The following is a 72,089-nucleotide window of genomic DNA, read 5'->3' on the forward strand; positions in this document are numbered from 1 at the left end:
AACACAAAGAATACTCAATTAAATTCAATTTCACACCAAGGTAAAATAGGTATTTCTAACCTAGCATGCTTCACATAGTCCGAATACGGCAGTTTAAGCAAGTAAAGCAATGAAATCAATTAGATATGATTCCCTTGGCTAATAGCAGGCTTAAATTGCAAGTAGAATAAATAGGAAGGGGAAAACATAGTTAAAGTTACTAAATGACACGGGATTTTCAACAATTAGCACAAGTACGCACTCGTCACCTAACGTAAAAGGAATTTCAAATATCAACAATACCAAATCTTAAGGGGAGTTTCCCCCCACAAGGTTAGGCACGCCACTTACCTCGAACCGGTTCAAAATCAACCCGAGACCAAGTTCTTGCCACGAGTACTCGACTCCAAATGGCTCAAATCTATTCAATTCCATTGCATAATGTAAATATAACTTCAAGTAATTGACTCCACAAATAAATTCTAAGCTAATACGCAAAATTAGGTAAAATGACCAAAATGCCCTCCGGACTCACGTCTCGGAATCGGATAAAATTTACTTTTTCAGAATTCTCATACTCTCACGAGTCTAACCATAGCAAAATTATCCAAATCCAATGTCAAATCCCAAATCAAAACTCGAAATTTAGGTCTAAGAACTTTTCCCCACTTTTCCACCATAAATTCGAAATTAAAGGATGGATTTAAGTGTAGATTCATAAAAATTAGTCTAAACCGAGTAGAAATTACTTACCCAAATTGCCCAGGTGAAAATCTCTTCAAAATTGTAATTTCCCGAGCTCCCAAGTCCAAAATATGAATTATGACTTAAACCCTCGATTTTGGATTTTTAAAATCTGCCCAGCTATTTCCTTCTTTGCAAATGCGGAAGGAGCCTTGCGTTCGTGAAGCACAACTCCGCTTGGTTCAGCTTTCCTCTTTCGCGAATGCGATGCCCAAGTCGCGAATGCGATGACCTACCTCCCTCCTCCTACGCGAATGTAGGACTACTATCGCGAACGCGTAGGTATAAGATCCCACAGCCTCGCAAACGCGGGAATACCTTCGTGAACGCGAAGCATTAACCCTTCACTAGACCCAGATACTCTTCATGAATGTGAGACCCCACTCGCAAATGCGAAGAAGGAAACCAGAACTGACTGCTACATTTTTTCTGCAATTTTCTAAGTTCCAAAAATGATCCGTTGAGCATCCGAAACACACTCGAGGCCCCCGGGACCTCAGCCCAACATGCCAACCAATCCTAAAACATCATTCAAACTTGTTCCAATCTTCGGAACGCTAAACAAACAACAAAACACCAATTTAACATTGGATTCAAGCCTAAGAACTCAAAAAACTCTCAAATTACGCTTTCGAGCAAAAAGTCTGTCAAACCTCATCCGAATGACCTGAAATTTTGCAAGCACATCACATTAAACACTACGGAGCTACTCCAACTTTTAGAATTCCATTCCGACCCCAATATAAAAATCTCACTATCGAACGAGAAATTTCAAAAATTCAACTTTCGACATTTCAAGCCTAAATAAGCTACGAACCTCCAAAATACAATCCAAACACGCCCCTAAGCCCGAAATCACGCAACGGAGCTAACGAAACCGACAAAATTCGATTCCGAGGCTGTCTTCACACTGCTCCAACTATGGTCCAAATTCTAAAGCTTAAGCTCTCATTTAGGGGCTAAGTGTCCCAAAACTCTCCGAAGCTCCAAAAAAATCCTCCCGACAACTCACAATAGCAGAAACAAACATGGGGAATGCAGTTAATAAGGGATCGAGGCATTAATTCTTAAAACGAACGGCCGGGTCGTTACATCCTCCTACACATAAACATTCGTTCGTCCTCAAACGAGCATAGAGACATACGTGAAGTAGTGAAAAGATGAGGGTAACAGCTATGCATATCCTGCTCGGTCTCCCAAGTCGCCTCCTTGACCGGCTGACCCTGCCACTGAACCTTTACTGATGCAATATTCTTTGACCTCAGCTTTCGAACCTGCCTGTCCAATATCACCACTGGCTCCTCAACATAAGATAGATCCTTGTCCAACTGGGCTGAACTGAAATCCAACACGTGCGACGGATCACCGTGATACCTCCGAAGCATCGAAACATGAAATACCGGATGAACTCCTGCCAAGCTGGGAGGTAAGGCAAGATCATAAGCAGCCTCCCCAACGTGCCACAATATCTCAAAAGTACCAATAAAACTCGGACTCAACTTCCCTTTCTTCCCGAATCTCATAACGCCCTTCATAGGCGAAACCCAAAATAGAATCCGGTCACCAACCATATAGGAAACATCACGAACCTTCCGGTCCGCGTAACTCTTCTATCTGGACTGGGATGTACAGAGTCTATCCTGAATCACTTTAACTTTCTCTAAAGCATCCTATACCAAGTATGTGCCCAATAATATATCCTCACCCTGCTCAAACTAACCCAATGGGGATCTATACCACCTACCATATAAAGCCTCATACGGTGCCATATGATCGCTGGACTGATAACTGTTGTTGTAGGCGAACTTTACCAATGACAAAAACTGATCCCAAGACCCTCCAAACTCAATCACACACGCACGAAGCATATCCTCAAGAATCTAAATAGTGCGCTCAGACTGTCCGTTCGTCTGATGGTGAAATACTGTACTCAACTCTACCCGAGTACCCAACTCATGCTGTACGGCCTTCTAGAACCATGATATGAACTGAGTACCTCTATCTGAAATGATGGAAACTGGAATACCATGCAGACGAACAATCTCCTGGATATAGATCTCTACCAACCGCTCCGAAGAATAGGTAGTACACACAGTAATGAAGTGCACGAACTTGGTCAGCCGATCCACAATCACCCAAATGGCATCGAACTTCCTCAAAGTACGTGGGAGGCCAACTACGAAGTCCATGGTGATCCGCTCCCACTTCCACTCTGGGATCTCTATCTGCTGAAGCAACCCATCCGATCTTTGGTGCTCATACTTCACCTGCTGACAATTGAGGCACCGAGCTACAAACCCAACTATATCTTTCTTCATCCGCCTCCACCAATAGTGCTACCTCAAATCCTAGTACATCTTCGCGGCACCCGGGTGAATGGAATACCGCGAACTATGGGCCTCCTCTAGAATCAACTCCCGAAGTCCATCAATATTGGGTACACAAATCTGACCCTGCATCATTAATACCCAATCATCACTAATAGTCACATCTTTGGTATCACCGTGCTGAACCTTATCCTTGAGGACAAGCAAATGAGGGTCATCAAATTGACGCTCCCTGATACGATCAAATAAGGAAAACAGGAAAACCACGTAATCTAGAACCAGACTAGGCTCTGAAAGATTCAATCTCACAAACTAGTTGGCTAAGGCCTGAACATCCATCGCCATGGGCCTCTCCGCTACTGGTAAATAGGCCAAACTTCCCAAACTCTCTACCCGGCGACTCAAAGCATCGGCCACCATATTGGCCTTGCCGGGTGATACAAAATAGTGATATCATAGTCCTTCAGTAGCTCTAACCACATCCTTTGGCGCAAATTAAGATCCTTCTACTTGATTAGATGTTGCAAAACACGGTGATCAGTATAAATCTAACAAGGCACACCGTACAAATAATGACGCTAGATATTTAAGGCGTGAACAATAGCAGCTAACTCGAGATCATGGTCAGGATAATTCTTCTTATGTAACTTCAACTATTTGGATGTGTAGGCAAGCACCCTACCGTCCTGCATCAAAACCGCTCTAAGGCCAATAGTAGAGGTATCACAATAGACAGTATAAGGCCCTGAACCTGTAGGAAATATCAAAACTAGGGCTGTAGTCAAAGCTGTCTTGAGCTTCTAAAAGTTTGCCTCACACTCTTCCGTCCACCGGAATAGAGCACCCTTCTAGGTCAGCCTGGTCATAGGGGCTGCAATCGATGAAAACCCCTCAACAAAATGACGGCAATAACCCACCAAGCCAAGAAAACTGCAGATCTCTGTAGCTGAGGATGGTCTGGGCCAACTCTACACTACTTCCACTTTCTTAGGATCCACCTAGATACCCTCACTAGATACCACGTGACCCAAGAATGCCACGGAATCCAACTAAAACTCACATTTCGAGAATTTAGCATATAACTTCTTCTTCTCAAGGTCTGAAGCACCGTCCTCAGGTGCTGCTCATGATCTTCCCGACTTCGGGAATACAACAAAATATCATCAATAAAGACAATGACAAATGAGTTAAGACATGGCCGGAACACATTGTGCATCAAATGCATAAAGGCTGCTTGGGCATTGGTCAACCCAAATGACATAACAAGGAACTCGTAATGACCATACCGAATCCTGAAAGCAGTCTTCGGGATATCTGGCTCTCGAATCTTCAACTGATGGTAACCTGAGCGTAAGTCAATCTTAGAAAACACTCGTGCACCTTGAAGCTGGTCAAACAGATCATCAATACAAGGCAAATGATACCGGTTCTTCACTGTAACTTTGTTCAACTGGCGATAAACAATACACATACGCATAGAACCATCCTTTTTCTTCACAAACAAGACAGGAGCACCCAAGGTGATACACTGGGCCAAATGAAACCCTTATCAAGCAATTCCTGTAACTGAGCCTTCAACTCCTTCAACTCAAGAGGGGCCATACGATACAGATGAATAGAAATTGTCTAAGTGCCTGACAATAGATCAATGCCAAAATCAATATCTCTATCGGGTGGCATGCCCGGAAGGTCATCTAGAAACACATCAAAAAAATCCCGTACTACTGGCACTGAATCAACTAAAGGGGTATCAATACTGGCATCTCTCATATAAGCTAGATACACATCACACCCCTTCTCAACCATTCGCTGAGCCTTAAGGGAAGAAATAACTCTACTGGGAGTGTGATCTAAAGTATCCCTCCACTTAACACACGGTATCCTGGCATAGCCGGCGTCATGGTTTTGGCATGACAATCAAGAATAACATGATGGAGCGACAACTAGTCCATGCCTAAGATAATATCAAAATCTACCATGCTGAGCAACAATAAATCGGCTCTGGTCTCAAAACCACTAAAAGCAACCAAACACAACCAATAAATGCAGTCCACAACAAGAGAGTCTCCCACAAGAGTAGAAACATAAACATGAGAACTCAAAGAATCCCGAGGTACACCCAGATACAGATCAAAATAAGAAGACACATAAGAATAAGTGGATCCTGGATCGAATAGAACCGATGCATCTCTGTAACAAACCAGTACAATGCCTGTGATGACAGAATTGGAGGAAACAACATCGGTACGGAAAGGAAGGGTATAGTATCGAGCCTGGCCTCCCGCTCTAGGGTGACCTCTACCTCCCCGACCTCCACCTCTAGCTGGACGAGAAAGTGGGGTAGCACTTAGAGTTGTGACCATAGCCTGAGAACTCTGCGGGGTATGCTGTGACTAAGAAGTCTGTGGAGGTGCTCTCCTCCCAAGTCTAGGGAAATCCGTCACCACATGGCATGTGTTACTACACTCAAAACAAGCTTGGGGAGGATGTGGCGGCTGTGACTAGCTCGGGCCAGGTCTGCTGGACTGACCTCTGAAAGAACCCCACGCAAGAGGTGCACTAGATACTGGAGGTGCATAATAAGGCTCCTAAGGCCTAGGAGGAGCTGGAATACCACTGGCTACTGGAAGAGCTGAATGAATAGGGCGACTCATATAACCCTTACCATGATGACCTGCAGCTGGGGCGCGAGCACTAGAATAATGGCCCGACTCTCGAGACCTCTTGGCCTCCCTCTCCTCTCTATCACTAGAATGCATACCCTCAATCCTCCTAACAATGCTCACCATCCGTTGATAAGAAATATCCATCTCCAACTCACAAGCCATGCTAGACCTGATGCTGGGAATAAGCCCCTCAATAAACCGGCGAACCCTCTCGCGAATAGTAGAAACCAAAGTTGGGGCATGCCTAGCCAAGCTAGTGTAACAGACAGCATACTCCGAGACAGTCATAGCACCCTGGCGCAAATACTCAAACTCTGCGCTTCATACGTCCCTGAGGCTCTGAGGAACATACTCTCTCAGGAATAAATCTGAAAACTGAGTCCAAGTCAGGGAAGCAGCCTCATCCGGATTGTCTAACTCATAGGTGCACCGCCACTCATAGGCAGTTTCTCGAAGCAGGAAGGTAGTGCAGGAAACCCCACTCGACCCTGATATACCCATGGTACGAATAATATGGTAGCACTTATCTAGAAATCCTATAGCATCATCTAATACTAGACCACTGAATAAGAAGGCTTGTACTTCTTGAACCTCTCAAGCCTCAGGCCCTACCCTTGGGCTGACTTGGAACTGCAGGCTGTATAGGAATAATCTTTGGGACTTGATTAACATGCACTTGCTGCTTAGGAGTGCGAGCGGCGGGAGTCTGTGCTCCTCTCCTAGCCTGAGATGTAGTTGCAGTAAGGGGAAGCAACCCTGCCTAAGCCAGAGTGGTGTACATGCTCATGAACTGTGCAAGAGTCTCCAGGAGCGCTGGAGTAGTAGTAGCAGTAGGCGTATCAGGTGCCTGGTCTCCAACTGGAACTGCTGGCGGTACCTCAGTGGCAACTCACACGGGTGCTCTAGCTGCACCGCATGCGCGTCCTCGACCTCTACCCCGACCCCGCTCTCTGACGACTACAGTAGGGGGAATGTCTGCCCTATCATCTCGGGTAGCACATGTCCTCACCATCTGTGAGAGAATAAAAGACAAAAGTTTAGAGTTGTGATATCAAAAATCTTCCACGACAAGGAAATCAAATGAAGTGGAATTTTTCCTAACAGTTACAAAGCCTCTCGTAGATAAGTACAAACGTCTCCATACCGATCCGTGAGACTTTAATAAACCGGCTTGTGCTTCATGACTTCTATAAACCTAGAGCTCTGATATCAACTTTTCACAACCCTAGTTCGTCCTCCGTGAACTATCATGACGGTACCTAGTCTTCATGACTAGGTAAGCCTAACCAAAATGTGGAAAAAAATAATCAAAAACCGAAATACCAAATGAAACAGTGTTTAAGATGCCACCTGACATATAACAATACAAAATCTCAACCTAACACTCCCAAAATCCGGAACCCTATGAATCACAAGCTAAGAGTTTGCATAAAAAGCTCTAACTACAGAAATATCTATCAACAAAGAAAATACAGAAGGGCTATACTAGTACTGAGAATAGAAAGGGACTCTTCGGTCTGCAGACGCGACATATATACTTGAAGTATCTATGAAAGTGTCTTAGCTCAAGTGTGATAAGACCGAGCAGTAGTACCTGGATCTGCACATGAAAGACATGCGCAGAAAGGGCATGAGTACACCACAATGGTACTCAGTAAGTGCCAAGCTTAACTTCGGTCGGGTAGTGACGAGGAAGGTCAGGACCTTACTGAGGTTAAATAAAATACAAGGTATAATAGTATAAAATAAGATAGTATAATTAAGTACGACAGTAATAGTAACACAAGATAGAAAGAACAACATCAATTATAATAGAGACAAGATAATCAGGGAAAGGAACAGAGTTCAACACGGAAATAGCGACCGGGGATCTCTCGGTATCCCGAAGATCTCTTAGTATCCTCAATATGTGTGCCGGGGATCTCTCAGTATCCCGAGGATCTATTAGTATCCTTAATATACATGTTGGGGATATCTCGGTATCCCAAGGATCTCTTAGTATCCTCAATATGTGTTATGGATCTCTTGGTATCCCGCACTACAGTCCAAATCAATATACATATGTGCAGGGGATCTCCCAGGATACCGTCTCATAGTCCAAAAGTAAACACGCAGCAACAACACGAAGAATACTCAATTAAATTCAATTTCACACCAAGGTAAAACAGGTATTTCAAACCTAGCATGCTTCACATAGTCCAAATAAGGCAGTTTGAGCAAATAAATTAATTAAGTCAATTAGACATGATTCCCTAGGCTAATAGCAGGATTAAATTGCAAGTAGAATAAACAGGAAGGGGAAAACACAGTTAAAGTTACAAAATGAAACGGGATTTTCAACAATTAGCACAAGTACGCACTCGTCACCTCACGTCTAAGGCATTTCAAATATCAACAATACCAAATCCTAAGGGGAGTTTCCCCCACACAAGGTTAGGCAAGCCACTTACTTAGAATCGGCTCAAAATCAACACAAGACCACGTTCTTGCCACAAGTACTCGACTCCAAATGGCCCAAATCTATTCAATTCCATTGCATAATGTAAATATAACTTCAAGTGACCGATTCCACAAATAAATTCTATGCTAATACGCGAAATTAGGTAAAATGACCAAAATACCCTCCGGGCCCACGTCTCAGAATTGGGTAAAATTTACACTTTAAAATTCCTCATACTCTTATGAGTCTAACCATACCAAAAATATCCAAATCCAATGTCGAATCCCCAATCAAAACTCGAAATTTAGGTCTAAGAACTTTCCTCCAATTTTCCACCATAAATTGGAAATTAAAGGATGGAAGTGTAGATTCATAAAAATTAGTCTAAACTGAGTATGAATTACTTACCCAAAATGCCCTGGTGAAAATCTCTTCAAAAATCACAATTTACCTATTTACCGTGAAAATGGTAATAACAATAAAATTTGTTGATGAGACTCTAAAAATACGTGATCTATTTTTATGCTAGTTGTTAAGCAGTTGATGCTAGGTATGTGAAGTTAAAATAAGAAATGCGTTCTAAAACAGAGTTATAATCGAACCGAGGGGTTAGCTATTTGAGCCTCAGACTGACCGATGAGGGGCCTCGAGGTTGATGCATGGGCTCGGGCTCGAGCTATCAAGGGTAATCGAGAAAGGGCTAACAATTAGGATATAATTAAGTGATGCTCTTTATGGCCAATGACAAGCAATAAATGAAGAACAAGTATGAAGGCAATAAATATGAGCAACAATACAGAGATAATATGCTAGAAACAAAAGAGAGATAGAGAGAGTTAATATTTATCTCGTGTAGAATAGTTGGAGCAACAACAGTCCTCCTTATAAAATGATAAGGATCCCTTTATATAGAAAGGGGAATCCCGACATAGTACAAAATGCATTAATTATAAAGGTATAGGGATGGGACAACTAGATAGCATTAGGCTCTGTCAATATCAGCTGCGTGCCTTGGGAACTCCCATCTCCCCTATTATAGCCGTTAGTATGCACTGCCCCCCGAAACCGAAACCCGACGGCTCTTGAAGGTGGGTATCGACCTCGGTATAGAACCTCGAGGATCATGTTCGTGAGGCGACCTAATGACATGGAAATTGGGCCCCCAGTTTTACCGCATACATTCCCGAGCTCCCAAGTCCAAAATATGAATTATGGATTAAACCCTTGATTTTGGGTTTTTAAAATATGCCCATCTGTTACATTCTTCACGAACGCGGAAGGACCCTCGTGTTCGCGAAGCCCAACTCCGTTTGGTCCAGCTTTCCTCTTTTGCAAACACGGATGGCTCTTGTTTGACGACCTTGATATGAATCCGCCCTGTTAGCCGTTGTACGACCTTTACATTTTTCACCACCGTAATTTTTTTGATGGCCTTTATTTTTTCTGGATTAATCTCGATTCCCTTGTTTGATACCATGAAGCTCGGGAATTTGCTCGAACATATTCCGACGGTGAACTTCTTGGGGTTGAGCTTCATGTTGTAACTTCTGAGGATGTCGAAAGTTTCATGCAAATCAGTCAAATGTTCCTCTGCGCGCAGGGACTTAACTAGCATATCATCAATATATACCTCCATTGATTTACCTACTTGATGCTAGAACATTTTATTAACTAGGCACTGGTACATTGCCCCTACATTTTTTATCCCGAAGGGCATTACGTTGTAGTAGTAGGTACCATACTTTATTATGAATAAGGTTTTTTTCTGTCCTCGTGGTTCATCTGGATTTGATTATACCCCAAGTAGGCATCGAGAAAGGTGAGGGTCTCATGGCCGGCCGTAGCATCGATCAGACGATCGATGTTAGGCAATGGAAAGGAATCTTTGGGACACAGTTTATTCAAGTCTTTATAATCTATGCACATTCTTATCTTGTTTCCCTTTTAGGCACCACCACTACGTTGTCCAGCCATTCGGGGTACTTTACCTCTCTAATGGATCTTATTTTAAGAAGTTTCGTTACCTCTTCTTTGATGAAGGAATGTTTTACCTCGGACTGTGGTCTTCTCTTCTGCTTTACGGGTTTAAACTTGGGATCGACGCTCAACTTGTGGGAGGTTATTTCTGGCGGAATTCCTATCATAACTAAGTGGGACCTAGCGAAACAGTCGATATTGTTACTAAGAAATTGAATGAACCCTTTCTTGAGTTCGGGGGTTAACCCCGTTCCCAGGTATACCTTACGATTCGGGAGGTGTTCGATAAAAATGGTCTGCTCCAGCTCTTCGACTGTTGTTTTAGTTACGTCCGATTCTTCGAGGGCGTCAAAGGTCCAAGGAGCGAAGAAATCTTCTTCGTCGTCCTCAAGGGTATGTGTGTTCCTAACCTTGTCTGAGATCGGGTGCGTGGGGATCAACGCCTTATGGTGAACTGCAAACATTTCTTTTGCCGCTCGGTATTCTCCATGTATGGTTGTTATGCTGTCCTTCGTGGGAAATTTTATCACCTGGTGTAAGGTTGACGGTACTTCCCTCATGTTGTGTATCCAAGGCCTCCCAAGCAATGCATTGTACCTTATGTCGCCATCGATGATTTGGAACTCGATGTTCTGAATTGCGCCGGACGTGTCAATCGGGAGAGTGGTCTCTCCTTTTGTTACTTCACTGGTTATGTTGAAGCCGTGGAGGACTTGAGGGATGGGGGTGACGCGATCGAGCAGCCCTAGTTGTCCTACTACCTCTGATCTAATTATGTTGGCCGAGTTGCCTGATGAGTGGTGATTTTACCATTTATTCTAGTCTCTTTTCTTTAGCGTTTATGTCCTTTTACTATAATATGAGGTCGTTTATGGTGTGTATTGTGAGATTTTCAGGTAAATGATGTCGTGAAGTGATTTGAATTCAATTACAGTGGAATTGAGCAAAAAAGGGTGAAAATAATGCAAAAACTCCCATGTGATTCCGAATTTGCGGAAGGATGGTCGCAGAAGCGACCCCGCTTCTGCGTGAAAATGCCCGCTTCTGCGGAGTTGTCTGAACTTGCAAAAAACCGCATGTGCGGTTATATTACCACTTCTGCGGTTGCGCATCTGCAAGGATTCTTCCGCAGGTGCAGTCAATGGGCAATTCAGGCATTTCACATGTTCTCAACCCCAAACCATTTTTATACTCATCCTATCAGATATTTTGAGGATCTTTGGCTTATTTTCAGTTCCAAGAGACTAGAGAGAACAAGTTTTGGAAGCTAGGGTTTGCACACAAACTTGGGTTTTGAAGATTTCAAGTTTGTGGTAAAGGATTTCTTACCCATTTATGTTTATTTCTTCATTTTCTTGCTTTGTATTGTATATCTAAGTGTGTAATATTTTATCCAACAGTTGAATCTTGTTTATGGAAATACTCTTGTTTAAAGTGTGGATTAAATACCTTGTTGTGCTTATGTATTGAATGATTTTTTATCTTTTTATGAAGTGAGTTATTGTTTCTTTAATTATTCTTGTTCTTTAATGTTTCCAAAAGGATTAGCTAACCCTAAGACTCGCCCATTAACTCCGAATTAGTTTTGGAAAAGATAATAGGGTTGGGAAAGATTAATTAACAAGAACTTGAGGCGTTAACACTAATTTTATAGATTCCACCTAGGGATAGGATTGAACTACTTGTAGCCATATCCGGGTGTACTTAATTTCTTAATTGTTGTAGGGATAATTCAATTAGGAAGTCTTGTTAGTCTTCTGAAGAAGCTAATATAGAATTATTACCCGTGGCTAATTACCAGACACTCACTCATATTTGTAAAATCATGAAATACATTGGATCATTACTTGAGTGTAATTCTTGATGCATCCATACTTGTAGCCATTGATCATTTTACTTGCTTTCTAGGTTAGTTTACATTTTCGCATTTAGATATAAATATTTTCCAAAAACCAATTCTAAGTGTTTGGCATTGCGCGACAAGTGATAATTCTTTTACATTCCTAATCGTCCACATATTGTTCTCTGTGGGATTCGACCCCAACTCATAGTTGGGTAAATTATATTGCATGCGACCGTGTCCATTTACTTTTTAGTAGTCTCCGAGTCAGGTTTTGACTAGAGCTTAATCGACCCTCAAGTTTTGCATTTTTGTGGGCTGGCGATAATGGCTCTTACGCCTTGGGTCGAAGCGACCTTTTATGTGTGTGGCCTTGAGGCTCGTTAGGCTGGCGACACTGGCTCTTACGCTTTGCCCTTAGGAATATATAGGCTTTGTTTTCCTCTCATTAAGGACTTTTTGAAATGATTTTGCCTGACCCGTCGTCGGTTCGGGAAGAACCTCTATTTCAAGTCATTTGCAGCAATGTTCGAGCACCTCGGAAGGTTTGGCTCGTAGGTTGAGTAGCTCGAAGCCTTGTGATTTGGAGCTGATATGGTCAAAGCTCTTTTGCCTATCGAGGGTAGCCTGTTTAACTGGTTCCTTTTGAAGTTGATTCGAAGTAATGGCCTATAATTTTGTAGCGACGGTCGGGCGTCCCTGAGTCGCGTTAATTCGGCTGGTACAGCCATATGACCATAGTCATTTGTGTTTGGTCGGAGCCATGTTTTGGTCCCAAGTGTAGTAGTTTAGGCGTCTATATCAAGGGTATGCCTTTTTAGGGGTCTTACAAATTCGATATATAGACTAAACTTTGGGATCGAGTTTATGCATGTAGTAAGGTCTTACAAAATTTTCATGCCTTTTGAGGTCTTATAGTTTGTGTTGCTGATACTCGGTAGGAGTATGATTCATGCCCTGCTTGAGGTCTTATAGTTTGTGTTGTTGATACTTGGTACGAGTATGATTCATGCCTTGCTTGAGATCTTACATTTTGTGTTGTTGATACTTGGTACAAGTATGATTCATGCCTTGCTTGAGGTCTTACAGTTTGTGTTGTTGATACTTGGTACAAGATTTACGAGACCGTCTACTCGCTCGGGGTCTTACGGCCTCGGCTTTTTTAACGGATGGCGATTGGTGACAGTCTCCGAGTCATCAAGTTTGCTTTGGCTCGGGAGCCGTTACTCGTGAGTTCAGAATTGCCTCATTGAGGGCTTATGATTTTGGAGATTCCGACCCTGAAGTCATGCACTTTCTGAGTTTGTGATGCCAGTCTCCGAGTGTTCGGGACATTTTGGTGGAGAATCTTTGTGGAGAAAATGTTGAGTTTCCTTTGGAGTATGAGGTGCTTTGGCAAAAGACATTCTTTGATTTCTTGGCACAAGTACATGTCATTTTGTTGTCATGGGTCCGGCTCATACGGGCACGGTTCATTCGACCGTTTGGCCCGGTACAACATTTTCCTATTGGAATCTGTTTGGCATTCCTTGGTTCTTCCGAGTGGGTGACCTTTTGATGGAGGCGACCTCCAGTGTTCGGGGTTGATTGCAAAGGAAGCCCCAAACACTTGTTGTATTCCCCTTAGGCAGTATGTAGGTGTTGCCTCGTTAAAAACCTTGCCGTTAAAACCCTTTTTGGGACAAAATACGGTCGAAAGAAAAGAGTGCAACGCTTGCTCGCGGGTATTTATGGAATTTTCGATCGGATGCCCTAGCAGTAATATCATTTTAGCATCGATATATTCGAGTTGCTCGGAAGCTGTTCGCTTTCCATGGTTCCAAGCTTATAAGATCCCTTTCCGACTACTCCAAGGACACGGTATGGTCCTTCCCAGTCCTGGCCCAGCTTCCCTTTCATTAGGGTTTCAGGTGTTGAGAGTGAACTTCCTTAGGACTAAGTCCCCGATCCTAAAATACTGGAGATTTGTTCTCCTATTATAATATCTTTCGATTCTTTGCTTCTAGGCGGTCATCTGGATTAATGAGGCTTCTCGTTTTTCATCCAGTAGTTCGAGGGCCATTGTCATGGCCTCGTTGTTCGAGCCTTTATTAGTATGCTGGAATCTGGTGCTCGTCTCCCTGACTTCCATTGGTATCAAAGCCTCGGCACCATATACTAGAGAGAAAGGCGTTTCCTTGGTGCTTGATTTTGAAGTTGTTCGATATGCCCATAACACCTCGGGTAGCGTTTCTCTTTATTTTCCCTTGGCGCTCTCTAGTTTCTTTTTTAAGTTCTGAATGATGGTTTTATTTGTTGATTCGGCCTGGCCATTTGCGCATGAGTGGTAAGGCGTTGATAGAATTCACTTGATTTTGTGACCTTCAAGGATCCGTGTTACCTGGCTCTCGATGAACTGCCTCTCGTTATCGCATGTTATTTCGGATGGGATTCTGAATTGGCATATGAAGTGATCCCATATGAAGTTGATGACTTCCTTTTATCTTATTTTTTCGAAGGCCTGCGCTTCCACCCATTTTGAAAAGTAGTTAGTCATAAATAAAATGAATCTAGCTTTACCTAGTGCCGTTGGCAAAGGACCGACGATGTCCATTCCCTACTTTATGAATGGACATGGTGATAAAATGGAATGTAGTTGCTCGCCGGGCTAGTGGATCATGGGAGTGAATCTCTGGCATTTGTCGCACTTTCGAACGAATTCTTTGGTGTCTTTTTCCATGTTGTCCCAATAATATCCTGCTCTGATCACCTTCCGGACTAAGGAGTCGGCCCCAGAATGATTTCCACAAGTACCCTCATGAATTTCTCGGAGTACATAATCTGTGTCACCTGGCCCTAGGAATACCGCCAGGGGGCCATCGAAAGTTCTCTTGTACAGAGTCTCATTTTTGTCGAGCGAGAATCGAGCTGCTTTGGTTCGCAGGGCCCTTGATTATTTTGAAGCCGAGGGCAACTTCCCGTCCTTTAAATAATCAATATATTTATTCCTCCAATCCCATGTTAGGCTGGTGGAATTAACCTCTGCGTGATCTTCCTCGACCACTAATTTAAACAATTGGACAACAGCCCCGGGGAGTAGGTCCTCTTCTTCAACAGAAGATCCCAGCTTCGCGAGGGCATCGACCTCGCTGTTCTACTCTCGAGATACATGGACTAAGGTCCCTTCTTTGAAAAGATGCAGTGCAACTTGGATTTTGTCCAAGTATCTTTGCATCCTGTCTTCTCGGGCTTCGTAGCTCCCATTCACCTGACTTACAACGAGGAGTGAATCGCATTTCGCCTCGACGGTCTCGGCTCCCAAGCTTTTGTCCAGTTCTAAACTTGCAATCATAGCCTCGTACTCGGCTTCACTATTAGTCAATTTTGCGGTTTTTATGGATTGTCTGATTACGCCGCCAACGGGTGGCTTTAGGACTATTCCGAGCCCGGATCCTCTTATGTTTGTTGTGTAATCTGTGAACAGGGTCCATACCCCGGAAGACGTTCCTGATTTTAATGAAAGTTCCCTCTCTACCTCGAGTACGAGGGAGGGCGAAAAATCAGCAATGAAGTCCGCTAGAATTTGGGACTTGATGTCCATTCGAGGTTGATACTCGATATCATACCCTTCGAGTTAGATGGCCCATTTGGACAATCGGCCCGATAGCTCGGGTTTGTGCAGTATGCTCCGGAGGGGGTACATCGACAGAACGTAGATACAATGACATTGAAAATAGGGCTTTAGCTTTCGCGAGGCGCTTATTAGTGCGAGAGCCAATTTTTCTAGATGGGGATACCTGGTTTCGGCGTCCCCCAGAGTCCGGCTTACATAATAAATAGGAAATTGCGTACCTTGCTCCTCTTGAACCAGTACACCGCTTACCGCTATTTCAAACACGGCTAGGTACAAATATAGTGTTTCATCCTCCTTTGGCGTATGCAGCAAAGGTGGACTAGTCAGATATCGTTTTAGTTCCTCTAAGGCATGTTGGAATTCTAGAGTCCATTCGAAGTTGTTCTTTCTTTTGAGTAAAGAGAAGAAGTGATGGCTCTTGTCTGATGACCTTGATATGAATCTGCCCAGGTCCGCTATCCCCCCTATTAGCCGTTGTACGGCCTTTACGTTGTTCACCACCGTGATTTCTTTGATGGCCTTTATTTTGTCCGGATTAATCTCAATCCCCCCTGTTTGATACCATGAAGCCCAGGAATTTGCCCGAACCCACTCCGAAGCCACACTTCTCGGGGTTAAGCTTCATGTTATAACTTCTGAGGATGTCGAAAGTTTCCTACAAATGAGTCAAATGGTCCTCTACGTGCAGGAACTTAACTAGCATGTCATCAATATATACCTCTATTGATTTACCTACTTGATGCTCGAACATTTTATTAACTAGGCGCTGGTACGTTGCCCCTACATTTTTTTAGCCCGAAGGGCATTACGTTGTAGTAGTAGGTACCATACTTTGTGATGAATGAGGTTTTTTTCCTGTCCCGGTGGTTCATTTGGATTTGATTATACCCCGAGTAGGCATCGAGAAAGGTGAGGGTCTCGTGGCCGGCCGTAGCATCGATTAGACGATCGATGTTAGGCAATGGGAAGGAATCTTTGGGACACATTTTATTCAAATCTTTATAATCTACGCACATTCTTAGCTTGTTTCCCTTTTAGGCACCACCATTACGTTGGCCAGCCATTCGGGGTACTTTACCTCTCTAATGGATCCTATTTTAAGAAGTTTCGTTACCTCTTCTTTGATGAAGGCATGTTTTACCTCGGATTGTGGTCTTCTATTCTGCTTTACGGGTTTAAACTTGGGATCGACGCTCAGCCTGTGAGAGGTTATTTCTGGCGGAATTCCTATCATATCTAAGTGGGACTAAGAAAAACTGTCGATATTATTACTAATAAATTGAATGAACCCTTTCTTGAGTTCGGGGGTTAACCCCGTTCCCAGGTATACCTTACAATCCGGGAGGTTTTTGATTAAAATGGTCTGCTCCAGCTCTTCGACAGTTGATTTAGTTGCGTCTGATTCTTCGAGGGTGACAAAGGTCCAAGGAGCGAATAAATCTTCTTCATCGTCCTCGGGGGTCTGTGTGTTCCTAACCTCGTCTGAGATCGGGTGCGTGGGGATCGTCGCCTTATGGTGACCTGCGAACATTTCTTTTGCCACCCGCTGTTCTCCATGTATGGTCGTTATTCCGTCCTTCGAGGGAAATTTTATCACCTGGTGTAAGGTTGACGGTACTGCCGTCATGCTATGTATCCAAGGCCTGCCAAGAAATGCATTGTACCTATCATGACCCAAACCCCGATCCGACCGTGATGACGCCTCTCGTGAAGACAAGGCCAGCCAACTAACCCATTTGACCTTTTCAAAGATAGTTAATATTAATAAGGCGTAATGGCTTCTGGGCCACTTAGACTTGCATCGGATTTTAAAGCCGATACATGAACTTTCGGTTTTCCCATTTTAGCACCCCAACTAAATAAAAATAGTTATAATAAACCCCTCCCTCAAAGCGTGTATCTCAATTACCTGATGTGAATACCACATTAGATACTAAGACCATTTATTGTTTGACATTTGTAAAATCTGGGTCCCATCCCTTTTAAAATTAATTTACCAATTTTTTTTATTTTTGTTCTCTTTCCTTTCTTCTTCACCATAGCTCCTGCAATAGAATTTCCCGTGGAAATGGATTGTACATATTACTACCCCACCACAACCGTTAACTAGCACCACCACCACCTTCCACACATTCTTCTTTCTAAAAAGCAATTTCTCAAATTTCCACGGCGCACAGCTCGTATGTATCACCATAACTTCCGTCCGCGAAAATCCCAACAGATTGGGGTGGGTCCTGTCCTTCTCTCCAGCTACGTTTAAATTACTGCCTTATTCTAATAGCTTGACCAAAGGTTCCTTAATTTCCACTCGACTGTTGTCATCGCTCATCGGCGATGCAACATTGTTAATTTCAGATGAAGCACAAAACGTAGGGTTCGTTTGTTTGCGTGACCCCTTTTTGAAATTAAATTTAGGGAAACTAGTTGATTCTCCCATACAAAAGAGCTCGGAGAGAACATTTGTAACTACATTGCACAGTTGTTCGTTGTCTCCACTGTTACCTGGTGCTGCTGGAGTTTGGGCAGGTTCATTTACGGACCGAATTGGATCGGACCTGGATTCTGAACCGACATTATTATTGTTATTATCTCTTAGCTCAGTTTTGGCGTGGGGAGAAATAGAATTGGATCCATTAGGAGTCTTGTGATCGGCAAATGAAAAGCCTTTTGATGATCGGAGCCGGTCGAGCCAGTTGGAACCAGATTTTTGGGTAGAAATTGAACAGAGCATTGTCGGAGAGAGAAATTGAACAGAGCATTGTCGAACAAAGCATTTTTTATTTGTTTTTCTTTCATTTATTTTTCCTTTTTCTTATTCAGCTTTAATATTTTTAAGTTTTTTCATTCGGGTGACGCTCTTTTTCTGCGTGATTAACACACACTTTGACCACGTCAGTTGTGCTGCTGCCACATAAGCATAGTCAAAGGTCAAAGGTGTTCACTTATAAGTAATCGGTTGAGTTGAAGTGTTAAAATGGGAAAACCGAAAGTTCATATATCGGTTTTAAAATTCGGTGCAAGTTTAGGTGGCCAAGAAGCCATTTCGCCTAATAAACAGTTTAAGTATGAATAGATAACCACAAAGTGAACAGAAGAGTTTTTTTATAAAGTGCGGACTACAACCCAAACACAGCCCGATACCGGGGTGTCACAAATCACGAGCATCTATTAGAGTATAAATACAACTACAATGTCTGAAATATACAAACCAAGACAGATAAACAAAAAGGGAGAAAAGCGGTGCTGCGAACGCTGGCAGCCACCTCGATAAACTCCGATAACTCTGCCTCCAATCAGTCAAAACCCGCTATCGAGTGTAAAAATACCTGCATCTGCACACATGGTGCAGGGAGTAAAGTGAGTACTCCAACTCAGTGAGTAATAAAGATAAATAACAACTGAGCAGTAAGAAAATCACGTAAAGCAAACCAACATGCTGTATAGAAGCAGTGTAAAACCCTTTGAGAAAAGCAGTAAAGCTATGAAATCTTTAGAAATATCTTAGCTCAGTTTAAACCTCTTTTGAAAATGACTTTTTCAACAGTTACACAATGAATGCAAAACAGTTAGAGCTGATAAGCACAGAAAATCCGCCCCTCGGGCACAAACACCACAGTATAACAGGTAAAATGACAAGTAAATATGAAAGATGAACACATAAAGGTTCGCCCCTCGGGAAATATCTCATAACAGTACTAGCCCCTTGGGCTCACTCTCAAAATAGTATCAGCCCCTCGGGCTCACTCTCAGAACAGTATCAGCCCCTCGGGCTCACTCTCAGAACAGTATCAGCCCCTCGGGCTCACTCTCAGAACAATATCAGCTCCTCAGGCTCACTCTCAGATCACAATGGGTACCCGCACTCACTGTGGGTGTGTAGACTCCAGAGGGGCCCTTTACGGCCCAAGCGCTATATCAAACCACCTTGTGGCATCATCTCTCGGAACTCGTCCTTACATCACTCAAGCCACCTCGTGGCATATACATGTATCTCAGGCCTTCGGCCTCATATCACTCAGTGTATCCTCACATCTGGCCCTCGACCGCACTCAGTCCGAAAAATCATCACAAGACCCTCGAGCATTAGCAAATCAATAGTCCTCACCCCAAAACATCATTTAGAAATATCATTTAAATCTCAAAACTGAGTAAAAGTGGCTGAGTTGTAAAACAGTGGAAAACAACAGGACTGAGTTCAAGTAATAAGTCAAAACAGTGAGGAAATAGTGATAACAATCCCTGAAGGGTTCAAATAGTTGGCACGAAGCCCAAATATAACAATCACTCCAAATCATGATGATACCAAATAAGTTACAGTCAAATTCGCGGTAAAATCATCAATCGGGACGAACCATGTCACAATCCCCAATAGTAAACGACCCCACGCTCATCATCAAGCGCGTTCTCACCTCAATATAGCACTACGATGTGCAATCTGGGGTTTCAAACCCTCAGAACATCATTTACAATCATTACTCACCTCGATCCGGTCCAAACTTTAGCCCGCGAAGCCTCATCCGCACGAATCAACCTCTGGATTCTCCAAATCTAGACACAATCAGTACATAATCATTAAAATATTCTAAGGGAGCGAAGCCCACTCGAAAATATCCAATTTAACATCAAAATCCCGAAATTGCTCAAACCCGGTCCCCGGACCCACGCTTCAAAATTTGACGAAACTCACAAAATCTGACAACCCATTCAACCACGAGTCCAACCATACCAAAACTACTAAATTTCGATAATAATTCGGCCTCCAAATCTTCAAATCTTATTTTCAAATCCCTAGGTCCAAATCCCCAATTTACACCTCAAAAACATGTAATTTAGTCGGATTATTCAATGATAATTCAAATACTATAGAGTAGAAATGATCACAAGTGACTTACCTCAAGAATTCCCATGATTTCTTGCTCAAAAATCGCCCCAAGCCGTGTTATTTCACCAAAAAACTTGTGAAAATGAGCAAAAAAACCAGAACAGTATTAATAACCCAATTCTGGTCGCTAAAAGACCCATTCCCATCGCTAAAAGTGACAAATCTGGTCGCTAAAGGTGCGCACCAGATCCTGCTGCACCAACAATATTTATTTTCACTAAAAAGGCTCTAACTCCACCATACGAACTCGGAATTCAATGATTCTTGTTCCTATGAGTCACAAATAATAATACGAACATAGCCCTTCAATCAAAACTCAATTCGGAGCTCGTTTGCTCAGTGCGATATCCATTTTGCTCACTAAACAATTAACTCATGATTCATGTCAAAAACCCAATTGCGACTTGATGAAATTAGACCAAACTTTTCAGATCTCTCCTATAATTCATTATCAAAATTTTGGAAGTCTCAAAATCAAATTTTGATCTCTAGAACTAAAAATGGACATTTGGATCATTACATGCTTATAATCAAAACGCCAAAATCTTCCAAAAACTCTTCCAAAACATATCCGAGCCTCATGGGACCCCGAGAAAACATGCCATCACACCCCATAACATAATTCAAACTTGTTCCAACCTTCGGAATTCTCAAAACAACATCAAAACATCAAATCACCCTCGGACTAAGAATTCCAAAACTTTCGAATTCCGAATTCGATCAAAAAGTCTATCAAACCTCGTCTGAATGACCTGATATATTGCACACACATCACAAATGACACAACGGACCTACTCCCATTTTTGGAATTCCATTCCGACCCCAATATCAAAATCTCACCTATCAACCGGAAAACGCCGAAATCTCAATTTAGCCAATTCAAGCCTAAATTTTCCACGGGCTTCCAAAATGCATTCCGATCATGCTCCTAAGTCCCAAATCACCTAACTAACCTAACCAAACCTTAAAAATTTCAATCCGACATCAAATACAAACAAGTCAAATCTTGGTCAAACCTTTCAAATTTCAAGCTTCAACTGAGAACTGTTCTTCGAAATTCATTCTGATTAACCTGAAACCCAACACCAACGATTTACATAAGTCATAATACACCACACGGGGCAAATCATGTCCGAGAACTGGCGAGTGAAGTGCAAAAGCTTAAAACGACCGGTCGTGTCGTTACATCCTCCCCTACTTAAAGACACGTTCGTCCTCGAACGTGCCCAGAGTTGTTCCAAAAGCCAACCGATCGCTGAATAACCTTACCATGCATATACCCGGGGGTGATCCCACATCACCCTATCTCATATAGGCCCGATAGCACAATGTAACTGAAATTTCACAATCCGACCTTGCCCATAAACCTTAGAACCACACCTTCATTTCCGAAATCATCCACAAGATTAGAATCTAACATCTATACTCTGAATAAGCCGAAACAAGTTGTAATACCCATACCTGCAACCTCAGGTGAAATTACATGATATACCATATAATTCAACACTAGTAGCGATAACTACTAATCACAGCAGCTGCACAAAACAACCGAATACCGATAGAAAATCTCTTATCAACTAAAGCCTCATTCCAACACTTTCATACACTGCCAATGATAGCTAAAACACGCAATAAACCATAGCCATTTCTCGGATCAACCATTCATGAAGCCTACTTCTCCTTTGGCAAAGACCATGGAAATTTTCTGAGCCGAACCTCAATATTATCCTTCCAACATGCTGAAATCGAATCTGTTTGTATTCATTAAAGATCCCAATGATCTCATCTAATCCAACACAACTACTCTGGTGACATGACACACCAATACAATCTAAAGCAACAATTAGTGCAATCTGCGCACTAATAAGCAACAATTTGAACGTACTCAAATCATGAAAATGACTCAAATGAGAGAGCTGTACCACAAGCTCACCAGTACCACCACACCAAATGCTTCGAGCCCATCGTACCTCGTAGAAACAGAACACACGAATCTAGCCCGAAGGATCATACCTCCACATAACTTCACTAAAATGTGCGACCCTATCCAAACACTGGTCCGCATAAAACACCTCAAGTCATCATGCCCAAAATCATCAACCAAGCCAATTTGATGCCTAACACCCAAAAATGAATCACCATAACCCTGGAGAAGCAAATGACGCAATGCCACACCCTTCCGGAGGAACATATCCAATGTGCAACAAATCATGCAACACCCAAATACCCGTCTCATTCAAATCCCGCTATAAAGCCCAACTGAAACCGCACCATTTGTGCATATAACCACCAAATCTCAAATCCTCATAACATAAGAGAGTAACTCATAGATCACAAATAAGCTCAACAACAATCGAATGGCACATCTCTCAATAATAGTGTCGACGCCCCCTTTTTCCCTCCTAATAGAAGGCGAAATCGGGTTTACGACATTATGGACAAAACAACTCTTATTCCCCTTTCGAGGAATCGGGTTATGGAATTTGAAGAGTCGCCACCTAATAATTATAGTGCATTAGGACACTTTTTTATGAAGAGAAGATTTTTGAAAGATAAACCAGAGTTTGGGTAAGGGCTTGAGATTATCTCGAGAGGAAGGTGTTAGGCACCCCTCAAGATCCACTAGTGTGGTTCCCGGCCGTGCTTAGTTATGACTTTAAGAGGAGCATGAAGAAACAAGCAAAGTTGCACATAGGAAGTATAAACAAGTTGAAATTTTTTGAAGAAAGATACAAATGATTTTGAAAAGAGAAAGCTTAGTTGAAGAAAACATTAATTTAAGAAAACATCAATAACTAAAGAAGGAGAAAAGGGGTCCTAGGTTTAAATATAATATGGATCACTTTGGTGCAATACCCAGCAATCATTCTCACACGAGATATTAGCGCACCGTCATCATTTCCATATTCTACCCTTCCCACCCCGTTAAGGTATTAAACACGATTAGTCTCGTTTACTTATTGCATGCTAATACCCGCCCCAACCTATCAGTCCCGGGGTATTAGGACTTCTAATCCTAAAGTGGAGGGAAAATAGTAGGGGCATATAAGGAGTTTCAAAAGGATAAAATACTAGGCGGCAATCAAAACAAATAGCAGATAAGTGGGAAACAAATACTCAGAAGGCTCATACAAACCCCATAAATCACATAGCAATTAGTTTAGCATGTCTTGCATATACTGGTTTGGTCTTTAAGATTAAAATTAAACGGCGGACGGACTAGTTCAACACATAGAGTTGGATAAAAAGTTTGCATTAGGCAACTCGGATCCAATTGTCAGAAGTTGTTGTATTTAAGCGGATTACTGATTAAAATCCTAATGCAAAAGAGTTTAAAAAGCAGAAGTTTGGAAATTATAGAAGTTCAAAAAAGGTTTTGAAAATCGACAGAATTGTTTAAGGCAATGTATAGTAGAACTTTCAGAGGTAAAAGTGCTTTTAAAAGAAGAGGGAGTTAAAAAAAATTGTTTTGACAGAGAACTTCATGAATAAACATTCAGGCAGAGAGTTGGAAAACGGTTTCAGAAATAGAAATGCAAATTTAGAAAATTGCAGACAATTTTGGACGAGTTTTGTTGAAAACGTTGAAACCAATTGCCAGATTATTGCTTACACAGATTAGGCGAGTTTGAATCCCTATGGGCATGATATCTATACCTTGGCTTTTACGGTTATTATACCGTTAAGAAAAATGAGTATTTGATTACCATATAGTTTGCCTAACGTTTATGCATCTCCTATAGGCATGATTTGTATATGCAACGTGTTATTTGACGATTAGGTCCTATAGGCAGGATTTCTACTGATTTTGGTCATATTAAATCTTATAGACATGATTTCTAAATGATTGAGTTAAGAAAGTGCAAAATCCTATAGACATGATTTCTAAGTGATTAAGTAACAACAAACCTATAGGCATGATATCTAAATGACTAAATAACAACATTGGTCCTATAGGCATGATATCTACCCTTTAACTCATGCAAGCAATACGAACCCCCTCCCACACCCTTTACTAATATTTCCCCGAGTTCTTTTTACAAAATTATTACAGAACCAGAAGAAGGAAAGTAAACAAAAAATACACCACAGACTACAGCTAGATCCGAGCAGCCTAATTCATTCTTAATGTCCAATAACATGTGTTTCACCAAATCCAGGTTCCAGAATCCAAGGCCTTCTCTTATTCAGAGTGTTTCAAAGTTCCAAGGAGATCCAAGAGCCCAGGCAATGCTTACACTCTAAATAATAAATATTGTAACAGAATAGTGCAGGTGTGGAATTACCAGCTCTCAAGCATCCAAGTTCAGAGGGAACTCCAGGGTCCCAAAGTATGGCTTACCCAAAGGAGGTAGAACTTAGGAACTAGGAATGAGTGCAAAGTGAAGGAGGAATCATAGCAGAGGGTGGTCACACCCAGCCATGGCATAGGCTGGCACACCTCTGACCCCTTGCTTAGGTCAAACAAATAGGAGCAGACTCTAGGGAGTCAAACTTAAGGTCTGAGTGGTGATTAAGACACTACCATACCCAAGTTAAAGCTCAACACATAAAGGGGAGAAGGAATAGGATAGCAATTGAGTAAAGACTCAGAAGAGTCTAGTTTTGGATCACAGACAACAATTCCAAGTGCTGCCATGATTCAGAACAATACTCACATACAAAGGGAATGGGGGAAGGGATTAAAACATAACAGATTGAAAGCACAAAGAGGCATAGCATGCTTGAAGGCAATCACATAGTGCTGGAAAGCATAAATAAATACACAAAGAAAGAAGGGGTAGAAGCAGAGAAGTTGACCATATAACAAGATGCTATTTAACATAAAAGAACATACCAGCTGCAGATTCTAGGACAGCAGAATAGTAACAACAAACAAACAGCCAGGAATAAACAGGGACAGACTCAAGAAACTCCCAAGTGTCCAGAAGTTCAAGCAGCAAGAAGTGCAAGTGTAGAATGCTTCAATAGTAGTGAAGAGAAATAGAGAGTAGTAATAGTAGCAGTAAATAAGAGAGGTGAATTCTGATTTTTTTGTTAGCAGTCAGAATTCCATGATGAAGTGAAAAGAAAAGCATGTATTTATACTTGAAATCAGACATGCAAGCAAGGAAAGAAAATTAGTTGAGTATCAATCAAGAACCAATCAGTAGAAGAAAACTACCTTAATTAAGGAGTCCAAAAATTTGAACGGAGAAAGGGCAGAAGTTATTTAAGGAAAGGGAATCAATTAAACACATTGTGGCCAGCATGCAAATAAGGGTAAGTACATGGGGTCTTAATTAAGGAAAGGGAATTCTGAAGTACACGGTCAATTAAATAAGGCAAGAAGTGAATCAATTAGCACATAGTAAAATTAGGGAATTAGGGATTCTCAAATCACCAATGAACCAAGTCAGAAAATAGGGAATCGAGGGGTTCAAAACTAAACAAGGAGGGAAATCAATTGAATTCACACAAGGCAGTCTGAAATCCTTTCCCAAATCAAAGGTTATTTTGAGAGGGAACATATAACTATAAAAAGGACATGAGTTTTAAAACATGCGAGGTTGGATTCGAATGACAACAAAGTATCATGCGACCAAGGATCAGTGAGTAAAGGGCTAGAGCTAAAAAATATTAGAGAGCATGCAAAAGGTCAGGCAACAGGCTCCGTAAAGTTTAGCAGAAGTCAGGAACACATGGAGAAGCACAGATGAAACAACTTCATGAACTCAGAAATTAGGGTTTTGGAAACCCAACTAGTTCAGAGAAGAGAAGCAAACAAATCACATACAAGTAGTCCGAAACCCCCCCCCCCCCCCCAAATTTTAGGGTTTCTTCCATTAAATCAAGTGTAGAGACGAAGGCAAGTAAGTCAGGCAAAATAAACTCAGAAAATCCAAGGGAACATAAACGTTTCTTGGAAACATAATGAGAGAAACACAGTAAAAGAAATCACCAGGAAACCCCAGAAGGAAACACAATAAAAGAAAACACATAGAAATCACGGTAAAAATACCTAGGAGTTATAGTAGAGCAAATACAACGAGAAACCACGTGAAAATAACAATAGAACAAGTAAAATCAAAGAAACCCTAAGTCTGAGAAGACGAATAGTTTTGAAAGCAAGCCTTTGAAAGAGATTTTAAGAAAATCGTTTTAAAAACCTTAAAACAAGTGTAGATCTAGAGCGGATCTAGAGAAATATAGGAAAAACCTCGAAGGGATAGGATTTTAGAAGACCCTAGAAGTGAGAAAGGCCTGGAAAAGGGCTGGTCCGAGTTGAACGAGTCAGAGATAGACTCATAAGGCTAGGATACACCGGAGTTGAGTCGGAGACGGTTGTAACACTTGAATCGGCGGAGATCTGAGCGAAGATCTTCAAACTCGAACCTTGAATCTTCAAGTAACAGGGCATGGGGGTACGTGGGGGTGAGTATAGGCTACCCAGGGCTTGGGACGCCATGGATCCCTGTGAAACAAGGTAGAAACCGGCGGGAGAAGGCTAGGATTTCGAGTGGTCTTTAGAGAGAGTTTGAGAGACAAGGGAATTTGGGGGAGGCCGTTTGTGAATAATGAATTAGGGTTAGGGGTGTGGGTGGAATTAAAAAGGAAAGAAGGAACGAGGGCCGTTGATTAAAACAATCAACGGCCAGGATTAAGAAATGGGAAGCGGACGGGTTAGATCAAACGGGTTTGGGGCGGGTTGAAATTAAAATTGGGTCGTCAATTAAGGGGTTGAAATTGGAGTTAATTAAGGGTGCAATTTGGGCTAGAATTGAAATAAAAGGGGCCAGCTTTTAAATAGCCATTTTTCCCTTTTGAATTTATAAAAATAGTAAATATGTTAAAAAATCAAATTAAAAATTCTGGGTTGATACACAATATGTAGGTATTAATTAAAAAATATTAGGAATGATTTTGTGATTAAAGATGCTATTAAATATAGAAATAGGCTAAAATTGCAATTTTATGCAATTTTAGTTTAAAAATAACAAATGGACTTGTAAAATTATGCAAAAATTATGCAAATTATATTTTCGTGTAAACATGAGAATAAAATAAATTATTCACCAAAATGACAAGTTTTGGGAATAATTATTGGATTTTATAGTAAAAAATAGGCCATAAATTGGTTTTAAAAAATCTTAAAGAATTTGGGAAAAATACCAAAACCTTTGGGGATGCTTATATATGCATACACATGCTATTTTGAAAGTATTTTGAATATAAGAAATACATAGGAAAAAATTGGGTATCAACAAATAGCAGTTCGAAGTAAACAAATCTGACTAGGTGCAGAACACACATCCATGTTGGACCTACCAATGAACCCCAAATCAACTCTGGTCACCCACAATAGATAATTAACTCTTTGAAAGTTCACAATGACTGAATCATAGCACATACTACCCTCTGACCAACCTTAGCTATTTTCTCACAGTCCACAACCACAAAGCCATCTAATCACAGAAACTCTCATTCTCCCAATCCATAAAGCACATGAATCACCATATCTGATCCCAGCTACACTGCCCGAACATCTAACACACATCCGATACTCGATCATTTCATGAGGGATACTTCTATAATTCTTCTGTGCTACCAAGCCAACTTGAATATCGACATTCGATCCAATAAGAGAGTGCCACAATACTAATGAAGTATCCTTAATTCAAACACATTGCCCTTTTTCTGAAGTTTAGACCCTTATCAAGACATACCATTTAGTAATATCATTTACCTAGTCATCTGAAACTGCCGTGCTATCTAAGAACTTATGACCTTCCTTTCAGAACTGAACTGTGACCTTACACATGCTAATCTCAACCCTACACAACATACCACATATACCATGTCATCCTATGATAAATATGAGAACTTCATAATGCCTTCCGAGCCACAATCAAATATATACTCAACTAGTCAAGAACTTTCCATTTGATCCCATCTAGGAGAAAATCACTATACATCCCATGCTCCTCATGCTAGCAGAAATTATACATCTCTAACCATGGTAGAAATTATCAAGAACTCTACGAATCCCCTTTTGCACAAAACCGAACCATCAGAACTGACTCCTTCTAACTCAACCAAGCTACACAAGCAATCAAAACCTAAGAGTATTGCCACGAAACACCTATGGAAACCCATCGCTTCATAAGCACTCAAGAACCGATCATATCCATTACCATGCCAATCCGGCCTACTACTAAGCTATCCCATCTATCCGAGTTTCCTTTTTGATTTATCTTCAACTTGATACTCTTTCTTGATATAACACCACAATTCCTCAATCCAGACTCACTATACGAGATTCAAGCATAAAACCACACTATTTAAGACCCATAAGCCGTTGAATACTCTCTCAAATATTCCCAGAAACACCACATTCTAGAATACTTTACTCTGAAGAACTTACTGCGAATCTAAATCTGTTACCTTTGCTTTCCTGATACTGATACATAGAATCCCATAATTAACATAGAAGTCTTGACCTCTTCCAATGAAAACACAGTTTCTAACCGCATATACAACTTTAAAATACCTGATTATTCCCTGTAGAATCTTGAACACATTAGAACCATTCTCGAGAATCACTCACTCTTATTCAAACTGCAATTTACCTGACCCAGCGAACAGAACCACCCGTGCCTCATTGGCACTCCGATACCGCAGAATGCAATCCTCATCCCAATACAACTAAGCAACTTCCTGCTCTATGCACCGAGCATTCTCTACCAACAACCACTTAAGACATCGCGTGATCCTCTTACCCTTTGGAGCATAATATAACCTTTGTAAAAAAAAATTCCTTTACTCGAGCTATCCTCGTTCTTTATTTCCGCAAGCCATAACTGATTCACCCGCACGCCTCAAACTAGAACCAACATAGCACCTAACCGTGCAATCAACTACTCACAACAAACTCCCCCACTTGGCTCGAAGCCATAGATCAAAATACACTCAATAACTCACAACACTTATACTCTATTGATGCCACAATACCATAGTGAGATTAAACTCAAATCCCTTTGTAAGCTTGTTAAAACACAAATCATCTAGTACTTTAAATCTTCGGCAAATCTCGCACTCATTCTCGCAACGGTTAAGCCCACCCTCTTAAGCGACCCAAAATTCAAACTTCAAAACTTACATTTCACTTACACATGATCACACAACCTCAGAATACTTCGCAGGAGATAACCCACGTGCTTTGCCTTCAATTAACATTCCCGTATACCTTCAATCGTCATAAACTGTACGTAGCCACTTAGTATTCCTGAGTCTGAACTCATACCGCAACATGAAATTTACTTCACCCTCAACTGGGAAACATGAAAACATCCTTCATACGCCCATAACTCGGGACTACTCCTCGAATCAAGATGGAATTCCAGCACCTAATAGTTCCTCTATCCTTCAGCAGGCCTTTCTCGTCACTTCGAAGTCATATAGATACACCTCGTAGCACTAACATACTCATTACATAGTTATCCAACTGTCACTTCCACTAATAGGGACAATACCGAACATATAAGTCCAAAACACTTGCTCACACAATCAGCACCTTGGTGCTCAAGCCATAGGCAAAGATCCGGCCTCAAGTCCTCCAGACTGGCCCAACATTAACTCACAGAGATCACATCTCGCCCCTTGATCGAGGAATCACAAACCATCAAGGCACATCTGATACTAAGCACTCATGCGTGCATATGAACGCGTGGAAAGAATTCCAAGAGTTACTTTTCAAGCTGAATCAAGGACGCACGATAGGATTCCAAGAATGTGAAGTTTTCCTAAAGGTTCTGTAGCTTCTCGAGGATAAATACAGACGTCTATGTATCGATCCGCAAGACTCTACTAAACTTGCTCATGACTCGTGAGACCTATGTAACCTAGGCTCTGATACCAACTTGTCATGACTCAAACCCCGATCCGATCGTGATGGCGCCTCTCGTGAAGACAAGGCCAGCCAACTAACCCATTTCTCCTTTTCAAAGATAGTTAATATTAATAAACAATTTAAGTATGAATAGATAACCACAAACTGAACAGAAGATTTTTTTATAAAGTGCAGAATACAGCCCAAACAAAGCCCGATACCGGGGTGTCACAAGTTACGAGCATCTATTAGAGTATAAATATAACTACAAGGTATAAAATATACAAAATAGGACTGATAAACAAAAAGGGAGAAAAACGATGCTGCGAACGCTGGCAGTCACCTCGCTAAACTCCGATAACTCTGCCTCCGATCAGTCAAAACCCGCTATCGGGTGTAAAAATACCTGCATCTGCACACAAGGTATAGGGAGTAAAGTGAGTACTCCAACTCAGTGAGTAATAAAGATAAATAACAACTGAGCAGTAAGAAAATCACATAAAGCAAACCAACATGCTATATAAAAGCAGTGTAAAAACCTTTGAGAAAAGCAGTGAAGCTGTGAAATCTTTAGAAATATCTTAGCTCAGTTTAAACCTCTTTTGAAAATGACTTTTTCAATAGTTACGCAATGAATGCAAAACAGTTAGTGCTGATAAGCACAGAAAATCCGCCCCTCGGGCACAAACACCACAATATAATAGGTAAAATGACAAGTAAATATGAAAGATGAACACATAAAGGTTCGCCCCTTGGAAAATATCTCAGAACAGTACTAGCCCCTCGGGCTCAGTCTCAGAATAGTATCAGCCCCTCGGGATCACTCTCAGAATAGTATCAGCCCCTCGGGCTCACTCTCAGAACAGTATCAGCCCCTCGGGCTCACTCTCAGAACAATATCAGCCCCTCGGGCTCACTCTTAGATCACAATGGGTACCCGCGCTCACTATGGATTTGCAGACTCCGGAGGGGCCCCTTACGGCCCAAGCGCTATATCAAGCCACCTCGTGGCATCATCTCTCGGCACTCGTCCTTACATCACTCAAGCCACCTCGTGGCATATATATGTATCTCAGGCCCTCGGCCCCATATCACTCAGTGTATCCTCACATCTTGCCCTTGGCCGCACTTAGTCCGAAAAATCATCACAAGCCCCTCTGGCATTAGTAAAACAATAGTCCTCAGCCTAAAACATCATTTAGAAATATCATTTAAATCTCAAAACTGAGTAAAAGTGGCTGAGTTGTAAAACAGTGGAAAACAACAGGACTGAGTTCAAGTAATAAGTCAAAACAGTGAGGAAATAGTGATAACAATCCCCGAAGGGTTCAAATAGTTGGCACGAAACCCAAATATGACAATCAGTCCAAATCATGATGATAATAAATAAGTTTCAGTCAAATACGCGGTAAAATCATCAATCGGGACGAACCAGGTCACAATCCCCAATAGTAAACGACCCCACGCTCATCATCAAGCGCGTCCTCACCTCAATATAGCACTACGATATGCAATCCGGGGTTTCAAACCCTCAGAACATCATTTACAATCATTACTCACCTCGATTCGGTCCAAACATCAGCCCGCGAAGCCTCGCCCGCATGAATAAACCTTCGGATGCTCCAAATCTAGCCACAATCAGTACATAATCATAAAAATATGCTAAGGGTGCGAAGCCCACTAAAAAATATCCAATTTAACATCAAAATCCCGAAATTGCTCAAACCCGGTCCCATGCTTCGGAATTTGATGAAACTCAAAAAATCCGACAACCCATTCAACCACGAGTCCAACCATACCAAAATTACTAAATTCCGATAACAATTCGGCCTCCAAATCTTCAAATCTTATTTCCAAATCCCTAGGTCAAAATCCCCAATTTACACCTCAAAAACATGTAATCTAGTCGGATTATTCGATGATAATTCAATATTATGGAGTAGAAAAGATCACAAGTGACTTACCTCAAGATTTCCCATGATTTCTTGCTCAAAAATCGCCCCAAGCCGTGTTTTTTCACCAAAAAAAAAACGTGAAAATGATAAAAAAAAAAAAACAAGAACAACATTAATAACCCGATTCTGGTCGCTAAAAGACCCATTCCTGTTGCTAAAAGTGCCAAATCTGGTCGCTAAAGGTGCGCACCAAATCCTGCTGCACCAGCAATATTTATTTTCACTAAAAAGGCTCTAACTCCACCATACGAACTCGGAATTCGATGATTCTTGTTCCTATGAGTCACAAATAATGATACGAACATAGTCCTTTAATCGAAACTCAATTCGGAGCTCGTTTGCTCAGTGCGATATCCATTTCGCTCGTTAAACAATTAACTTATGATTCGTGTCAAAAACCCAATCGCGACTTGATGAAATTAGACCAAACTTTCTAGATCACTCAGATTATTCATTATCAAAATTCTGGAAGTCTCAAAATCAAATTTCGATCTCTAGAACTAAAAATGGACATTTGGATCATTACATGCTTATAATCAAAACGCCAAAATCTTCCAAAATCGTTTCCAAAACATATCCGAGCCTCATGGGACCCCGACCAAACATGCCAACACACCCCATAAAATAATTCAAACTTGTTCCAACCTTCGGAACGCTCAAAACAATATCAAAACATCAAATCACCCTCGAATTCAAGCCTAAGAATTCCAAAACTTCCGAATTCCGAATTCGATCTAAAAGTCTATCAAACCTCGTCCGAATGACCTGAAATTTTGCAAACACATCACAAATGACACAATGGACCTACTCCCATTTTCGGAATTCCATTCTAACCCCAATATCAAAATCTCACCTATCAACCGGAAAACGCCGAAATCTCAATTTCGCCAATTCAAGCCTAAACCTTCCATGGACTTCCAAAATGCATTCCGATCATGATCCTAAGTCCCAAATCACCTAACGGAGCTAACCAAACCTTAAAAATGTCAATCCGAGATCAAATACAAACAAGTCAAATCTTGGTCAAACCTTTCAAATTTCAAGCTTCAACTGAGAACTGTTCTTCCAATTTCATTCTGATTAACCTAAAACCCAACACCAATGATTTACATAAGTCATAATACACCACACGGGGAAAATCATGCCCGAGAACTAGCGAGCGAAGTGCAAAAGCTCAAAACGACGGATCGGGTCGTTACAGTACCTCATGTCGCCATTAATGACTTGGAACTCGGTATTCTGAATCGCGCTGGACGTGTCGATTGGGAGGGTGATCTCTCATTTTGTTACTTCGCCGGTCATGTTGAAGCTGTGGAGGACTCGAGGGATGGGTGCGACTCGATCGAGCAGCCTCAATTGTCCTACTACCTCTGATCTAATTATATTGGCCGAGCTTCCTGGATCCAAAAGCACACATTTTATCCTGGTATTGTTTAAAAGAAACGAGATCACCAGAGCATCATTGTGCGATTCAGTCATGGCCTCGATATCCTCCTCGGTGAACGTGAGGGTGTCTCCAGGCACGCGGTTTCGGGTCGACCCCTCTTCTGTGGTGGACGTTCTTGTCCGTTTGAACGGTTCCTTGGGGGACGTTGGTTCCTCCAATAATCATATAGACGTCGTGTTGGAGAGTCTCCCCTTCTGCCTAGGTTAAGTTTTGCGGTGGTGTACCGACATCTGGAGTAGTCATGTCCTTCTCTTTGTGGTTTTCGATGTTGTTGTTCTCAACTCTATTCACTGAGCCAAACATTTCGTCCTGAAATCGAAGGTCTTGGACAAGAAAAAGTGTGAAAGGCAACTTGAGTTGTATAATAAAATCAGCAAGAAAATAATCACTATTATTTTTAGCCCCACGGTGGGCGCCAAACTATTTATCGTGAAAATGATAATAATAATTAAATTTGTTGATGGGACTCTAAAAATACGTGATCTATTTTATGCTAGTTGTTAAGCAGTTGATGCTAGGTATGTGAAGTTAAAAGATGAAATACGAGCTAAAACGAAGTTATAATCGAACCGAGGAGTTAGCTATTCGGGCCTCGGACTGACCGATCAGGGGCCTCGAGGTCGATGCCTGGATCGGGCTCGAGCTATCGGGGATAATCAGAAAAGGGCTAACAATTAGGATATAATTAAGTGATGCTATTTATGGCCAATGACAAGCCATAATTGAAGAACAAGTATGAAAGCAATAAATATGAGCAATAATACTGAGAGAATATGTTACAAAGAAAAGAGAGAGAGAGAGAGTTATTATTTATCTCGTGTAGAATAGTTGGAGCAGTAATGGTCCTCCTTACAAAATGATAAGGATCCCCTTTATATAGAAAGGTGAATCCCGACATAGTACAAAATGCATTAATTATAAAGGTATAGGGATGAGACAATTAGATAACATTAGGCTCTGTCAATATCAGCTGCGTGCCTTGGGAACTCCCCTCTCCCCTATTATAGCCGTTAGTATGCACTGGCCCCCAGGGCCGAAAATGGCTCCCGAAGGTGAGTCTCAACCTCGACTTCGAACCTCGAGGAGCAGGTTCACAAGGCGACCTAATGACGAGGAAATCAGGCCCCCGGTTTTACCGCATACATTCCCGAGCTCCCAAGTCCAAAATATGAATTATGGCTTAAACCCTCGATTTTGGGGTTTTTAAAATCTGCTCAGCTATTTCCTTCTTCGCGAATGCGGAAGGACCCTCGCGTTCGTGAAGCACAAATCCGCTTGGTCCAGCTTTCCTCTTTCGCGAATGTGATGCCCAAGTCGCGAATGCGATGACCTACCTCCCTCCTCCTACACGAACGCGGGACTACCATCACGAACGCGTAGGTATAAGATCCCACAGCCTCGCGAATTCAGGAATACCTTCGTTAACGCGAAGTGTTAACCCTTCACCAGCCCCAGCTCCTCTTCGCAAACGCGAGACACCACTCGTGAACTTGAAGAAAGAAACCAGAACTGACTGCTGCAACTTTTTCTGTAATTTTCTAAGTTCCAAAAATGATCCGCTGAGCATCCGAAACACACCCAAGGCCCCGGGACCATAACCCAACATGCCAACCAATCCTAAAACATCATTCAAACTTGTTCAAATCTTCGGAAGGCTAAAAAAAACATCAAAACATCAATTTAACATCGGATTCAAGCCTAAGAACTCCAAAAATTCTCAAATTATGCTTTCGATCAAAAAGTCTATCAAAACTCGTCCGAATGACTTAAAATTTTTCAAGCACGTCACATTCAACACTATGGAGCTACTCCAACTTTTGGAATTCCATTCTGACCCTGATATCAAAATCTCACTATCGAAATGGAAACTTCAAAAATTCAACTTTCAGCATTTCAAGCCTAAATAAGCTACGGACCTCCAAAACACAATCCGAACACGCCCCTAAGCCTAAAATCACCCAACATAGCTAACGAAACCGACAAAATTCCATTCCGAGTCCGTCTTCACACTTCTCTGACTACGGTCCAAATCCTAAAGCTTAAGCTCTCATTTAGTGACTAAGTGTCCCAAAACATTGCGAAACTCCAAATAAATCCTCCCGACAACTCACAATAGCAGAAACAAATATGGGGAATGCAGTTAATAGGGGATCAGGGCGTTAATTCTTAAAATGACCGGCCGGGTCGTTGCAATTAGATACACTTGAACCCATGTCATTAATAATAGTCATATATTCTTCAAATAGTGTGATTCACCCCCTCATCAGTGTTTAACTTAACACAAATAGCATTAATATTTCTGGGGTTCGTTGACCTGATTGTCAAAAGCTTAAATTTATTTATGCGTATACAAACAAAGCTCTGTGAAGCATGATTGGTAACATAATTATTGTGATTTATTTTTGGTCCAAACGTTCCAAAGGCTAAAATGCATAGAAATTCTCGCAGATGAAGATATTACAAAGTGTTGTAGTTTTTACTTCTCACCATATCAAGCCACATAGCTTAATGAAAGCATGAGTCAAATGTAAGAATTGGGGGGCTGCTGATCACGCCCAACTATACCAAAAAAGGACTAAGCGGTCGTTGCAAATATAATCCGGTTTACAAGTCCGGAGTCGAATCCCACAGAGAACTAAGGCTTAGCTACAGTTGTTCACTATCACCAAGAATACAAGCTTGAATAATTCCTAACTTATAGATATTAAGATTCTTGTGTTTAACTAACTGACTCACAAATTAAAATAATAAATTAACACTAAAGATACTACATGTTGGAGAAAAGATTGAGGAGGTCTAGAGTTATGATTTCCCCAGTTGTCGGAATCCTTCCCGCTATGTCTTCTATAATTTTGCCTAAGTATTCTCTACCGATCATGAGCACTCTGCGTGCTGTAATTCTCTCCCAAGTAATTATGACAATTTATTAGACATGCTCTCCCGATTTACGCTAGCAGGCTTTAATTACAGCTCACTCAGATCGCACCCAAGGTTTCGTTATCCCTAATCCCACCTTTAAACCCTTGGTTATTGATTCCTCACATACGTCGGGAGTGATGTTGTTAAATAACTACCTAAATATGCACTCTCTCCTGAGTAATACACACTAAATTGGCACAGCTAATTTAGGTCCCTTCAATCAACCACAAGAATAATATAGTTGAACAAATAGAGAAAATACTACAGCTCAATTATATAAAAATATAACAAGAATTTATCCTACAAAAGGTTCCATCAAACCCCTAGATAACAAATTAGCTATTCATAATAGTATGTAAAACTACAATACTAAAAGTCATAACCAACAATGAAAAATAGGAAGAGGAAGGAAATACTCGTAGAAAAATTCCCCGCCTTGCTCCTATTGTGTCTCTGCCTCCTTAGGTCGAATCTGTGTCAAAAATTGGTATCCTCGCTTCAAAATACCATTTTTTCATGTATATATACCAAGCAGGGTCAGGCCCAAACTATTATACCTTATCCTATGCTAAAAAAGGACAAGTTTCCAGGCCTGGACGTCCGCGACCGCAGCCCGGGTGCGGTACGGGCGTGGTACTTTCCTAGTGTACTGCCTCAGCCCGCCTTAGGTCCGCGGTTGCGATTTAAACGGCGGTTTTCACCCTATTTCCTTTGAAATTTGGAAAAACTTAAAATACGATAGTTGTAGCTCTTTGAGTTATCTTTCCAATCATATATTATAGAGCCTAAATGGAGTTTTGATAAAAAGTTAGGTGCATTTTACTATACAATACATAATATGCCTGCTCGATTCTTCATTTTATTGCTCTATCATCCGTTGATCCCCGAATATGATCCCGGCTTAATTCCTTGGGCTTTTACTCAGACTTCAAAGTTCTAAATCACTTGCATTCATTTCATAACATCTACATAGCTCTGAATCACTCCTACAAGGCATAAAACACATAATTAGTGCAAGACACTAGCAATTAAAGCTCAAACTCAATTAAAGTGCAGTAAATTTGAGTGTAATAAGCGACTAAAATACGTAATTTTAGCCTATCATAAATACCCCACAGTTAAACTATTGCTCGTCCTCGAGCAATCAAACTACACTTTTTTATAGACACGACCTTGTAAAACAATTCTCCTAACTCATCACACCAAGAGTATTTAAAATAGACTAAGCACAAAAGCGTAACATCTTCACCTCAAGATTTGACTCACAAGTACCATGCATTATTCACAACTCACCCACTTACTCTAACATAGAGGTCACCGACATTACCTTCCTTCATGAATCAAGTGCCCTCACACAACAAAAGAGAGTAGTTCCACACAATAAAATTTAAGAACACTTAGGAACTCAAGATAGAAAGAATTCACTCACTCTCAGAAATAACATTCATATGCCACAAAAGATGCACCATAAGCTTGCCCGTAGTGTACTACTCCACTAATCAAGCTTATTCAATCTAGAATCAATTAGGACTTTATTTGGTTGTAATGTAGGCTACATGACGGGTAGGATATATTTAGATATAAGAGTGACTACACCTCCCTAAGCACTTTAATACATATACTTTAATATTCAAACCCCATACTTATGTCAAACCAAACTCCACCTTCGCATCAATATACATCAACTCCCAAATTATTTAAGCACAACTATATCAAGATACACCACTATCAAAGAATATATTTTTTTTACAGCAATACAACTATTTTTTTTCTTTTCTTTTTCAATTCAAGTGGCTCTTGCCTTTTCAAATCAGTGCACCCTTTCTCCTTATTTCATTAGTTCCACTCAAAAGCCAAATCAACTACCCCACACTTTAACTTTTACAAAGTTCATAACAATTCAAGTGCTCACTGTAAGCACGTGATTTTTGACCCTCCCCGGGAATTTTTACATTCTTAGCTTAAATCTTTAATTTAGGACTAATATAGTCATTTTAACTATTTTTACTTTATTTCGTTGCAAAAAGAAAAATTACAAAATATATATATATATATATATATATATATATATATATATATTTTAGTTTATGTATTTCTCATAAACTTGAAAAAATACAAAAATTGCACTTTATTTTTGTACTTTATATAATTTCGAAAATTACAAAAAAAATATAGTTCTATTAAGGTTTTATAGTCATTTTAACTTTAAAAAATACAAAAAATATTACCTCATATTTTATCTTTATATAAAAAACGAAAATTACAAAAAAATAGTTTTATTAATATTTTGTAGCTATTTTAAATCTTGAAAAATATTTAAAGAAAAGATATAGTTTTGTTTAAATATTAGTCCTATTTTTGTTAGTTATTTTGCTTACATAGGACTAGTTGAGCAACGTCGTGTTCCTATTTCTCGGGTCCGGGCAAAAGAATAATATTCGGGTTCAAACTACCCGGTTTTAGGCCTAATTTTCGGACCTAGCCCATAATAAACCGAGTCCCTGACACATGGGGAACCCCACCACGCGTGGGGGACATAAGTCTCGAACCCCACCACGCGTGGGGCTCATTTTTCTGGGCAAACCCATGCTAAATACACGGACAAAAACATTTTGAAGGGGGGGGGGGATTATTGAAAATTTTGGGGGAAGGAACAGGACTTTGGAAAAAAAACGGACTTGGAAAATATTTTTTGCTGGAACTGTTCATCTTCCTTCTTCAAAAAGAAGGAAGAGAAAACCCTAGCTCTGAAGAAAGCTTCCCCAACCACTGTCCGAACAGCCCCCAAAAACGCCATCTCCTTCCACCACCCAAACCAGTCGGAACCCTACCCAAACACCACGTCCAAACAACCAGCTCCCCGACTCCCTCGTCGTCACTGTCCAACCAACAACCCAAACCAACCAGTCCAAAAACCCTCACCCCAAACCACTGTCCGAACAGCCCCCTCCATCGCCCATCTCCATCCACCTGCTCCGACGACCCACTGCTGCTGCCCAGCTCGTAGTCCCGCCACCAGTTCCCTCCGTCGTCACTGTCCTCGACCCCACTCCCTCACGTCCAAACGCCACAACCAAACAGTAACCTCCGTTCAGCCCCCCCTCACGTTCAAAGGATCACCTGGAAAAACCAGTAGCAGCCATGGTTCATGCTCAGTCCGTTCGAGTTCGAGTTTTCTAGCGCGAGCTATTCCGTTTGAGTTGTGATGACTGTTTCCATGGTTTCCTGTTTGAAGTCCGTTCGAGTGCCGATGTGAGGTTCCAGTTCGTTGGTCTCGTTGCTTCATTTCGCCGACTATGGCTCCATTCCGGTTTGACGAATGAGTTGTAAAACCCTCAGCAGTGTTTATCATTAGAGGTTCGTTTTTCTAATCTTTGTTTGAGTTGCTATCGGTTACTATCGTGTCCAAGTTTGAATACATGTTATGTTGAAGATCTTGTCTAAATCTATCTGATTTTTAGTTTTGTGCTTATGTTATTACTATCTCAAATTGGCATGCTAGACGAAAGTTGTACAAAGTTTTCATGTTAGCGACTAGCTTGCCGAATTGGTAGTCAGATTGATTTAATAAGTTCTATCATAATTTTGTTAGTCATTATTCTGTTGTTTACCATGCGGTTTAGTGCTAACTGTAAGTTCAGGTTTAATTGTAATTCGTCAAGCTTGAGATACTCTTTATCAGCCGTGTATCCTACTAGTTTCCATTGTTCGATTAATAAACTAGGATTTCTTTTTAGAGGCGAACAAAGTAGAAGAATTATAGTCATGCTAAGATTATCCTTTGAATAAAATGAGACGAGCCTCGCCAAATAAAACGCACAAGCTGCGGGGCCCTCTAAATGTATATATTATAAATACTCAGAATTCGGGACATGCCGTTTAGCGAATTTTACGGCCTTCCCAAAACGATAAATACGCGTTAGACTCTTCAGGCGCGATTTAATTAAATTACAATCTTAAATTCGGGTGCGCATTTATGTGACTCAAATCCAAATCTCAACGAAATCGAAATGTGTCTCTAATCACGGGTACATTGACTGTGACGTGGTCTGAGATGAATTTCCATGACGTTGCAAATTCTTTTTTTTTTAAAAATAATAAATGAGACGAGCCTCGACAAACAAAATATGCAAATTGCGGGGCCCTCAGTAAATACTTGTTTTAAATTTACTTAGAATTCAGGAGGGCCGCTTAGCGAATTTCGTGGCCTTCCAAAAAATAACACGATAGTCTCTTTAGGCGCGTGTTTAATAACCTACCTCCTTAAACTTGGGTGTGCATTTCATGCGACCCAGATCCAAATCCCAAAACATCAAATAAAATATGTTTCGGATTGTGGGTGCGTTTCACGTGACGTAGTCCAAAGACATGTCTTAAGCGATGTTCACATTCTTTTTAAAAATAATAATAATAAAGTGGTAAAAAGTTAAGATTGGCACATTGGTTCGTAATTGTATTTAAAATCAGATAAATAAGCCGAATATGACAGTTGAGCGACCCTGCTAGAACCACGGAACTCGGGAATGCCTAACACCTTCTCCCGGGTTAACAGAATTCCTTATCTAGATTTCTGGTACGCAGACTGTAATGTGGAGTCATTCTTTTCCTTGATTCGGGATTAAAATTGGTGACTTGGGACACCCTAAATCTCCCAAGTGGCGACTCTGAAATAAACAAACCAATCCCGCTTCGATTGTCCTTTAATTGGAAAAACTCTCTTGCACCCTCGCGGGTGCGTAAAAAGGAGGTGTGACAGCTCTGGCGACTCTGCTGGGGATAAAGACCCAGAACCACTGGTTCAGGGTTAAGAATTCGAGCTTAGAATAATTGTTATTATTTGGCTTTATTTATTATCTGATTATTACATGTTTTGAGCCTAATGTGCTAAATGCTGCTTTTACCGCTTTGATATTATTTGAACTGTATATAAACTGTGCCGAAACCTTTCTCTTCTTACCTCCGGGGATGTGCTTACTGGTTGAGACTCCCTATTCTGTTAGTGTCATACCCTGAATAAAAGAGGCTCGGAAAGTTTCTAAGCCGGCTGGCCTTTTGGTTCCCGGAAAGGAGCTCCTTCCTCAGCTCGAGTTGTCCGCTCGGGTACACTGTCTAGAACACCGACCCAGGTTTTGAACATAGAATAACGTGACTTCATGCCGGATCCCTAGTAGGAACGTTTATTTGCATCATGTGCATTTGACTTAGGGGACTCAACACAGGGGTTGGGTCCGTCTAGGACTGGCAACCTGAAAATAATAGACCATCTTTTGGCATCCTAAGTGCTACATGTTGTATTTATTCAAGGGTGAATGGGTCATTTGGCGGACCAATGATATTTGCGGACAAATGACACTCCTTATCATGCTGATCACGTTAAATAAGAAAGTTGCACGATTTTTTTTATTAAGCATGCTATTAACTAATTAAGCACATGGGGAACATTGTGGAATTCAAGAAGCCTTGGTATTCCACATGTCCCCCACGCTTCATTTTTGGGAAAAAGCGCATGGGGAACATTTGCGAAATCCAAGATGTCTTGGAAATCCTTATGTTTCCCATGCCACATTTTTGAAAATAATAATAAATATAAAAAATAAAAATACATATAAAAACAAAGCATGAAAATTCAAAAGATTTTGTATGTTTCCATCATTTTCCACGGATTAAAAAAAACGTGAAAAAAATGAGAAAATAACAGTGTAGAGATATAACTACTTATTTTTATAAGAAAAAAAAACGAATGTCCGAGTAGTATTGAAACTCTGCCGAAATTTTGAAAATGAAAAAAAAATGTCTTATTAGTTTGTTATATTAAAGGCAAAGGAAAAATAGAAAAAAATATCATCATTGTTCTGTCAAAAAATATAGAAAAGAAAATAGTTTGTTTTGCCATGAAAATGAAAAATGAAAAAGAGTCTGGTTTTTAAAATGCTTTATTTTATTTTATTTTTTTTTGTCTATGAAAATGCCAAAAATAAAATAAAAAGAGTCAGGCGTTGAACGTGATTTTATTATTTGTTCCAAAATAAATATATATATAATCCAAAAAAAAAAATTTCAAAAATATTTTGATTCTTCTTTAAAATTCAATCATTTCTTTTATTAAAGGTAAAAACTCCAAAAAAAAAAACATTTTCATTTTTTTTAGAATAGGAAAAACAAATGAAAAAGAAGGAATGTTTTTTACGTTAGTTAGTTTGTTTGTTATGAATGAAAAATAATAGTTTGTTTGTTTGTTATATAAAAAATAAAAAAAGAATAGAAAATGGAAAAGGGTCTTCTCAAAAATAGTTTATTGGCCCGAACTACGCGGGTTTGATTCTCACCGGATGTGAGATACGTAGGCAACCCTCATTGGGTCCAACCCCACCTTTTGCTAAAATAGCCAAAAATCAAAATTTTAATCTTGTCATAAATAAGTCGGGTGATGTCCAACCCACCTTTTTGCTAAATAGCCAAAAACAAATAAAAAGAAAAACATGTCAAAATTTTAATTTTGCCATAAAGAAGTCGGGTGACGCTGTTTTATCAAGACATAGCCGAATGTTCCCGAAAGGGACGCCGGAAGGCTGACTTTGCATAAACAGCCATCTTTGAGTCATTTTTTAAGATTTGGTCCAGTTGACCCACACAACCTTAAAAATCTTCGTCCCCGAGACGTTGAAAGGTCATGTTTGCAGTATTGAGTTTTCTAATTTGAAAAACGATAAAAGAGTCGTGAATAGGTCAGGTGATGCTGTTTTGTCATAAACAGCCGAATGTTCCCGAAAGGGACGCCGGAAGGCTGACTTTGCATAAACAGCCACCTTTTGGGTCATGTTTAGGATTTTTTGTCCAATTGACCCACACAGCCTTAAAAATTTTCGTCCCCAAGGCGCTGAAGGGCCGTGTTTGCAACACCAAGTTTTTATTATAATTTGAAAAGAAAACAAAAACACAGAGTCGGCGGTCAGGTGAATACCGTTTGAATGTTGTCATAATAAGCCGAGCCAGCTTCGGCCGCGTCATAAACCGTTCTTGCCGAAATAGCCTTAGAGTATCTTTCAGTTGTCGAAAGGCTATTTTCGTAAAAGAACGGACAAGTTTGTAAAGTGTTATAAATAATCCTCCCCGGCCTCAAAATTCATGTGAAATTTGGAAGGGGCTACATTTGCAAAAATAACCGTTTGGTTGCATTTGTCGAACAGAGAAAGGGAGCTAGCCTTTTGTTTTTTGAGTTTATAAAGCTTTTGATTAGAATATGTGGGTTGTTTGATTTTCGAGTTTGTAGGTCATCTTCAAACCTTTGAAACCCAGTTTGTTCTAATATGAAAAAATGTTTAGTATTGTTTATATTTTAGTGGTCCGAACTACGCAAGGTCTGATTCGTGCGGGGACGTGATACGTAGGCAATCTCCATAAGATTCGACCACCACTAAAATAAAAAAAAATAAAAATAAAATAAAAAATATAATAATAAATAAATAAAAGAGAGTGTGGAAGATTTTCAGGGGGCACAATTGTCTAACTGCTTAGGTACATTGTATCTCTGATATATGATTGTATGTCCAATGCCCTAACACTAACGTGATGGCTTCCCTTTGATGTGTCCATATATAGAAAGTGGTTGGTTGTGGTAACTCCTCCCTGCAAAGCAAAATCAAAGGACAATGGCTCAGAACCGCAGAACCGAGTGGGTCGGTACTGATGACCGACAACAATTGATCGAACGGAACAGCGGGTTGGTAGAAGAAGTGAGAATGCTGAGACAGCATGTGGCAGACATGTATCAGGCATGGATAACGGGAAAAGCACCACCCCCTCCACCGCCAAGTCTCTTGAGCTCGGTCATTTCCCAAGCACCCAACACCATAATGGAAGATCCCCCATACTCTCCATCCCAACCCACTTATGGCAGCCTTCCCAGCTACCCGAGTAGCTCCATCACTCCTCAATGCTTCTCCGCTCCCCAACACCACTTCTTTCCCCGCCATATTTCACTTTCCAGGCACCCGGCTCCACAAAATGCCTACCCACCTACACAAGCCTACCAAAAGCCACCTGGATCAGGTTTCCGGCCTTGTCAACATGCAAAAATGAAGAGGCTATTGAAACGAGGAAAGACTCTCACCCCTATCGGAGTATCTTATGCCAGTCTGTTTGGAAGGCTAAGGCATGCTGGCTTGATTGAGCCACTCCCCGCATGTACTCCAGATCCACTTGCAAGGAACTTTGATCCGGCAGCGCGATGCGCATACCACTCCAATGTCGTAGGGCACAACGTTGAGAGCTGTCGTACTTTGAAAAGGGAAGTGGAGAAAATGATCCAAGAAGGGCGGATTGTGATTAATGACAGTGACATGGAGCACTCGAACCCCTCGAGAACTGGCCGACGGAGGTTGATGAGGTTGAAGCTGGTAATGGTCTCGGCAGTATTGATGCAAAGCTCAGTGGCTAAAATGCCAATTTTGATAAAGTGGGAGGACGTTTCGTTCCTTGGTCAGCAAGAGAAAAGCTTGTGGTGGCTCATTTTGTTGTCATTTCTGTTGTTCGGATTATTAGGGTTATAAGTCGGATGTTGTCTTGTCCAGTTTGTTTTAGGATTTTGTTCTGGATTATTTTGTTTGTTTTGTTATTTAAACCATTTCACCGGTAGTCTAATACAAAATCCGGTCTTTTATTATTTCCAGTCATCTTTTTGTTTAGTCCTTTTATCATTTTTGTTCAATGCCGATTCTAGGGACATGACATGCGCACCCAGTTTGGGCCTAGTCTTAAAAGTTAATCATAAAACCCTGAGAAGGTGATCAAAGCATTTAAAGGAAATAAGAACGGTTTGAGATTATTCAGAGCTCGAGTCATGTGGAACTGGGGCAAGTTAAGCACAAAGAAAACCGTTAAAAGCAAGATTCGCCAAATTGGCATGAGGGTCGGTCATGATAATGAGAGTGTCGCCCAACGGTGCTTAGAAATGACAAAGGAAAAATAAAATGTTTAACATAATTGTCAAGTCCAGCACCATCAGAAGAGACTACAAATTTAAAGTGTGTTGTTTGCACTTGGCATGTTTTGAAGACTGAAATGACGAAGGCATTTTGTTCTGCTACCTAAACACTTTATCCTTCGTTACCCCTTTTGAGCCTTATTTATTTTTCTTTCATACCCCTCGTTCGGAATCAGTAACAACGAAAAGAAAAGAGAGAAAGAAAGAAAACAACAACGAAAAAAAAAAAGAAAAAAAAAAGAAAAGAAAAGAAAAGAAAAGAAAATTGATAACAAAGAAAAAAAAAAGAAAATCAAATGAAAAATAGGAATTGGGAACTACGTGACCTGATTCCTCAAAGAGGATACGTAGGCGCTTCACGGCTCGATCATAGTTTTGAAAAATGAAAAAAAATCAGTTAAAATATCCCCAAGCAAGAAACTGGGGCAAATGTTGCATTTGTTGTAAATAAATCTAATTCCGAAGGTTGTAACTAATAACCCAAAATTAATGCATTTTTGAGCCTTTTATACCTTTTCTTTCTAGCCTATCCAAACCCACATTACGGTCCAAAGAAAGACCTTCTGATCAGTCTTCAAAAGAGGCCAAGTCAGACAAATGAGAGTCTCACCGGTGAGCATTACATTCTGTTCCACAGCAGAAAGGACTCTGATCCCCAGCGGAAAGAGTCATACCGGCGACACTCCAAACCCCCAGCTGGAAAGTGATACAAATGAGAGAGTCTTATCGGTGAAAACCTTCACAGGCACCATAAGGCAATGAAAGCTGAGAGAAAAACCAGAAATGAGAGAGGCTTGATAGTGAAAACCCTTTGGGCACTACAAGTCGAATAGGATTGAGAATCATATGGGGAATTGCCAATTGAAGATCTTGAAAGATGATTGACGGTAGAGGATAGGCCATATACGCATGTCATGGCCATTAGAGTCGGTATCTGCATTTGATAGGTTTTTATTTATAGTTTCTTTTGTTAAAGAGTCATTTTTTTCCTTTGTCTTTTTATTCTGTTCCCTTTTATCTTTTTCCTTTCATAGAAAAATCCCCAATAGAGTCTGTCTGGTCAGAACAAGTATGAAATGACTTCAAATAGGCCATCAGCTTTCCAAAATGAGATCTGACTAGTACATCCAAGTGGTATAGTCAGTAGGGAACAAACGCGAGGCCAGTGTCAAAAAGATATCCCCAACAAAAGGGAATTGACAGAAGGATTGACAAGCGTCAAGAGGGATACCGTTGCCTTTATCAAAAGTTATAAACCTCAAGGCCAAGGCCCATGGACAAAGCAAGGAAAGCAGTGAGCATGATTTGGCGAAATCCATACTAGACTAAAAGGTCGGGGAAATGCCAGTTTCCGAGCTATGCCACAAAAGAAGAGGGATATCCCCATCAGAAAGGGATTGTACCCAGCAAATAAAATCGTCCCCAACAAGTTGTGCAACGCAAAGCAAGGAAGGAAAAAAGGAAAAGCCATCCCGTTGGGAGTATCACAACCAACCACCATGTTTTAAACTAACAATTTTGTTTGATTTGAAACAGGTAAAGGAAATGGCATTGATGCCAGAACTGCATGCCACAAGGGATATTATCAAACTGGGGCAGAAAATTTTCCTTCCATTTAGAAAATTTTCTGGAAGTCAGGTACCCCCAGCTGATAACATTTTACCCAACAGTGTTATCCCTAGCAGGTAAGTAAATAATTCCTCAAAAGTGTTATCCCTAGCAGTTGCGAGGGGTCCAACACAAGGTTGGAAAGTCGGTATCCTCAGCGGTTCCTTTCGGGGAAAGGCAAAACGACTCTCAAGGGAGGTAGTCTTCGAAGGAAGAAGCTATGCAAAAAAAAAGAATAAAATCAAAAAAGAAGAATAAAAAGATAATAATGAAAAAAAAAGAAAAAAGGGTAAAAAGCCATCCCCATCTAAATAATCCCCAACAATTTCGAGGGAGGGCAACGCAGGTAAGTAAATAATTCAAAAAAAAAAAAGAGAAAGCGAAGGTTTCATTAATAGGAGACGCAATCATTAGAGTTCTACCCATAGGAGATGCATTTCCTCCTAAGATTGTTTTAGTTTCACCCCATAGGAGATGCATTTCCTCCTAAGGTTGTTTTGGTTTTACCCATAGGAGATGCATTTCCTCCTAAGTTCGTTTTAGTTTCCCCCATAGGAGATGCATTTCCTCCTAAGTTTAAGTTTACCCATAGGAGACGCATTTCCTCCTAAGTTTTAGTTTCCCCCATAGGAGATGCATTTCCTCCTAAGTTTAAGTTTTACCCATAGGAGACGCATTTCCTCCTAAGTTTAAGTTTCACCCATAGGAGATGCATTTCCTCCTAAGTTCGTTTTTACCCATAGGAGACGCATTTCCTCCTAAGTTTATGTTTTACCCATAGGAGATGCATTTACTCCTAAGTGGTTGTTAAAGATATATATATAAAAAAAAAGACCTAGTCTGATGAACCTTCTCCTAGGATCAAAATCTTAGTCTGACGAATTTTTCTCCTAAGATAGAGACCTAGTCTGATGAACTTTCTCCTAGGATCCAAATCTTAGTCTGATGAATCTTTCTCCTAAGATACCAAAAAAACAAGACCTAGTCTGATGAACCTTCTCCTAGGATCAAAATCTTAGTCTGACGAATTTTCTCCTAAGATAGAGACCTAGTCTGACGAACCTTCTCCTAGGATCAAAATCTTAGTCCGATGAATCTTTCTCCTAAGATAACCAAAAAACAAAAAATGACCTAGTCTGATGAACCTTCTCCTAGGATCAAAATCTTAGTCTGACGAATTTTTCTCCTAAGATAGAGACCTAGTCTGACGAACCTTCTCCTAGGATCCAAATCTTAGTCTGATGAATCTTTCTCCTAAGATAGAGACCTAGTCTGACGAACCTTCTCCTAGGATCAAAATCTTAGTCCGATGAATCTTTCTCCTAAGATAACCAAAAAACAAAAAATGACCTAGTCTGATGAACCTTCTCCTAGGATCAAAATCTTAGTCTGACGAATTTTTCTCCTAAGATAGAGACCTAGTCTGACGAACCTTCTCCTAGGATCAAAATCTTAGTCTGATGAATCTTTCTCCTAAGATACCAAAAAAGCAAGACCTAGTCTGACGAACCTTCTCCTAGGATCAAAATCTTAGTCAGACGAATTTTTCTCCTAAGATAGAGACCTAGTCTGACGAACCTTCTCCTAGGATCAAAATCTTAGTCTAATGAATCTTTCTCCTAAGATACCAAAATAGCAAGACCTAGTCTGATGAACCTTCTCCTAGGATCAAAATCTTAGTCTGATGAATCTTTCTCCTAAGATAGAGACCTAGTCTGATGAACCTTCTCCTAGGATCAAAATCTTAGTCTGATGAATCTTTCTCCTAAGATACCAAAAAGAAAAGACCTAGTCCGATGAACCTTCTCCTAGGATCAAAATCTTAGTTTGACGAATTTTTCTCCTAAGATAGAGACCTAGTCTGACGAACCTTCTCCTAGGATCAAAATCTTAGTCCGATGAATCTTTCTCCTAAGATGCTAAAAAAACATTTTGAAAAAAAGTCATTTTCCTAAATCCAGGCGCCCACCTGTATAACAAGAGGAATACATTTTAGTCTTTACTTTCAAGTGTTGAAATTGGGAGCCCGCCCATAATTACAGAGGCATACATTCAGTCTTTACTTTCAAGTGTTGAAATTGGGAGCCCTCCCATAGAACAGAGGCATACATTCCAGCCTTTAAATTTCTTACCAGGCGCCCACCTGTATAACGAGAGGAATACATTTCAGTCTTTTTCATTACAAGTGTTGAAGTTGGGAGCCCGCCCATAGAACAGAGGAATACATTTCAGTCCTTACATTTCAAGCATTGAAGTTAGGCGCCCACCTGTATAACAAGGGAATACATCCTAATCTAGTGTTTAGTTCACTCTCAGCACTGCATCAGTAGTATCAGTGGGCTACGATTTTGCTAACGACTCACAAACCTTCCCAGTGCAAACTGGGTTAGGAAATTTTGTTTGTTTTGTTTGTTTTGATTGTCAGGGACCCGCCTGTAGAACGGAGTTTGTGGTATGTCAAAGATCGAAGAAGTCAGGAGTCCGCCTGTCAAAGATCAAGCAGTGACCCACTGGAAAGCAGAAGGATTACAACAGAAATCCCCAGCATTCAATCCAAGTTAGAAGCTCGCCTCAAGAACGCGAATCAATAGTCTGGGATGATCAACAGAAGCTGGTCACAAAAACAAAAAAAAAACAAGAAAAAAAAAGAAAAAAAGAAAGAAAAGAGCCCAAAATACGGAAGTGGAAAACAGATGTGATATGCTCAGGAACTAGCGCCTACAACTAGCAAGTATCAAGGTTCAAATCCAAAGTCTGTATGAAGCACCATTCAAGACTCAAGATCAAGTTTCATAAGACTTAGAGATAGGAATCCTTGTAACTAGTAGCAGATAGACTTAGTTAGTCTTTTTCAATTTTCATTTTTGTTGTAATGACAGGACCGCGGACCGGAACCTCAACGGAACGGCACCTCGATCGGCTCTTCACCTCGGTACACTTCACTATCTCTCTCATATCCGAACTACACGTGGCCTGATTCCTGTAAAACCAAGGATATGTAGGCAGCTCAGATACCAGGGCTCGATCACATTCCCTCCCTTTCCTTAAGTGTAGTCCGTCCAAGTAATGGTCAGGTCAAAAACACGTCTAGTCGTTCTTTGTCGGAAAACTCTTCGTGTTTCCAGTCAAAGAGGGGCAGTTTCCATTCCTGTGTGTACTACCTGTTCTTTAGAGCGGTTGGTGGAGATCTATATCCGAGAGGTTGTTCGGTTGCATGGTGTCCCAGTTTCCATCATTTCAAATAGAGGTACTCAGTTTACTTCATAGTTTTAGAGAGCCGTGCAGAGAGACTTGGGTACTCAGGTTGAGTTGAGCACAACTTTTGACCCTCAAACAGACAGGCAGTCCGAGCACACTATTCAGAGATTGGAGGACATGTTGCGCTATTGTGTCATAGTTTTTGGAGGGTCGTGGGATCAGTTTCTACCGCTCACAGAGTTTGCTTATAACAATAGTTATTAGTCGAGTATTCAGATGGCTCCATATGAGGATTTGTATGGGAGATGGTGTAGATCTCCAGTGGGTTGGTTTGAGTCGGGTGAGGCTAGGCTTTTGGGTACAAACTTGGTGCAGGATGCTTTAGACAAGGTGAAGGTTATTTAGGAGAGGCTTTGTACAGCGCAGTCGAGACAGAAGAGTTATGCTGACAGGAAGGTTCGTGATGTGTCCTACATGGTTGGGGAGAAGTTTCTGTTAAAGGTTTCACCCATGAAGATTATTATGAGATTTGGGAAGAAAGGTAAATTGAGTCCTCGGTTCATTGGGCCTTTTGAGGTGCTTCAGAGGATTGGAGAGGTGGCTTATGAGCTTGCTTTTCCACCCAACTTATCGAGTGTGCATCCTGTATTTCATGTTTTTATGCTCCGAAAGTATATTGGCAATCATTCTTATGTTTTGGATTTCAGCATGATTCAGTTGGATGGTGATTAGACTTATGATGTGGAGCCACCAGCTATTTTGGAGCATTAGGTTCGAAAATTGAGGTCAAAGGATATAGCTTCAGTGAAAGTGTAGTGGTGAGGTAGGCCCGTGGAGGAGTCTACCTAGGAGACCGAGCGGGAGATGCGGAGAAGATATCCTCACCTATTTGAGGCGTCAGGTATGTTTCTTGACTTGTTCGAGGACGAACGTTTATTTAAGAGGGGGAGGATATAATGACCGGGCCGGTCGTTTCATGAGTTACCGTTCCGTTTTCCCCATTTCTGTTTCTTATTATCTTGTTCAGCTGTATTATGTGTTATCGGGTTGGTTGGTTCGGATTCGAAGAGGTTTTGGAAAGGAATGAGACACTTAGTCTCTTTTGAGTAAGCTTAGGTTGGAAAAGTCAATCGGATGTTGACTTATGTGAAAAAGGGCTCGAATGTGAATTCCGATGGTTCGGATAGCTTCGGGGGTGATTTGGGACTTAGGAGCATGATCAGAATGTGTTTTGGAGGTCCGGAGTAGACTTAGGCTTGAATTGGCGAAGATGGAATTTTGGCGCTTTCCGGTTGATAGGTGAGTTTTTTATATAGGGGTCGGAATGGAATTCCGACAGTTGGAGTAGGTCCGTTGTGTCATTTGTGATGTGTGTGAAAAATTTCAGGTCATTCGGACGAGGTTTGATAGACTTTTTGATCGAAAGCGGAATTTGGAAGTTTTGGAATTTTTAAGCTTGAATCTGATGATTATTTGGTATTGTGATGTTGTCTTGAGTGTTACGAGGGTTGGAACAAGTTTGAATGATGTTATGGGGTATGTTGGCATGTTTGGTTGAGGTCTCGAGGGCCTCGGGTGAGTTTCGGGTGGTTTAACAGATCAATTCATGTTGGAAAAGGTTGCAAAAAATCTGCTATTTGTGTTACAGACATTTGCCCTTCGCGGTTCGCAAAGGGATGGCAAGTGAGGCAGTCATTTTGGTCTTCGCTTTTGCGATGTAGGTACCGCATTCGCGAAGGGTGAGGTCAGTGGTCATCGCGAATGTGATGAGTATCCCACCTTCGCGCAGAGTATTTGGGGTAGCTAGGATTCCAGAAGCTTTGTGCTTCACGTTCGCGTAGGTGTAGCCGCGTCTGCAAAGGTTTGGTCGGCTGATGCATTGCGTTCGCGAGGGGCTTCCACCTTCGCGAAAGAGAATTTTTGTCAACAAAATTTTTGTGCTTCGCGAACGCGAGGCGTTGACCGCGTTCACAAAGAAGGAATTTAAATCGCTGGGCAGAACGTTTAAAAGGCCATTTTCGCTATTTTTGGCCATAGTTGACCATTTTTAGGTCGGATTTGGAGCTTCTTGAGGGAGATTGAAGAGGGAATTCAAGAGAACTTCTTGGATGTAAGATTTATGGACTTAATACTCGATCCTATTGTGATTTCTACCTAACTAAACATGAAATTTGGGGGATTTAAAGCCTAAAATATTTGGCGTTAGATCTTGGAAATTGGAGACCTTAATCTAGGAATTTGAGGAGTCCTTTGTGGTTGGATTTTGGTATTCTTGGTATGTATGAATTCGTGAGAGTGTAAGGATTCTAGTTTTGTGATTTTTATCGAAATTCGAGGCATGGGCCCAGGGGTCGGGTTTTGACCAATTTCTGGATTTTGATTTAATTTGATTATTTTCGAGTGGGCTTTGCTCCCTTAGCATATTTTGATGGTTATATACTAATTTTGGTTAGATTCGGGGCAAATGGAGGCCGAATCGATAAGAAAAGGTATCACGGGCTAGAGTTTGGCTTGGCTTGAGGTAAGTAACACTTCCAAACTTGGTTCTGAGGGTTTGAAACTCCAAATTGTGTGTTCTATGATTACTATTGAGGTGACGCAATGCCAAGTGACGGACGTGTGGGCGTGAACCGTGAGAATTGCGGTCTGGATCATTCCATGTCACCGCTTAATGACTCTTTCATGATTGATATCTATGTTGTAATTATGTAATTAAGTTGATAAGCTGCAAATCATGCTAAATATCATAGGAAGGCTTCATGCCAACATTGTTGAGACCCGAGAGGTTGTTTCTTGCTGTCATGTCATTAGCTTCATTTATATTCTATACTCAGTCTTGTTCATGCATATTATATCATGCCTCAATCTCGATTATTGCTATTTGACATATCATATCATTGTTCGGGCTTGTATCATGACATTTTTGCCTATGTGTATGAGACTCGAGAGTATTGACTAAGTGAGGCCAAGAGCCTGATATTGATTGACAATATTAGATAGGGTTGCACGTCGCAACGAGATATTGATCTTGCCTTCGCTGGCATTGATATAGAGCTTGGGCTTAGAGAAGCCCCTCCGGAGTCTTTACACCCCCAAGGAGCGCAGTTGATGATATTGAGGGATGGATCTTCCCTGGACACGGATCTGTCCAAAGTATTGGTATGGAGATGGATCTTCTCCACGAGGCTGGATTGGCATGTTTTCCTCGGTACTGGATGACTTATAATCTGTAATGTATACATATTCCAGGATGGATCTTCCCTGGGTCGAATTGGCCATATACGGTACCGAGTAGTTGAGCACTGTGAGTGGAAGTAGTATATGTAACATTAATCACGCTATCAGTGCATTGGTGCTATGAGTTTCCTGAGCTTTATACCTGTATCGTTCATACTGTGTTTAATTACTGCTGAGAAATTACATGAACTATAAGCATGTCTATTTTTCCGTACAATTAACTGTTGCAACCTGTTGAGGTTTGGTTCGTCACTATTGTCAGTCCATAGTTTTGACTTATTACTTACTAAGTTGGTGTACTCATGTTACCCCCTGCAGCCCTGTGTGCAAATCCAGGTATCTCGGAGCACGGTAGCAGTTGCTGATCTTGCCAGTTGGAGGCCTTCTGCGGAGGTTGCGAGGTAGCTGCTTGGCGACCGCAGTTCTGCCTTCTCCTTCCTTATCTTCCTTGTAGTACTTTTATTTAGACATTCTCAGACTATGTAGTCGTTTATATTAAAGATAGTTGTAGTATGTTGCTCATGACTTAGTGACACCCGAGGTCGAAATTATGTTTCTTTCCGCTGGATTTGGATTTATACTTTTATCTTATTGAATATCTTAAAATTATAATTTTCCTTAAGTATTTATTTGAAAAATGGAGTGTTTGGAAATAAGTGGCTGGCCTAGTATCACGATAGGCGCCATCACGACATGGTTAGATTTTGGGTCGTGACAGATTATGTGTGTGATGAATGGGTATTTGAGATAGACATATTTAGTACTTTGAGAGTGTGAGTACTTAGGAATATCACCGTGATACCTTACACTTGACATGCATATTTGACATGTAGGCATAGAGACGTACCATTCCTCATGCTATCTATACTTGACCTATTTTTATTAGTGTTGGTTTTAATTGTGAATATGAAAACATGTCTAAATTTTTGTACCATGAACGAGCTTCATGTGGAAGTTTTCCTGAGTTAATACTAACATTGTCATTATCTTACCTATGTTGACATTATATTGGTTCTGACTATATCCTGCAGATCCAGTTGTATCTGGACGAAGTGATTGCTAGATTGGTGCTAGTACCTGCTCGGAGCTTTGAGGTAGCTACTATGATGCCTGCAGACCTTGATTCTCCTTTTTGTATTTTCTTCAGTACTTTCTACTCTTCTAACAGTCGTACTAGAGTTTGGGTTATGTTGAGATGTTGTAGTGCTCATGTACTCGTTGACACTTGGTTTTGTGATGGTTGCAGTAGAGTTTAAGTTATTTTTATTTTCTGCCATTGAGTTTATTGATGACGTCCAAATCCAGTACTAAAAAGCGAATGGACACGGTCGCATGCAATATAATTTACCCAACTATGAGTCGGGGTCGAATCCCACAAAGAACAATATGTAGGAGATTAGGAGTGTAAGAGAATTAGCACTTGTTATGCAATGCCAAACACTTAGAATTATTTTGAGAAAATATTTATAGCTTGATGAAGTCCAAATCCACTACCAAAACGTAAATGGACACGGTCGCATGCAATATAATTTACCCAACTATGAGTCGGGGTCGAATCCCACAGAGAATAATATGTAGGCAATTAGGAATGTAAGAGAGTTATCACTTATCGCGCAATGCCAAACACTAAGAATTTGGTTTGAAAATATTTTATACCTAAATGCAGAAATGTAAACTAACCTAGAAAGCAAGTACAATGATCAATGGCTACAAGGACGAATGCATCGAGAATTACACTCAAGTAACGATCCAATGTATTTCATGATTTTACAAATATTAGCGAGTTTATGTTAATTAGCCATGGATAATAATTCTATATTAGCTTCTTCCGAAGACTAACAAGACTTCCTAATTGAATTATCCCTAAAATAATTAGGAGATTAAGCACACCCGAAATGGCTACAAGTAGTTCAATCCTATCCCTAGATAAAATCTATAAAATGAGGGTTAACGCCTCAAGTTCTTGTTAATTAATCTTTCCCAACCCCAAATTATCTTTTCCAAAATTAATTCGGAGTTAATGGGCGAGTCCTAGGGTTAGCTAATCCCTTTGGAAATATTAAAGAATAAGAATATTTAAAATAACAATAACACACTTCATAAAAGAATAAAAATCATTCAATACATAAGCACAACACGATATTTAATCCACACTTTAAACAAGAATATTTCCATAAAGAAAGCAACACTTAAATATATAATATAAAGAAAGCTTTCGTCCATAAAGAAAGCAACACGATATTTAATCCACACTTTAAGTGATGGATAAAATACTACACACTTAAATATATAATATAAGGCAAGGAAATGAAGAAAGCAACATAAATGAGTAAGAAATTCTCAACCCAAAGCTTCAAATTTTCAAGACCAAAGTGTGTGTGCCAAACCCTAGCTTCAATACTTGTTCTCTCTAGTTCTAGGAACTGAAAATAAGCCAAAATATCGTTGATAAATGAACCAAGTCGGTATTAAATGGTTTGGGGATCAAAAATGTGAAATTCCATTTCTGCCCAGCTTTCGCCCAGTTTTAATGAACCGCGATCGCGTAATAAGGGTTGCGATCCCGGAGAGTTAAGATGATGACTACTGCGATCGCGTAACATTGATTACGATTGCGTAGAGTCAAATTTAGAACATCTGCGATCGCATACCCACCTTTGCGGTCGCGTAGAGCATTCCTAAGGCTGTGACCAGTTCCTTCAATGCGATTGCATAAATAGCTTCGCGATCGCGATTATTATTTTACCATCCTTCTGCGATCGTGTATCATTCCTTGCGATCATGAAGAGTATCAGGCATCAGTCAATTTTCATCATTTTGGTCACATTTTGACTTGATTTCTTCCATTTCTTCTCCAAATCACATTGTGCGCGGGGAAATCAGGAGGCTTATTCCCCTCGACATAATGCTTCGAAGAATAAATCTCGAAGGCTCGGGATCTCGATTCAGTTGCTTCCCTCGAGATTTACCATCGCCTTGCCCGGATTAGGAATTGGCTAAAACCCTGATAGGAAAAACTATCCCCCGAGGGATGTATCAGGGGTTCCCCGAGACTTGTCTAAATGGCTCGATGTCAGTCCTCCTACGACATTAGAGAAACGGGCTATCACGTCTCATTCCTTTTGTATTATGTATTCCATACTGAGTTTGGACGACCCCTTTTCTATAAAAAGAAGGGTCACCAACACCTTGTAGGGCATCCCCAATTGTCTTACCGAAAGAGAAATAATATATCTCTCTTTCTCTCTCTTTCTCTATCTGTCTTCTAAGATATTTGTCTTCGTTGACCTCGGGGTCGCCTTAACATTTTCTTGTTTCTTCGCTTGTTCTTTATTATTTGGCTCAAGATTAGTAATATAAAGCTTTATTTATCGATATCCCTACTTGTTATCCCCTTCTCGACTACCCTTGATAATCCCGAGATAGGCTCGAGAGCCGGCTCCGAGGTACCCACTGGCTAGCTTTACGCCTGGGGAACGTCCCATTACTGGTTCGATCTCTGCTTTAACTAACTCGATCTCTACAGCTTTACTTTGCATTTTAGCATTAACAACCCTATCAAACTAGCTCGGGAATAGATCACGTATTTTTAGGATCCCATTTATAAATCTAATTGTTGTTACCATTTTCATAGTAAACAGTTTGGCACCCACCGTGGGGCTAAAAATAATAGTGATTATTCTCTTGTTAGTTTCGTCACTTGAACACACGATATCTTTCACACTTTTTCTTTCCCAAGAACTTTTTGATTGTAGGTCAAAATTTCCGTGTCGATAAACAGAGTTGAAAACAACAACCTCGAAGACCACGGGGAAAACGGCTTGGCTATCCCGGCCGCCGGAGCACCTCCACAAAATCCTGACGGCATTCTCGGGCCAATCTTTGTGGACGAAGATTCGGAAGATGCTCACTAAGTAGATGAAACTTCTCACACCGATTTCAGCGTACGACACAACGACCAGCAGGAAGTGCAAAATACCCCAGCCTGAGAAGAACAGGAAGTTAGTCTTCATGTTATTTTTGAAATGTTGCAGGCATATCAACTAGCCATCGCTCAGCTGAAAAGCCATCCAAGGACCCCCAGTACGGTGGCACCAGATACAGCTCTCCCCATAGAATGAGTACTCGAAAGATCAAGCAACAACGGGTCAGTGGCTGACCCTGCCATCATAAATATGCTCGAGGACCTCACCAAAAGGATCGAATCGAGAGAAAAAATGATTGCAGCCAACGATAAAAGGGTTGAAACCTATAACTCTAGGGTCGATTAGATCCCAGGCGCTCCCCCAGTCCTCAAGGGTTTGGATTCGAAGAAATTTATCCAAAGGCCATTTCGCGAAGAAGCATCCCCGAAACCTATCCTGAAGAAGTTCAGAATGCCGGAACTCCCTAAGAACAACGACACTTCCGACCCCAACGAGCATGTCACTACGTATATTTGTGCAGTGAAAGGTAACGACATAAAAAACGACAATATTGAGTCCGTACTGCTGAAAAAATTTGGAGAAACACTGTCAAAGGGAGCCATGATGTGGTACCATAACCTGGCTCTCGACTCCATAGGTTCATTCACTATGTTAGTAGACTCTTTTGTAAAAGCACACACCGGAGCCATTAAAGTAGCGACTAGGAAGTCTGACATTTTCAAAATCAAGCAGAGAGAGAACGAGATGTTGCGGGAGTTTGTGTCCTGATTCCAGATGGAGCGAATGGAGCTACCGCCAGTCTACGACGATTGGGCGGTGCAGGCCTTCACCCAGGGCCTAAATGAATGGAGCTCCATGGCTTCAAAACAGCTGAAATGAAATCTGATCGAATACCCGGCCGTGACCTGGTCAGACGTCCACAACTAGTACCAATCGAAAATCACGGCAGAGGATGACCAGCTGGGGGCCCCTCAGGGCTTAGTATACCCAAATAGACTCCTAGAAAAGGAGGCAAAGTCGAGTAAGGTAAGGTATTAGCCGTACCTCGAGGACAGGAGAAACACCCCGAGGCGTAACCTGCCCCGCAACGATCGAAGGGTGGATCGAGGACAGGATCCTCGGGGAATCATCAACAGGACCATGTTCGACCGAAACATGGCACCAATCAACGCACCCCACTTGTCGGAGTACAACTTCAACATCGACTTATCGGACATCGTGTTCGCTATCAGCATAATAGGGGATGCAAAATGGTCCATACTAGTGCAATCGGACCCTTCGTAGAGAAATTACAATTTGACGTTTGAGTTCCACAACACACACGACCATCGGACCGAGGGTTGCCATCAACTTTGAGAAGAAGTGGCCCGGCTACTCAGCAAAGGGAATCTCCGGGAATTCCTCAGCGACCGGGCCAATAATCATTTTCGGGACAGGGAGGCAGTCAAAAAGAACGAAGTAAACGAATCACAACACGTCATTCACATGACCATGGGAGGCGCCGATACCTTGCAGAAACCCATGATGAGGAAAACAAAAATATCCATCACCAGGGAAAGATGATCTCAAGGATATATCCCCGAGGACGCCCTCACCTTCAGTGAAGAAGACATAGATGCCCTATCTCAACCCCACAACGACGCCCTGGTAATTTATTTTCTTGTAATTTCTTTTCAGATAAAACATGTACTCGTGGATCCAGGTAGTTCGGCCAATATTATCAGGTCAAGGGTCATGGAACAACTCGGGTTAACTGAAAGGATCATGCCCACCACTTGAGTCCTCAACAGGTTCAACATGGCGAGTGAAATAATTAAAGGAGAAATCATCGTACCCTTCACCGTGGCCGGCACGACCCAAAACACCAAGTTCCACTTCATTGAGGGAGACATGAGGTACAACGCCTTGTTCAGGCGACCATGGATACATTGCATGAGAGTAATACTATCCACCCTCCACCAGATGATAAAATTCCCAACAAAAGATGGAATTAAAACCACCTACGGATAGCAACACGCGGCAAGGGAAATGTTTGCAATACACGACACACTTTCGGCCCCCACACCACCGCATCCAAATAAGCCCACGGGCGAATCAGGTCACAACACCAGTCAGGTTTGATAAAATGAAAAAAAGAAATCCGCATCGCATACCCGATCTTGGGCGATCGGAACAAGCCAGCTCCAGAGCACCGCCTACGTATCCTTTGTTTATTTTTAAGATAGAAATTAACCCTCGTGCAAGCACTCGACCAAAGATGTCAAGACACTAGCACTATCCAAAGACCTCGAGGCCTCCCTGAAAAGGGGCGCATCCGTTGCACTCTTTTCCTTGGATAGAGATTTTTATCCCAAAAAGGAAGAAGGGTTTTTTACTGGCAAGGTTTATAATGAGGCAACGCCCGCGAAGCTACCGAGAGAGAAAACTCCACAGAATTGCTCAGATCCATCCTCGCGGCCAACTTTAGAAGTGGCTAGGAGCATTCCCCCCGAAGTCCACGAGACTCGTAGGAGCGCGGGCCCTTACGGGGAAGTGATGTACCAGGCCAAAAATGGTCAATATAGCCAAACCTCGCTTAAGAGAGGGCATGTACAATTATATCAGGCAATCAAAAGTACCTTTCCTTTCCTTTTTCTTTTTTAGGAAAAGGCCCTTAATCAGGAATAAGGTAGTGTGAAAATCAGCAAGGCAACCCGATTTGGCCTGAAGAACGGTCAAAACAGCACGATATCACGTATATCGCATCAATGGATTAGAGTATGTCTCCGACAATTTGTTCTCCAAAAAAGAAACAAATCGCAACACACTCCCGATAGAGGCCTCTCCATCAAATATGTCCCGAAATACTCGGAGACTTGAAACAACTCAGCATCCGCCCCACCTCGGGGTCGAAATTCCAGGCTTATAAAGCCCTCACAAATACAACTCCGGGTTCAAAAAAAGCTATCTTTAAGCTTTAGCAGAACTCACCAACTCTGGAAGTTATCGCCAATCTCCACGCATTGGAAAATACGAAAATGTAAGACCCTAACGGGCAACCTCGGCAAAACCAGATCTATTCTCCACAAACTGCAAGACCTCAACAGGCATAAAAAATCCCGCAGTTTAGGCTATACGTCGCATTTGTAAGAATCCCTAAAGGGCATACCCTAGGCGTAGACACCTAAAACTGCTTCTCGGGATCAAAAATGGCCCCGGCCAAACGCATACGACTCTGGTCGAAACGGGTGCTTCAACCCAAAAAAAGCGACTCGGGGATGCCCGACTATTGCTAAAAATCCTCTAAATCTACTTCGGAAAGAACCGGTTAAAAATAGGCTTCCCTCAACAGGCAAAAAAGGAGTCCCGACCACGTCGGATTCAAAATCGTAAAAACGTCGATTTACTCGACCTACGGGCTATGAACCTTCCGAGTTTCTCGAAACATCGCCGACTATGACTTGAAATCGAGGTTCTTTTGGAACCAATTACAGGTCAGGCAAAATAATCAATAAGACCTTAACGAGAGGAAACAAAGCCTACAAAAAGCCTACGAGCCTCACATCAAACAACATAAGTGCCATTGTCGCCGGCTAAGCAAGCCTCTAGGCCTCACATCAAATAGCGTAAGTGCCATTATCGCCGGCTTAAAAAATTGACAACTTGAGGATTAAAGTGAGCTCGAGTCGTAACCCGATTCGGAGACCGGATCCAAATAGTTAACCTAAGCAAAGCCTCCGGGCCTCATATCAATGGTCCCACGGCCAAATAGCATAAGTTCCATTGTCGCCAGCTAAGCAAAGCCCCCGGGCCTCATATCAAAACGTCTCAATGACCAAACAACAGAAATGCCACCTGTAGACATGTGATTTTTGACCCTCCCCAAGATTTTTCATATTTTAGCGCAAAATATTTAATTTAGGCCTAATATAACTATTTTAATTAATTTCGACTCTTTTTAATTTATTTTATTACAAGAAAACAAAAAAATCACAAAAATAGGTTCATTAATGTTTTGTAGTCATTTTTAATAAAAAAATACAAAAAATAGTATCGTATTTTTATTTTAATATGATATTTGAAAATACCAAAAATAAATTTGTTTTAATGGTTAGTTTTATTTTAATAATTATTTTAATAGTAGGACTAATTAATAAATGGCCCGTAGTTTTAATCTCGTTCGCAGCGAAAGAATAAAGCCTGGGCTCGAGCAACCCATCTTTAGGCCTAATTTTGGACCTGGCCTACAATTGTCAAGCCCATAATTCCTAGGCCCATACCCTTTAATCTAAAACCCTACAACCTAGACTCTACGCTATAAAAGATTGCTTAACACTAAAGAATAGAAAAAAGGGGGTCTAAAACAAAAAGCTGCGCGGGGGGATCGGCATAAAAAGAATGGGGAATGAACAATAACGATGAAGATATATACTGAAAAGCAAAAAATGGGAAGGGGCATAAAAAGAACGGGGGGAACGAAGAAAAGAACAAAATAAACGAAAAGGCTAAAAAGCTAAAGGCTGCGCACAAAAATAGAGAACCCCCACCCCCTGGGGTCGTCTTCTCCAAACGACCCCTTGAATGTTAACCATCTCCAAATGCCCCTGCTCACTCCATTAACCCCATACACCAACAACCCCGAACCTGGAACAACCCATGCACGCGGGAAAAGCGCCAACGAGCCCTGAACGTTAGCCATCAAGCGACCCTATCTATGCCAGAAACTCGCCAAAAAATCGAGCTCTACTAGCTCGTCGAAGTAACGAGTTCTGAACGCTTCAGTAGCAACTAGCATACACCAGCAGCTTCCAACGAGCCCACCTTAGCAAAACGACCCAACAACCAGCTCCCCACCACCCATCTCGTCGACCTTGACCCACCGGACCTTCTGCCAGCGACGCCATATCCGGCGAGCTTCACCTTCGCACACACAGTCATGCACATGAACGGAGTGAGGGAACGAGCGTAAGGCAGCTAAAGTTTGGAGTTGTTTGTGAAGTTCGAGTCATGTGGAAGTTCTCGTACGTTGGTTCCGGTCTATGGTTATCGCTGTCCATTTTTTCCGTCGAGCTCGAGCTGCTGAAACTCGACGTTGCTGTAAACCCAGGCGTTCCGGTCGTACGTCGAGGTGAGGCTGGTTTCGAGGTCCGGTCCAGTTTCGTCGAGGGTCAGTAAATTTTCCGGTCGAGGTCAGTGTCGAGTCTCAAATTCATGTAAAGGTCCATTTTTGCCTCCTGTTTAAGCACGTATTACATTTGCTTTCTTGGTAGGTTTTTCTTCTAAATGTTCTACGTATTTCCTCTATTATCTCGTTGTCTTATTTTGATTAATTTATTTTATTTGCTTTAGTTTAACGATTTAATTAGATGAACATTGATTGCTTTGTTGATTCTACTACTGAATCTCTAACAGTTGAGAGATAAGAATATTTGTTTAAATTACAATATGTGTGGTCAGCAATTGGGTCACAAAGTTTGGGTTTTAAGGGATCAAAAAATAATTTTTTGGGCCTAAACACATGGGCCACCTATTGATTTGGATAACGTAAGAATTAACTAATATTAAAGGATTTGGAATTTTGGCTAATTCTTCTACAAGAAAATTGGCTGCCAATACTTTTTTATAACTAAATACTACATTTTTCCACAACTACTATATAATTCATGACCTTTCGATAATCCCAAATTTAGGAAATGAACAACCCTGAATAGATAGTGTGCTTTAAGCGTGACTTAATTTATAATTGTGATCGTGTACACGTTCGCGTGACATAGCCACGATTTCTTAAAAACAAAATTGGAGTATGCGTTCGCGCAACTTCGGCTAAATTTTCTTAATAATAATAATGCGTTATTAATTGTGGACACGTTTGCGTGACATGATTTTTGACGTGCCAAACAGGTGGGTACACGTACACGTGACTCATTCAAGATAATTTTTCTTTATTAAAAGTTGTAAAAGGTAAAAGCACAAAGGTGCTAAAATTGAGTAATTGGACAATTTAATAAGCCAAGTATGATCAAAGCGACCGTGCTAGAACCACGGAACTCGGGAGTGCCTAACACCTTCTCCCGGGTTAACAAAATTCCTTACCCGAATCTCTGGTTCGCGGACTGTTAAACAGAGTCAATTTTTCCTCAATTCGGGATTCTAAACCGGTGACTTGGGACACCATAAATCTCCCAAGTGGCGACTCTGAATTTTAATAAATAAATCCCGTTTTGATTATCCTTTAATTGGAAAAACTCCCTTATATATCCTTTACATGGTGTAGGTAGCAAAAAGGAGGTGTGACACCACCCTTGCTGGCTGAAAGCTCAAAAAAGGTTTAAGGGTAGATTACAGCTCGAGTCGCAATGCGACTCAGAGACTAGACCCGGAATATTGCCAAAATGCCCAAGAGCAGAAAAAACCACTATCACCAGCCCAAACAGGTTCAAAGGTAAGTTAATGCTCGAGTCAGATCCTGACTTGGAGACTGATCCCGAAGGTAATTGAAAAATGCAAGCCTAAAGGCTACCCCGGGATTGGATCAATCCAATAAAGTGCAGGAACTATAGTTTGCGGGATCTCCCCCTCCTTATTATTACATATCATTAACAAAGCGCAATCTCAGCCTACGTCATACGATGAGATCTATAGGAATCGGCAAAAAGTGAAGAAGTCAGGAAATGCTCGTTTCCCCTTTACTTCCTTTTTTTTTAGCCACGGCCCATCGGCCTCCTCCTCGTCGTCAGATATCGAGCCCAGCTCCCTTGGCATGTCCGATATCCCCCGAGAGATCGAAGCCTCTAGCATGAATCACCTCGAGGGTCCCCATCCGGGATCTACATCTCTCATATTCCCTGCTATTGCCTACACAATCAAAGGCCCTCTTCAGCTTGGCCCTAAAACACAAAATATGCCGCTATCATTTGCCTCGCCCTATCAAAAAACAATAAAGGTACCAAAGAAACAAAACTCCGAACCTTTTTCTCTTGTTTGTATGTGTATATATATATATATCGTGCACAAAGGGCGCCCTCTCCGTCTACAAGCACCCCAAGACCATATCAAAAGCAAAATAGTCAAGTATACGCCTCGCGCCAAGAGGAGAATAGCTTGTCAAAATTCACCCTCTACGAACTCAGTAGGCGACAACCAATCTCCACAATTAATTACCGTGGCTCGAACCAGTTCTTCCAGAAAAAGGGAGCCCCCCTGCACCAGCCTGATCAAAATATTCCTCTGCAAGAGCCGCGAAAAATCATCTTTTATCTTTCAACCATTGGGCCACCCAGTGAAAGACTATTTTTTGCCTGTCCACAACAAAAAATATCTTCGCCTAACGTATCTCGAGGTACCCGGAGACTGGACCCGAAGACAATTCAACCACAAAATGCCAGAAGGCATGACCCGAGTGACGCTATCAATGATCAAAACAAAACCCCGAGCCACTTCGGCCTAGGAGAACAAAGGGTCATCACCCTCCGCCTATGAAGGCAGGCATGGGCCAGAAGGCCAATTGAAAGCTCAAGCCGTAACACAACTAGGAGACTAGTTCCAAAATTGGCATACACGATCGAAAGCAATGACAACAAGAAAAGAAAAGGGGGGGGGGGAGAAGAAGGTACAAAAAATAAAATCTTTAAAATTCCTATTATATTACACGTGAATAAATTTTTTACATAGGCACGTCCCGCGTGCCGGAAACAAGGTTACAAAACGATGAAACATCTATTTTTGCACTTGAGCTATTAGCTCTCCACAAGTGATTATGGTCCGAACGGCATCGCCCTTAAGGTACTCCAAAACCTCCATTTTTTACTACGACTAATATGGCAAACAGAAGGAAAACCAGCCCTAAAGGCAGAAAGTGATAAAACATGCACCACAAGGCGTCTGCTCCACTAGACATAAATTTTTGCAGATCAGACCAGGAATTATTTGAGGCTCAGTTCCTAAACATACCAGCCCAGATATAAGGCTATCACGAGCCTACAAAAGGAAGTTTCAGGTACAAAAAGGAAAACTACGAGACACACCCTAGTGGGATATCTCCTTATCCCTCCAGACCAGCGGCAGAGGGTTTCAGAAGAGCGACATCAGTAACCAACACCAGGAAGAACAACTCGTCCGAAGACCGACGTACACTTTCTCCGAGCAGGCGACTATTGGCAGCAAACTCCAACTGCCCCCTAAAATCAGGTGCAGACGGATTCACATTGTATCTGAAAGCAATGACAAATTCAAGAAGCAACCCAGAGGCATCAGCCCTTGACATCATCTCCCGCACCGGAGCTATAAAATCCGCTCCACAGCCCCATCGCGGCAAAGCCCCGAAAAGACTAAGTAACATCTTTTCCAGCACAAGACTGGAACAAAAAGACCCCCGTCGAAGGAAATCAACGATCCTCCTTTTAAAAGGCTGCCACAGAGCCAAAAGGCGCTACCCATATCTTCGAAGTCAGGATACGACAAATCCAAAAGTTGCTCGTCCTACGCGGAATACAAAGGGTCCTCTGCGAGGCTGTTTCACAATGATCGGAAGCTCACAGCAAAATCAAAGTGACGCTCGAGAATGGGCGACTTCCCGAAGTAAAGCCAAACACATACACACCATCAGGGGCTACCTGCCCTCACGTACCTAAGGGTACAATTTTCTCTCAATGCCTTTCCCGAGGGACCTGGGATACCGTCAATTATCCCCACTTAATCAGAGGTACCCGACGACCTGAATATACTGGGTTGGATTAATCTCGGTCAGAGGCTCGATTATCGGGCAAGGGGAAAGCTACACCACCTAACCTGGGATTCGAGACAACGCTTCCATCCAAAGCAGACGCCAGAAAGAAGACAACAAAGGAAGTTTTTCAAAGGCATAAAAATATATCAAAAGAAGGCAAGAGTTAATAGCGGGAGCAAAGAAAAAGCATATTTATATTCATAGAAATCCTTATATACACAAATTTCATCTTACGTGATTACAAAAGCCCGCAGGAGATCTTTTACAAAAAGAAAAAAAAGGGGGATAAAGATGCAGGTAGTATGCATGTCCAAGAGAGCATCCGATGTACGTATAACGCTTCCAAAAGCGTCCTTCCGGTCGCACAACCTCAAAGACTATATCTTCCAAAACCGGCCCCCACAAGGATCTCCTCCCTGCCTTCCCATAATGGCATCTTCTAAAGGAAGCCGGGAGGAGAGCAAAATGACAAAGGGGATACCAGAAGAAGGCGAGAAGTGGCTGGGTGAAAAATTTGGCTAGCACGGACTCCGCTAGCATGCTTACCCCGTAGCCACTTCTCGAGATGTCGCCTCGGCTCGGGAGGCGACGGGCGAATTGAGACCATCACCACGCCCCCTGGAACCCAAATGGGGCGTAATGCACCAGCCAGGGAAGAAAGGTGAGCAGCAGTGTATAATACGCGCCCCCTCTTGCGCAACAGTGGATAATCCGAATCTTTCTCCAAGTCAGAGAACGTCGACCTCCTATGTCGCCATACCAAGACAACAACAACAACAGCAGCATCGCAGCGGGACCAGCCCATCTCACCAGAGAAAGATCGAGAGCTGGCCCATGGCGTATCCGACATAGGATCTTAAAGCCATAGGCCTCGAACATTGCAAAGCAACAGAGGCTGGAGAAATGGCAGGAAGGTAAAGAAGAGCATATATCAGAGGGAGTTTTGATGAAGAACTGATCATAAAGAAGCCCCATATATATAGGGGAAAGCAAAGTAACCGACGACTTTATTACCGCCGTCAAAAAACGTAAAGGCAGGCGTAATTAATGCGTTCGGTGAAGCTAAAATGATAAACAACAAAACGACAGCGCAAAATGACAACAACAATGCGGCCCAAAAGAATAAGGAGTCATGATACTTCTGATAATCTTGAAGAAGCGGGAAAGAAAGACCTCTCGATTTCTGAGAAGGGAGGCCGCGCAATCAACATACTGTCATGTCGAGAGTCCACGAGGAGGAGTGTCAAAAACATTTCTTCTCATTTACTTCTAAGATACACGGAGACTATCTGTGCGTGGGGAAATTAGGAGACTAATTCCCCTTGACAGAATGCTTTGAAGAATAAATCCCAAATGCTTGGGATCTCGGTTCGGTTGCTTCCCTCGAGATCTACCAACGCCTTGCTTGGATTAGGCATCGGCTAAAACCCTGATAGGCAAAAATATCCCCCTAGGGATGTATCAGGGGTCCCTTGAGACTTATCTAAACGGCTCGATGTCAGTCCTCCTACGACATACGAGAAACAGGCTGTCACGTCTCATTCCTTTTGTATTATGTATTCCATACTGAGTTTGGACGCCCCCTTTTCTATAAAAAGAAGGGCCACCAACACCTTGTAGGGCATCCCCAATTGTCTTACCGAAAGAGAAATAATATCTCTCTATATATATATATTTCTTCTAAGATATTTGTCTTGGTCGCCTTAATATTTTATTGTTTCTTCGCTTATTCTTTATTATTTGGCTCAAGATTGGTAATATAGAGCTTTATTTATCTATATCCCTACTTGCTATCCCCTTCCCGACTACCATCGATAAGCCCGAGATAGGCTCGAGAGCCGGCTTCGAGGTGCCCACTGGCTAGCTTTGCGCCCGGGGAATGTCCCCTTACTGGTTTGATTACTGCTTTAACTAACTCAATCTCTACCGCTTTAATTCGCATTTTAGCATTAACAACCCTATCAAACTAGCTCGGAAATAGATCACGTATTTTTAGAATCCCATTTATAAGTCTAATTGTTGTTTCCATTTTCTTGGTAAAAACACATGACACCTAAAAATTGCCAATAAACCTCAGAAAATGTCCTAGTTTCCTACCAAAATTATGCAAAAGTTTAAATATTAAGAGGAGATAAGTTGGTAAAATACCCACTTATCAAACCCCCAAACTTAAACTATTGCTTGTCCTCAAGCAATTCAAAAACTAAGAACATCCTTCGATAAAATCATCATTTACGCTCAATGGCAAACCAAATATCATTCCAAGTCAAAAAGGGCCACTTTAAGCACAATCTAGTGACTTTGATTGGTACCAACAATTAATCTAAGGCATATGAATCACCAACTTTTCACACATTTAATTTCTAATCAAGTGCTCAAACACTATATTAATCAAAGTAGCAACCAAGTCATGACACTAAAGATTCAAAATTTGCCTCTCCATCACCTTTGTTTTCCCTCACTCATTTCTCCAATTGAAAATGTGATTAAATTCACAACTCGAATGTCATGTGCCCTCACACTTTTAAGAGAGAATCCCAAAGTCACAAATTTCAATTCAAGACATCAATGGGATGACAAAAGGAAACAATCAACTCTCTCTCTCTCTCTCAAAGATATTCAAATGCACACAAGTAGTACCATAGGCTTGCCCTTTATGTATTTTTTCACTAATGTAGACATACTTGGTTCAAAATTATTTAGGACTTAAAGAGTTGTAGTTTAGGATTTTGGGTTAAGGTAGGGCACAATTTGGTAAAAGTGACTCAAAACCTCCCTAAGCACTACACTTTTTTCAACAATCAAAGTTCACTTCCTTCAAGAATTTTTCCACCCTTTCTTTTCTTTTTTTTTATATATCACCTAGTCTTCAATTTATTCATATTTTCTCTTTTTTTTATATAACACTTTTCACTTTTTGAGAAGCCTCCATATTACAACTTTTCCAACCTCCACCCCCAAACTTAGGCTTTTAGCCTATATTCATACTTTAAATTACTTAGGGAGGTACGGTGCCACAAGAGTAGCTTGTAACATGGTTGCCAAAGAAAAAGTTAGAAATTTAAAAAGGGTTGAGTAGGGAAAATATGCACGGGTAGGAAATTTAGGCACATTAATGATTCAAGGAAGTCCTAATATTATTTTTCAAACCAAGTTAGTCTAGGATTTCGCCTTGAAGCACATTCTGGGCAAGTCCTAGACTACAAATGATGCAAAAGAACTTTCACAATTAAAGCTCACCACACATGGAACATGAAAACTCAAATGGAATACAAATTCAAAATCCAATTGAAACTAATGAATCTCAAGGAAATGTGTAGCCTAAGAAGCTATTTAGTGAATCAAAGAGCCAAAATTAGAATTTAAAAGTCACAACAAGGAACCTTACTTTAATCACTCATTTTCATCATTTTATTTAAGGATCAAAACTTCATATGCCAAATTTTAAATTATATTGGTACCAAACAAGTCACACGTTGGCTTATAGGCACAAGATTACACCCCAAAAACCAATTTATTCACGACTAGCTACTAAAAAAATTATTTTTAGTTTCTAAAAAAAAACTAAAGACTAATCCCTTAAGAAAGGTGTCACGCCATCCATCATAGGGAAAAGTCACCCTGTTCAACACAAATAAATTTCTTGGAAAAGAACCGCGGTAGAAAGAAAAACCAAGGAGACCTTAATACTACTATACTATATATATAAAAAAAATAAAGACCAAAAATTTAAACACAAATAAAAAAACAAGAAAAATAGAAACTAACAAGGAATTACTAATAGACGAACAATGTTTTCCAATCTACACAAGTTTATAACCACCCAGAAACAAAAACTTCATGTTCCATACAACAAAAACTACATATTCCACACATAATCATCATATAGGAGCCACTCCCAACCGAAAGTATTGCACCCAATGCAACTATACAAAACAAGCCAAAATGAAAGAGGTGCTCCCTGAATTAAATCACTCGTCACTGGAGGTACTGGGAGTTGCAAGCTCAAAGTCATTTTCCTCAGCCTCGTCCGGTCCACAAAACTTCCTCAAAGTGTTCATGATCTTTGTGAGGAACTTGCTTTTCTTCTTTTCATAGTCCCTTTGCTTTCGCTGCCTCCTTTCAATCTTCCCCAGCTTGGACTTGATGGCATGTTGCTCCTTATCAAGGTCGAATAAGGTTGGAACCTTTCCTGGGCCAGCTGGACCTGCAGAGGTTCCCTCTCCGGATGGTGCAGAAGGAAGACCAGCTACAAGCTGGCGTACTTGTGTATCCATGCCATAAACCTGCCTAGAGATATACTTGAGAGTAAGAGGTCCCTGCTCAATTGGTATGATAGCTGTGGAAGTCCCAGTAACATCTGCAAGAGTGTTAGGTATCTAAGTGATGTTGTTTGTGAACTGGCCACAGGTGGGAGATGCTACATCAATCTTCCTTTTCTTATGTGCAGCTCATGTTCCCTTTCTCAGCAGTGGGTGGTTGAGCTTCTCCGGGTTCTTTTCCTTTTCTATATGCTTGGGCACCACCCCTGCATCATAGCATAATTGGGTAATCAGGATGGGAAGAATAAGCTTTTGGTCCGTTCTGCTACCACCTCTGCTATCTCATCGGCAATGAGTTGCCGTCCGTTCACCAGTATACCCTCCATGAATGATGCGAGCGCAGATAATGAAGAGCCAAGTCTTGGCCTCCGCAGTGAATTCTGAAGACTCGATCTTGGAGTGATTCTTTATCCAGTTTGGCACCTGTCCACAATGCAAATGAGTGATAAACCACTGGGTACCATCTCCTAAGCTCGACCCCTGTACATCTGATTGTTAGTATTGATGAGATTGTAGTGCACATTGATCAGTTCTGGACTAAAACAAACTTCTTTGCCTCTGACAGTAGCCACCAACTCATTATTGAAGTTCGTCTCTACAACATTTGCATAAAATTCTCTAACGACTTCATGGTTGGCTGGCCTGGGCTCTTCTGCAAAGCAAACCCATCCACTTGTGATTAATCTCTCATGTAACTCAGGCCATCGGCTTTCAAGGTCGTTCAGGAGGATGCCTTTTTCCCTAATCATGCTTTTGGATGGTTTCTTGTCATAGCGTTGAGAGCATCTAAGGGATGAGAATATGTCAGCATCAAAATAATCCTCTACAGCAGCTTGTTCGGCATATTGTTGCTCATTTTCATTTGTTGCCAGATCCATTTTAGAGATCAAAGTGCCTACAAAATGAGTATACATGTCTAACAACCATATGGGCACTTACAACATTGCATTTAGAGATAATTAGGCCAAAGAAACAAATTAAAAAGCTTTTGGAACAGAATTGGTGAAGCTACTGGTTTGCTGACTGGGAGCTAATGAGTCGCGATCACAAAAAGGGGCACGCGATCACGAAGAAGGAAAGTAGTGAAGTTCTGTGATCGCAGATCTGTCTACGGGATTGCGAAGAAGAAAGTTGGCCTTCAGCTGAGCTTACGTTACGCGATCGCAAAAAGTTATATGCGATCGCGATGTACTTTTTAGACCTTCAGCAGGAATAGACCTATGCGATCGCGGAAATGGCCATTACGATCGCGAGGGTCTTCTTCCCCGCCCAGTACCAGTTCACTTAGGCACTTCATCAAATAGGTGGTATGCTTCATTTTACTCAGCCATTTCAGACCACCATATCATGAATTTTCACCCCAAAATTTCATAGAGCTTCACTCTAACTCTCAACCAAACTCACACAGCAAGCAAGCACACAAAATGAAACCAACAATGACCTTTTATATAGTA

Source organism: Nicotiana sylvestris, chromosome 3 (assembly GCF_000393655.2).
Source record: "Nicotiana sylvestris chromosome 3, ASM39365v2, whole genome shotgun sequence".
In the NCBI taxonomy this organism is placed as follows: domain Eukaryota; kingdom Viridiplantae; phylum Streptophyta; class Magnoliopsida; order Solanales; family Solanaceae; genus Nicotiana; species Nicotiana sylvestris.